General features: G+C 38.1%; 5 protein-coding genes across 12 annotated transcripts; 2 read left to right on the top strand and 3 right to left on the bottom strand.

The window, feature by feature from the left end:
* Window positions 1-25,069: 25,069 nt before the first annotated feature.
* Window positions 25,070-28,032, bottom strand: LOC147489137 (uncharacterized). The gene is given in 6 exon segments (XM_086574577.1): window positions 25,070-25,183; window positions 25,422-26,039; window positions 26,116-26,215; window positions 26,329-26,625; window positions 26,744-27,421; window positions 27,476-28,032. Coding segments are annotated over 6 exon segments (2,364 nt in total).
* Window positions 28,033-48,320: 20,288 nt separating this feature from the next.
* On the top strand, window positions 48,321-51,505 carry LOC147489136 (GDSL esterase/lipase At5g03610-like). Its single transcript, XM_086575076.1, has 5 exons — window positions 48,321-48,476; window positions 48,591-48,809; window positions 50,186-50,457; window positions 50,739-51,045; window positions 51,170-51,505. The coding sequence occupies exons 1-5, from the start codon at window positions 48,413-48,415 to the stop codon at window positions 51,382-51,384; spliced, it is 1,077 nt and encodes a 358-aa protein (XP_086431202.1). The 5' UTR covers window positions 48,321-48,412; the 3' UTR covers window positions 51,385-51,505.
* Window positions 51,506-51,642: 137 nt separating this feature from the next.
* LOC147489134 (Small nuclear ribonucleoprotein family protein) lies at window positions 51,643-58,148 on the top strand. 8 transcript variants are annotated; one of them, XR_015203168.1, is made up of 5 exons: window positions 51,643-52,110; window positions 52,187-52,552; window positions 52,670-52,748; window positions 53,346-53,435; window positions 57,114-57,580. XR_015203168.1 is itself a non-coding variant. In XM_086575077.1 (3 exons), exon 2 carries the CDS (start codon window positions 52,199-52,201, stop codon window positions 52,538-52,540), a length of 342 nt encoding a protein of 113 aa, XP_086431203.1. In that variant the 5' UTR covers window positions 51,643-52,110; window positions 52,187-52,198; the 3' UTR covers window positions 52,541-52,552; window positions 52,670-52,836. The 8 variants fall into 8 exon arrangements, 1 of the variants encoding a protein (XP_086431203.1); XR_015203170.1 differs by lacking the exons at window positions 52,670-52,748; window positions 57,114-57,580 and adding an exon at window positions 57,716-58,148; XR_015203169.1 differs by lacking the exon at window positions 52,670-52,748 and having other exon boundaries at window positions 57,182-57,580.
* Window positions 53,450-57,114, bottom strand: LOC147489135 (uncharacterized). The gene is given in 3 exon segments (XM_086575074.1): window positions 53,450-54,779; window positions 55,151-56,119; window positions 56,122-57,114. Coding segments are annotated over 3 exon segments (2,349 nt in total). The 5' UTR covers window positions 56,729-57,114; the 3' UTR covers window positions 53,450-54,006.
* A 1,994-nt stretch (window positions 58,149-60,142) lies between the features above and the next one.
* LOC147489133 (late embryogenesis abundant protein-related / LEA protein-like protein) lies at window positions 60,143-62,405 on the bottom strand. Its single transcript, XM_086575075.1, has 2 exons — window positions 61,419-62,405; window positions 60,143-61,080 (listed from the first exon to the last, which is right to left on the bottom strand). The coding sequence occupies exons 1-2, from the start codon at window positions 62,185-62,187 to the stop codon at window positions 60,308-60,310; spliced, it is 1,542 nt and encodes a 513-aa protein (XP_086431201.1). The 5' UTR covers window positions 62,188-62,405; the 3' UTR covers window positions 60,143-60,307.
* Window positions 62,406-72,089: the final 9,684 nt, after the last annotated feature.

The raw sequence follows: 72,089 nt of genomic DNA, 5'->3' as shown, positions 1-72,089 counted from the left end.
AAATACATATCATGACACTTTCTGATTGAAAATCTAGCCGTCATTATCGAGGGTGTCATAAAAGTCAACCAAAACCGCCATTAAATTTTTATGACGGTTCATAGAAAGATGTCTTAGAAGGTCCTCCCATTATGACGATATTAGTCTTTAAAATGTCATAGTAGGTAAGTTTTATTATGACACCTCATATATAACCGTCATTAATTATAGTTAGAACCGTCAAGAAATTAACAATATTTTCTAACAGTTCACGTCGTAACCATCATGAAATGCCAATTGACTAATGTGGAACCGCCATGAAATGCCCATTGACTATTTGTTGAACTGCCATAAAATGCCCATTGACTATTGTAAAACCGTCATGAAATGCCTATCAACTACTACAAAACCGTCATATTTTATGGAAGAAAAAATACGCCAACAAATAGTTTACATTGTGGATTCTTCTTCTACAACCATCTATCTTTTTTTTTTTATTATTTTTTAATTTATATTATATATATTTTTATTATATTTTTCCCGTAAAAATATCTGCGATAATAACCTCGTAATTCAATTCCTACCTAATAACCCGTAATTCAATTCCTAATCTGTAAACTTATTTCTCCAATAAAACAGCTATAAAATTCTCAAAAATAAAATTAAAACATCTACAATAACTTCAACCCATGTATTTTCAAACCATTCGGAAACACTTATTCCTTACATCAATTTATCATTTATCCAACATCGAAAAAATGCTAGATACATTTATTTGATAACACATTCAACCAAACTAAAAGTCATTCTAATAAACTCCATCATCAACAAATTAAATATTAGCCAAGGAACTGCATATACCGATCTAAACTCGAATTGTCTTTAAGCTCAACCCTGTAGTTCCAGCTGTGCAAAGATTGGAACCATTTATCAGAAAATTTTATTGCTTAAACTAAAATTCAAGATAACTTATTAAAGAAAAGAAAAGACAAATAATCTTTAGTTGGTCAGAGCTATTTGCAGAACAAAAAATCACAACTGCTGGAAATGCCACTGGTGTGGGTACAAAGAATGACATTGGCCTTAACCGCCCCCTATTGGCTATGCTCAGAATGGGTACAAAGAATGACATTGACCAGCCAGTTGAAAGTAAAGCGAAAATTCACTTAATTCCTTGGATAGGAGCAACTACTCAACCATAGCATAGAGGCGCAGGTAATATGTCGTTATCTATCGTCATCGGGAATGGGTATTACGTCCTCCGGTATCGGGCATCCGAACCCGATTTAACATTGGCAATTTATCTCTTGCCATTAGCTTAATCCCTCTTTCTTTAGAAGAGTCAGCCCGGTCATCCCTTTTGTTGCTTGCTTTGGGCTCATCCGTGCTTTGGTCTCTTTGATATGCGATATCATCGCTCGATATGCTCTTTCTGTATGAAAGATCTCTCCTCCTGTTAAGCACTCGGGTACAGGTAGACAGAGGAGTTAGAGGTTATGAAATTCGCTATGTGGAATTCCTTTTCTATCAGTACGATTCCCCGCCCTTGTCGTAAGGGGTATCCACTCTTGCAATGATCGAATCGGTCTTTCCCGATTCGGGACTCGGGCTATATGCCCTCTTTTCTATAGTGAAAAGCTTTTGAAAGCTCGAATAGCTCTAAACATGCGAGAAAATGCTCTCTTTGTTGGGCTAGGAGTGAATTCAACTATAGCAAAGTCTAGAGCAAATAATCCCTTTACTCCTCGCCCGGACCCTCCTTCCGGGTAACGGGAAATGCCCAACCTCTATCGGTCATCCGGAAAGGGTCATCCCTTGCTTCTTCGATTGACTTTCATTCAATACCCCATTCATTTGTGATCGCTCGCTAACGGTAAACGGTCGGTCTCCGAGGGCGGGCTGTTGAATCAAGACCTATCCGTTAAGCCTCTCTTGCTCTATTTCTTAACAATCATATCGCGGTGTGGCGAACTACCTACTATAGCTCTTAACCATGCGGTGTAGCCCCTATAACTCTATTCGCTCGGGTACTATCGACGCAGGAGAGAGAAACTTCACCGCGAATCGGTTAGGTCGGCTTACTTGATACTTCGACTAGAGACACCACACAAGCCTAAAGCAGCTCTCTATCGATAACGGATCCAATAGCCCACGCACCTTAAAAGATAAGGATTTCACGGGTCTTTGCTAAACAAGGTGCCATTTGATCTAACAAATCCTAGGCTCGGCCGATGAAAATCAGGCTTAAGGCTAAAAAGCCATCACCGCCCTTCTAGCACATAAGAGTGACTTACGTTCCTCTTCCGTTGGTACCGGTTGAGGAGAGGCACACCGGTGACTTCGGCCGATAAAGCAACGATGGCGCCCCTCTCTTTTCGGAGAAGGTAATATAAAGGGATGTTAGGGAGGGAATGCCTTCATTCATTTAGTCCGGCCACATATAGGTCCGCTTAGTCGGGCATGAATATCTTAATCATGGCAAGCAAAAGCGGGGAGATAACTCCCGAGTGAAGGAAGATATCAATCATAGCATCCGATCGCAAGTCGACCGAAAATGGGCCGATTCGGAGAGCCAAAACAGATCCAATTCAACCTAGGGGTTAGTGATAGATCGTAAAAGCGTTCATCTCCTTACCGGACAAGTCACTTATGTACTCTCTTGCGGACTTTCTTTTTATGTGCATCCCACAAGCCCATTGATTGTCCGGGTTTATTTGAAGTGGTTCATCCCCTCAACCTTAGGTTAAGTTCAGATGGCTCTTTCACCCTCGTTCTTGATGCACACCCCCGGATCGCAGTAATGATCCTCTTTTCCACAAGATTGTATACCGCGGAAGAGAAACAAATGGAAAGATGGGTCGACTCCTCCAAAAGCTATGACTTTCCTCGCCGGTTGCCCTGCCTCCACCAAGGCTTCCAGGCTTGAGAACCTAATTGCACTCTCACCGATAGGTCCCTCCTAAAGGAGATAACTAGTTAGGCTTTTCAACCTCTTAGTGGCATCTTGAGCATGTCATCACTTCCTTCGTTTCACTCAGATTCGACACTACTTCCTTTCCTCGACCTCTCTTTTCTCTAGCCATTTTAATTCAAATACACCACATAGTTTCCGTAGGTGGTGTATTTGGGTCATGAAAAGCGGCTTAATAGTCATCCCCATCCCGCCCTTTCCCAAACCTTTGAAATCCCATACTAAAAAGCTCTTCTTTTATTTGACCGCAAAGTCGACAAGTTCATAGGTAAGGGCGGATCCTTTCTTTCTCTTTCAATAGTACAATGTCACCAATAACTATACACCTAATCGAGGGCGGCACTCACTCCGTTCCGGGTCCGTGTAAGTGAATAGTTTCAAAGTCCGATGAGAGGAATGGTAAAATGGATGTGTATTTATAGGCCGGAGGCTAACTCACCCAGTTCAGCCCTACGACCATAGTGATGAATAGCCAAACCAAAGACGTTGGCCTAACTATCTAACAATTTAATCTAAAAACTAGATCTAGAACTAAGGTTTAATGGCTACTTTTCTTATCCTAACCTAATTTATTTTCTAACCTAACTATCTACCATTAACAAAGAGTCAAGCTTTTGTTTTATACTTTCAGATCCAAAATCGTGCACGGGGTTTGGAGCCATGCCTGGGCCGGAAAATCGGGCCCAAAACCCAACCCTTTCAAATCAAAAGTCGGGATTTCTGTTTCAACAGACTTTTCTTCCACTTTTGCTCCTCTGTTAGCCAAGACTTATACCATTGGAAAGCTCTTTCCGAGCCGGTTGTTTTGACATAAGGTAGGCCCAATTCTCGAGGTTTGAGTCCAAAGATATGACGCCCTAAGTTCTGGCGACTTTGTGTCTTGTTCACACTGCGTCGACTTTTCACTTTTGGACCGGCTTTTACAAAAGGCTTTGTCTTCTTGAATATTGCCCTTTAATCACTCTTAACTCCTTAGCAACCGACCTTTGCTCCTTTATCTCGCTAAAGTGGCACATTTCTACATATCATGGACTTTTGAAGCTTTAAAATGCATAAAAACATGTAATCGGTGATTAACTCTTAATTATTACTCACATAATCGGGCCCTAAAAGTATGATGGTTAAGGGGTTAAAACTACAGTTTTTGGCTCTTATCAACTAACATGACCAGAATTGGAAGTCTTGGATTCAACCAATTGGGTTATGGACTTGATTTATGGGTCCATAACCTAGCCTAAAAACCCATGCATGATTTTGTATCATGATATAAGAGAATAAATCCCCTATTTAGTTTAGTTAAAAATTAGGGTTCTCTCTCTCTCCACTATTAGTTTAGAGTAATTAGGGTTTAATGTTCTTGCCCCCAACTCCATAACACCATTACTTTTATTAATATAAGTTTAGTTTAATTTAATTATGTCTTCTTATTATAGTTTATTGTTAATGAACCCAATGAAACTAGGCTAAAAAAAGTCTATTAGAGGAGTTTTATGAAGTCTATGTGAGGGTTATGATTGTTCTTCATTAGTTTTCTTATTATCTTATATGCTTCAAGTTCAAGTTCTATAGTTGTCTAGAGATAGAGATTATAGAAGTTGAACTAGAGAAAGAAAACTCCACAAAGAGATTTGTGGAGGAGAATTTCTCTTATGTTAATCATATCTTACTTAGATTGCTAGGATTGGTTAGGGATCAATAATAAATTGTGATTTTTGTTATTTTACCTTGTGTAGATTAATAAAAGTTAAGATTAAAACATGAGAAACTATTTAGAATAATCATAGCTTCACATAGATAGATTAATCCTTCCTCTATGTTCTTCCTATTCATTAAATTCACCTTTTAATTGCTTAGTTTAAATAAGTTTAATTTATAATTAGTTTATTGCATTGTTAGTTTAATTAATTTATAATTTGTTTTAGTTTAAATAAATCACAACACTACTCTCATTGTTCTCGTGATTTCTAGTAGAATTTTAAGTTCTTAGCGACTAAGAGTGGAGCGAATCCTAACTCTCTATATTGCATAATGAATTGAGAGTAGGAATAATATTGATAAGGAAATTGATCATTAGTTGTTTGTGTTCTTCTATAGATAAGTAAGGATCAATTTTTTACGATATCAAAAACCTCTGCCATCTTAGTTGTTGTAGAATTAAATTCCCTTATTTTTCACGTCTACAATATAACACTTCACCCACCCACCCGATTGTTTGTGTTCTCACTGTGTTTATTTTTGTTTTCTTTCAGAAAAAATGGGATTTTTGCTCTTGGAAATTTTTTTTCGATTACGATTACTCGAAGCGTACCTTTCTTGGATTTTTTTTTCGAAACAGTACATTGAGAGCGCCCGCACCCTTGTTTACTCTATACTAGAGCGCGCCCTCGTCCCTCTGAAGAAAAGCCCGATTTTCACAGGTTAGTCACAGGCTCTCTTTTTGTTCAAGTTATTTTTTATTTAGTGTTCCGAACTTCTTCAATACAATCGAGATCATTATCAAAGATGCTATTCATCTGCAGCGTAGCAAGGAGGCATTCGTGTACTCCTTCTTTCACTCATCGTCTCTTCTGTCAGAGGAGTTTTAATTCTAGTATATCAGGTTGTTGTTTGACTGCTGTTATTGTTTCTTTCATATTGGACTTAACCTTGCATGAGATTAAGGTCTGGTAAGAGAAAACCATCTAACGTGCTCTATCATAAATGTCAACGCACACGCCTATCTAGAATACCACACACTACACCTGCATCAATGCAAAAAAGAACCGAGACTCCTCTCTCGATTTTTATAAAGCACTAAACGATGGCCCTAAGTCGCATCGTTCTTGGGAGACGAGTGGGGGATTTTCAAATTCCGAATATATTTAACTTGTTACCGGTTTTCCATGGTTTAGACCACAAGAAGCCTTATCAACACTTTTAAGTATGATAGAACAAGTTCTCACTACATTCCATCATCCCAAAGCGTGAAGTCCATATTAAGTTAAACTTAGGGTGTTTCCATTCACCCTAGCCGACAAGGCGCCGTCTTGGTTAACTACCCAAATGCCAAACTCTGTGGATCCATGGGCCAAACTTGTTCAATTGTTTATGGAACAGTTTTTTATCCATCAATGAAGACATATGACATGCTTCAAAAGATTCATTTCTTTCGCGCGAATTCTCATGAATCCTTTCGGAGGCCTGGAATCGTTTTTCGATCTTCTCATTGAATGCCCACATCATAATCTTGCTAAAGACACGTTTGTTCGTGGCTTCTTCAAGGGGCTTTTACATCATCATAAAGAGGTTCTAGATATCATGGTAGGGGTAGTTTTCTTAGTAAAGGAGCCTTGGAGGCTTTATAAATTCTTAGAAGATCAATCCAAGAGGTACAACAATTGGGGAGGTAGCGACTCTTCCCACTCCACTCTTTTTTTTTTGAGGTTAAAGCGATCCCCGAAGCTTAAAGCTCTTATCGATGCCCCCTCACTAAAAAGGTAGAGTCCCCTCTGCTCAACAACAACCCACTCCGGTCATGAACATTAACTCTACTCGTTGTAATGTCCGTTTTAGTCTTGAGCATTCCGACTTCTATTGTCATCTTGTCTATGCATAACCACCACCACAACATAAAACTTCAACCAGCTTAACTCAAACTCAAGGACAAGGAAACTTAGGTGAGCAGAATAGAGATTTAGTGCCCATAACCCAAAACTATCAACATCAAGACATGAACGCTTAACAAGCCTTAATTCCAGTTCAACCATCTACAGACGAAGTAGTAGTGACCTTGTTAGAAAAACAAAATCAAATTATGCAACAAAACTCTAACTTGATGAAAGATCAGCATGATCAAAACTCTAAAATGATACAACAAATGATGCAAATGATGCAGTCTTTATGCCAAAAGGTTATGCCAGGTCAAGTAGTGCCTAATCCTAAGTCAACAAACACCATCTTCGAAATAAACAGTATTCAGTGTAATGGTAATATAACCCCAGGGGACATACAGGCAGTCACTACCCTTCGTTCAGGGAGGATACTTGATAATAAAGTGACTATGCCTGAAGATTGCTCGCAAACAGAAGCTAAAAATGAAACCATACCAAATACTGCCATAGAAATTGAAGGCCCTACAACTGTAGAAGTTCCAGTCCAACCACAACCAAAAGGTACAACCTTACTAAATACCACCATAAAAATTGATGATCCTACACTTGTAGAGGTTCCAATATGGACACCTAGATGGAAAACATCTAAAGATAAATCAAAGACTAATAATACTTTTGACCCTTATGCTAAATATTGAGATAAACCACCGTATCCCCAGAGACTAGTTGTGTCTAAAAATGATGAGAATTTTGATGAGATTAAGAAAGTGTTTAAAAATCTAACTATAAACCTACCTTTTCTAGATGCTATAAAAGTCTACGGACAATTTAAGTTTCTAAAAGAGTTGTGCACCAAGAAGAGGAAAATCAACATACCCAACGCCTTCTTAACTAAATAGTATATCCCTCTTTATTTGAACATAACATAATTATTAAGTACAAGGACCCTGGTAGATCCTCTTTGCATAATGCACCTTGGGAGATTACTTCCATAACAACTACTCTATTAGACACGGGGTGAGTGTTAACTTACTCCCTTTTTATTTATATAAACAACTAGGTTTAACAAAACTTCAACCAACCAAAATGACTTTGCAGTTAGCCGATTGTTCTATTAAGTACCCAAGGGCGTAGTTGAAAACATTCTCATTAAATTTCAAGACTTTTACTATCCAGCCGACTTCATTATTCTCGACACAAGTTGCTCATGATTCCATTCCATCATCTTGGTATGCCCTTTCTTGGCACCCGACAATGCCCAAATGAATTGTCAGGATGGCTCAATGACTCTTTCTTTTGAAAATCTTTCTGTGGAAGTTAACATGTTTAGACACAAGCAAAGACAACTAGGTTTGCCTGTAGAAGGAGAAGTGAAGTCCATTGAGAGTTTTGTATCTCATATTAGTCGCGGCCGACGTTTTCATCCCCACACTAGTAGATACCCCTCTTATGGAAGAAGACAAAGATCACAATTTTGACTCCTTGGACGAGATTGATGACTTTCTCAAAGATGTAGATGAATACCATAATTATGTGGATCGCGACCAAGCTAGATGAGGAATTCTATGAGTTTCTAAGAGCCACGTGATAATCCACCCTCTCAAAACTACCTAGAGCACCACCCGACCACCATCCACCTAAGCTAATCCCTCATAAAATCCAATCATTCTTCCCCCTTTTTTCTTCTAACACTTATCCACATTCCAAGTATTTTCCACAACCATTCATTTTCTCACGATCATTCACTTGGACACCTTCTCATTTTAACTAAGTTGCATCGTAGAAAGTCTTGGTGATTGATTCTATTTGGTGGTGCATTCTATGTTAATTATTTATGGAAAGACCCACAACTTTTTCGGTTGTTGATATATGGTAAGCGGCATGTACATATATATTAAATAAGTCTTAAGTATTTGACTATAAAAGACTCATTTTATTTTCTAGTGTACTTTATTCCAATCTTATGTTATGGGAGTGCATCATTAAGGTAACCTGACCCTCCTTTTGGAGTGTGTGGCTGTAAGTGTCGGATCCTTAGTCTATGTTTCATGCGACTTACACATTCATCTCTTGCATTTTTTTCTCGTTATTTGAGTAGTGTTTCTCTAAGGAGTGAGTTTTATTTTTATTTTTTCTTCGTAATTTTGTTTTTTTCCAAAAAATCAAACATATAAAAATTTTAAAAAATTAAAACATAAACATGTATTAGTAAGTCTAGGAATCTAACTTTAAAAGACCTAAGTTTTTTGTACAATACCACATTTACGAGTATAGGCCAAACAAAAATTTTCAAACTTAAAAAAGTTTTCCAATTTTGTTTGGGGTGGCATATTTTGGTCTTTCATTTCAAAACTTTTGCCACCCTTTGCCTGTCATGTTTACTCAAGTAGAGTTTGTGTTAGTTAGTGCGTGCAGGTTTAATTGTGCTTCATGTTATTATATCATCTTTACAATATTTCTATTACAGTCGCGCCAATTTTTGCCACATTTTTATGGTTAATTCTTTCCTTATCTCTTTACACTTTGAGGACAAAGCGTTCAATTGTTTGGGGTGGGATAAAAACATTTGCAAAAATTAATTAGGCACTTTTGGGATGTAAATTACGACTTTTCTTTATAAAATATTAAAAAATCATAAAATATTGTTTATACTAGGCACTTAGTGATAATGGTATTGTTCCTTCTCCATGATGATATTAGTTTAGAAATATCACGTTGTACATGAATTAGGATTTAATTTTTGAAACTTAGATTAATATGTAGGTAATAGTCATTGTTATTTTGCTTCTACCAACACCTACGCTTCGTATCACCTAATAAAGACATCTAGCTCAATTAGGAATAGGTTGGTATGATAGTAAGTGGTAAATGTGTTTGATCGACCTCGACTTCCTTGGATTGTCATTGAGATTGTGAGGAAACGTGTGCCCACTGCACACTGGAGTTAGCAAACTTGAGTGGAAAAATCAAAGTATTATGTATTTTTAACATATTCCTTGTGAGAACCTACTTAGGCACGCTACCCAAAAGTTTCATAAACGGACCTGCCATTGCATTTCATATCATAATTTATTATATAGTTGTTTATCTTAAGATGATTTGATTATTATGCATGTATTAGTTTAAGTTTTAGAATGATCATCCTTGTTTAAATACTAGTGAGATGTATAGATTCTGAGATAAAATTAGGGAACAATTACTTTTATTTCTTAATCGTTGTAGTATAAATGAAGTTTGTGAGTACCTTCTCTAGAAAACTCTCATGAGGCTATAACTCGTCCACTAGAGAATTTTTAGTAGTGTAAGGCCTTATTGCATATGGTCAATGTAATCGCACTTAGCGAAACGAAACTAGTTAAAAATACATTTTTGGCCACTTATTTTAATTTCACATATTTGCTTGAAGACAAGCAAAATGCTGTTTGGTGGTGGTTTGATAAGAGCCAAAAACTGTAGTTTAAACCCTTTAATAGTATTTTTATTTAGCCAATTATATTATTAATAATATAGGTTTATCACTAATTAAGTGCTTTTTGAGTATTTCGGGGCTTGAGTTGAATAAATGTCAATTAGATTTACTAATTAGGCATTAAAAGGAGCTAAAGTGATTGCTAGAGAAGTTCCATGAAGAAAGCCCAAGTTTAATGGAGAAAAAAAAACCCTTAAAAGCCCAAGTCAAAACTGTTAAGTGAAAGTCAAACCGGATTATAGAGTGAAGAAAAGTCAAAAGAACTTCAAAAGGCCATATCTTAGGACTCAAGCCCCGGATTTGGGCCCATTTTATATCAAAGTGACCGCCTCAGAAAGCCCTTTCTAATGGTCTAGTATCACAACCAGAATTGGAAGTCTTGGATTCAACCAATTGGGCTATGGACTTGATTTATGGGTCCATAACTTAGCCTAAAACCCATGCACGATTTTTGTATCATGATATAAGATAATAAAACCCCAAAACCCCATATAGGCTACTCCCTCTTTAGTTTAGTTAAAAATTAGGGTTCTCTCTCTCCCTCCCATTAGTTAGAATAATTTAGCTCTTTCTCACTGTCCCCCATTAGTTTAGAGTAATTAAGGTTTAATGTTCTTGCCCCCAACTCTATTACACCATTAGTTTTATTAATATAAGTTTAGTTTAATTTAATTATGTCTTCTTATTATTGTTTATTGTTAATGAACCCTATGAAACTAGGCTGAAAACTCCTTTAGAGGAGTTTTATGAAGTCTATGTGAGGGTTATGATTGTTTTTCATTAGTTTTCTTATTGTCTTATGTGTTTCAAGTTCAAGTTTTATAGTTGTCTAGAGATAAAGATTATAGAAATTGAACTAGAGAAAGGAAACTCCACAAAGAGATTTGGGGAGGAGAATTTCTCTTATGCTAATCATATCTTAGTACAGAGATTGCTAGGATTGGTTATGGATCAATAATAAATTGTGATTTTTGTTGTTTTACTTTGTGTAGATTAATAAAGGTTAAGATTAAAACATAAGAAACTAGTTAGAATAATCATAGCTTCACATAGATGGATTAATCATTCCTCTATGTTCTTCCTATTCATTAAATTCACCTTTTAATTGCTTAGTTTAAATTAGTTTAATTTATAATTAGTTTATTGCATTGTTAGTTTAATTAATTTACAATTAGTTTTAGTTTAAATAAGTCACAACACTACTCTCATTGTTCTCACCGTGATTTCTAGTAGAATGTTAAGTTCTTAACGATTAAGAGTGGAACGAATCTTGACTCTCTATATTCCATAATGAATTGGGAGTAGGAATAATACTGATAAGGAAATTGATCATTAGTTGTTTATGTTCTTGTATAGATAATTAATTATCAAATTTTTTACGATATATCAACGGGCATGTTCTTTCTCGACTTTCTTAGCCACCCGCTTGTCGACTTGCACCTTGAAGCGCGATTGGAGTTGTTTAATGTCCACCTTGTGCTGCAGTTTTAGGGTTGCGATACTCTTTTCGAGTTGACGGGTGAGAGCTTCAGTGCTATCCTGGTGCTGAAGAAGGAGGGTTTTGCTTTGTTTGCTCAGACGCTCATTGACGCCATCCATGTATTGTTGTTGGGCATCTTCTACATTTTTTAGTTCATCTTCACTGAAGTTTGGACAACACCGCTGACTTCCAACTCCATTTGTAGTCGGGTACAAGAAGCCTTCAACCCTCGAGGTTCGCCGATCTCCATTTCCGAGCCTCTATAGTGTTGATAAAAAGGAGAATAAGCCGCGGATCATATAAGACACATCCAAGCTCACCTATAAGGGGAAAAATGGTTAGGATAGAGAATGCAAGGAGAGGTTATGCGGTACAAGAGATGATTACCTTCTCCCAATTAGTGTACAGAGAGGTCCTGTGCTGCTCAAACGAACCCCCCTCCGCATAAGCGATATCTCAGGGAAGGTGAGAGTCATAGAATAAAGCGGAGGCTACTGCTGGGTTTTCCAAAGCAGAATCCGCAATAGTGACATGACGGTTGCGGACCTTGAAGGTGTGATGGAAGATTTCAAGGGCGGCGGTCCCTTTGGTGGAAATGGCGATCTCTTTACCAGGATGGCGAGCTTGAGTAGGAGGGGGACCGCAGGAGTTTGATCCGCGAGCTCTGAGGTCTTGCTCCGCTTGTGGGGGAACTCCTCTGGCAAGGGCTCAACAGGAGAAGAGACATCTACCGCTGAAAGGATAGCCACGGTGGTAAGGACTTCTACCACATCATCATCACAGTCACTGTCAAATAATTTGATCTTGGAGATATCCATGGCAAGGGGAGCGGAGTTAGCTGAGTGGGGTTCAGGGGAAATGCACTGATCCTCCCAGGCAGAGATGGACCTGAAGGAAGGGGTGGTGTCTCTACTGGAATGGGAGTGAAGTTCGGCTTGAGATATGATATCGCGGAAGGTTATCTGGGGCTCCCGAGATTGGTTATAGTGGTTCGCGACGAACATGATCCGCCAGAAGTTGCCAATGCCTTGGCAGGGAGGGATGTTGAAATGGTTGCATACTTCGACGTCTAGTAGCGACAGTGGGAACTGCATATCGGCTACGATTTGACAGACCATGGCTACTATATACCCCGGTCGATGGGGAACCAGATGGGGAAAGTAAGTCACATCAGGCACATGCTTTAGGAGGACATCATCAAGAGAATCCCATAGGCTGCCCTAATTGCCTCTAGATTAGATTTACGGAAGCATGCGGGGGGGAGCGGAAGTGTGGTAGGCCGCCCAAAGGAGGAGTGGGGCACGGTGGTATCTACCAGAGGAGGGGATGCCACCAGCTTAGACTGCGAAGAAGAAGAATCCACGGACCGTGACTTAGACATTGGAAAAATGGGGAAGATGAAGAACTTGTTCAAAGACAGAGAGAATTCCAAGAGAATTTGAAAACAAAAAGAGAAGAGAGATAAAACCAACCTGAATCAACGCACCAATGGAACGAAAGTGCGCCTGGATACTCACTATGGAGAGGGAGAAAAAGGTACCAAAACGGAGAACGTTGCAAGCAAGAATGAAGTTGTACTGGAACCAAGATAAGGTGAGTGAAAATGGCGAATGAAGAAAGAAGAGGAAGAGTGTGGAAACAAATGAGAATTCGAAGAGGAATCGAGTGGGATTTAAAAGACGTAAAGGGCAAAAGGGTAAAACCTATGGGCGAAACGAAGAGCTTTTAATTGGACCGTGGGAAATATAACTTCGTGGAAGTGTGAGAAACCAGGAGACATTGACTGAGGCACGCTTGATGGTCACGTGGGACTGCATGCGCACAAGGATGACGTGAGCCAAACCAGTGACAGGCCGTGGAGACAAAGAGTGAAGGGGTATTCTCGACGACCCCCCCCCCTGAACATATATGTGTTCGCGGCATCGAGAGGGGGCATTTGTAGTGGCACGATCTGCAGAAGTTAATGATTCTATGGTGGATTGACTCGTAAGTAAGATAGTAAAGGAAGTATGGGAGTATGGAATCATGGCAACGAATACCTAAACCACAGGACTGGGATAGATACGTGGGAGGTGGGGAACCAAAGGATGAGAAGACAGGTAGACAACTCAAAAAAGAAGGACAAGATATAAAAAGAAAAAGAGAGAGAGAAAAAAGGGATGCGAGACCTAGAGAGAAAGAGAGGAGAGAAGAAAAAGGGAGGAAAAAGAGTGAAAGAAAAAAGTGATACCACACTAGATAAACTTGATCTCTCTGAAAAGGTTCCCTGCAATGTGCTAAAGTTGTAGCATATTCCTTCGCGGTCCAAATAAACGCCACATGTCCCTACCTTCGGAAGCTTAGGATAAGCGGTGGTATTGATAAGAGCTCAAAACTATAGTTTTAACCCCTTAATAATATTACATTTAGACCAATTATGCTTATAATAAATAAAAGTTAGTAATTGTTTTAATTATGTTTGTGTATTTCAGGTATTGGAGTTAAATATGTGAAGAAAATATGTCACTTTTGCAAGAGAAAGGAGCAAAGGTTGGTTGCTAAGAAGTTCAATGGTTAAAGCCCAAGTTTCAAGGAGAAAATGCCTTTTTAAAGCCTAGTCAAAGCTGAAAAGTCAAAATTAACGAGGCAGAAATAGAGCATAAAAGTTTTTTTTTTTTTTTTTTTAAACAACTAGGGGTTAAGGGGACCCCAACCTTTATTAATTCAAATACATAAAGTACAACTTACCTTCTTTATCCCCCTTTAATCAGTTCACTAAGTTTTTTTATCTATAGGGGAGATCAAGTACATACATCGACACAACAAGCATTTCTATGAGTACGACAACCGCTACTAACTCTAGACAAGTAATTTGCCCACGATTAAGCTTCCACGGGGACATGTTAAAAAATGACCTCTTCACATTTCGCTTGCTTAGCCTCAATTTGAGCAACAAGATTCCTAACATACCATGGAGGTGCTTCCTTCTTGTTCAATACCTAAATCACTCTATGTGAGTCAGACTACACTTGTACTCTCTTCAACTACCTTGTTGTCACGCCTTCTAAGCCTTTAAGAATCTCGAGTAACTCTTGATGAATGACTGAGCCTCGTGGAGAGTTCCCACTAAACGCCATGATGATATCACCATTCCGATCCCTTAGTGCTCCTCCATAGCCTACACTTCCATTTTTCAATGAACCATCTGTATTAAGAGTCAACATGTCCGCGTCAGCTACCTTCCACTTGACCCACTGTTCATCTCGCTGCTAGAAATTCACACTGATTCCTAGCTGTAACAGGACAGTACGAGTAGTTATATCATCCTTTACCTCTTCAAGTGATTTTCCCAAGTAGACTTTCATCCTGTTTCAAACCTTTGGCCCGACCGCGCATCGCTAGGTGAAAAATCGCTTCCTCTTCAGCCTTTAATTCCTCTCGGTCCAGATGGCTTGAACAACAGCATAAGTTAATGCCCTCAACACTTCAGACACCATAGAATTAGGCCTACAGATACGCATAATATAGTACCATTCATCATGTGAGTTGCGCACTCTCCCAGGTAATCCCATCGCTTCTTTGAAACTTTTCCACACCAGTTTCGAGAATGAACAATCAAAGAAAAGGTGTGTCGAACTTTCTTCCTGCATATCACATAAACAACATCTCGAGGTTCTGATCACTTTCTTCACTTGTAGTCTGTTCGGGGTCGGTAATGTATTTTAGAACAACTGCCATACAGTGAGCGAGTGCTTCGCACGCATACAACTTTCCCCACTACACAATCTTATACCACTTCACTTTATTTCTTACCTATTTGAAGACAAAGATAAAGTGATGAAACCGAATATTTTCCGAACTTCGATGAGGTCCAAACGACTTGATCTTACGGTAAATATGAGTTAATCTCCGTGTTCATTATCCACTCCTTCACTTCACATTCGGGAAGATCCATGATCGCCTTTCCCAAAGACCCATTCTCAATCACTAAATTAACTAAGCCCAAATCCGGCACTACCTCCCAAAATTTGTATTTTTTACTCGGACCTCGAATTAGGCCTACTATGTGTCAAAACGACCGGCTTGGAAAGAGATTTCTAATGGTCTAGGCCTTGATCTAATAAGAGGAGTAAAATTGGATGAAAAGGCTATTGTAGTGATTTCCAGCAGAGAAACCCTTTTTGGACTTAAGTAATTAGGTTTTGGGCTTGATTTAATGGCCCAAAACATAGCTCCAAAGCCCATGCACAAAATTGTAGATCTAACTCTCTCCTATATAAAGAGAGTTCAGGCTAAACAAAACTGGGCTACTCCCCTCTTTAGTTTAGTTGTAAATTAGGGTTCTCTTTCTCTCTCTCTCCCATTAGATAATAAATTAGTTTTCTCCTTTAGTTTTAAAACCTGGTTATTGTTTTATTAGCCTAGTCACCATTAATTCAATCCAAGCTATTCCAATACAAGTATTCTTTAATTATGTTTTCTTATCCTTATTATTATGTTCACACTACTACAGAATGACACTTATACCACTGTTTTTAAGTGTGGTATAAATATATTTACCACTGTTATGCAACCGTGACAATAGGTGGTGTGGTATATAATAATAGCAAAACTATAGTATATATGTTTAACGGATACCACGGTTTTTCAAAGAACCGTGGTTTGTGTGGCCATTATATACCACTGTTGTCAACAGAACCGTGGCATATAAGCTATTGAAACCGTGGTTTATATTAGTGTATATGTTATAATACCGTGGTATATAGTTATACTAAACACTACGGTTTATGCCAAACTGTGGTATATATATATATATATAATAATGCTAGTAATAGTCTTCCACTTAAAACCGAACCTGCATAACAAAATTTACCACGGCTTTACATATAACATTTCCATCTTCCCAACAAATTCCAAAATGTACAATAAACTATCAAACATTGCAAAAAAAAGATAATAATAATAAAAAACTTCCATTAATTTTTTTGGTGCACTAAGAAAACAAACTTCAAATTCCTTTTTCATAAATTAAAAAGGTAAGACTAAAAATTAAAACTGAGGGGTTTGAACATAGCTAAAACTCATCCTCATTCGCTAGGAATTTTGAAACACCCCATTTTCCTGGATGAACTGAATAATATCGAGTCGAACACCATCAAGTTCATCTTGCGTGTATGTCTCCTTCAGTTCTAAATTTGTCATCTGGATGAGTCAAAGCACAACATGTGGAGTTACTATATAAGAATAAGGCAAAGTCTTTGAGCCAAATAAAGTGTTTGTCAAAACTTTCGAATACCTTATTTTCAAATGATCCAGTTGAACAAGCTTCTACTATTTCCCTTATAAACTTCATTGTATAATACTCACACTCTGTGCCACCTGGTTGATATGGGCCCTAACATATAGACTCACAACATATGTAAACATATACTTTTCAAAGAAAAAGACAATAATGTGTAGGATTTGTTTACCTTGATTTTGTCCCACTTCAACGGAACTCGTTTCCCATCAACCCTTTGCAATGTGAGGACCGCACTTCACAATAAGATAAATGCAAAACATTTAAGTCACAATCGCTAGTGGGAAAGTCTAATTGAGACGTCTTTAGTACTTCATTTAATTTAATCCTTTATGTACCTTCACTATGGTAGTACCTCAAAATGTTAAGATATATATGTCAAAAAATATAGCTACGCTCACCTCCTAAAATATATTGCTATATCCGAGCTTGGTTCACCATGCTTTGAGTCCAACCAAATGAAAGACATACGTGATAGATCAATGACAATTAAAATCCAATGGCCGCTATGAAAGAAAAGAAGGGGGAAAAAAAGAATGGAAAACAATCAGTATAATTGATAGTTTTATCAATTTAAACAATACACTGTGATAGGATCGTTTATGTCCTTACCCTGGATTGTAAGGAATGAACAATTTTCTTTCCACTTGCATTTCACAATGTTTCTACAATAATTTCAGTTTTAGCAGTTCCATCTGCTCTTGTAAAGGATAAAGGATTAACAAATCCAACAATGTGTCGGGCAGCAGACTCACAAATTCATTTGTAAAGGATTCTAAAAGGAAAAAATCACTGTCATAAATAAATTTATATAACTAATATTTGATTAAAATCACCAATAATAAAACCTTAAAGATATGCTTACCTCATGTATGCAATTAAACAAACAACTTCTAAGCTATCCATATTACACACATCCAACAAATCACATTTCTCTATAACAAATTTTTCTGTATCTTCTCCAAACAACTCTTTTCCAATTTGGAAAAAAATACCACACCATGGGTTTCGGGAAGCATGATATTGAGCAGTCCCTTGAAAGAATCAATTGGACCTTGATGACGACTAGCACTACTTTTACTTGTCTCTTCCTAATTTATTGAAAATTCAAACCAACCAGGCGTTAAAATCATAGCAAATCGGAAATTAAAAAATTGCATATAAAAGGCTCTTTTACCTCAATGTCGTCCTTAAAAAGAACAAGGTCTTTTGGCCATGGAACTTGTGTGCCAACTACATCTTCCACATGCACGAACTTGTAATTCACTTGTATAGGAAGATAGTAATGACCAACATCCATAGAAACAAGTGACTTAACCGCCACACGAAAATTCCCAGATCCCAAAAGATGACCGTGAACTTTATCGTTTGGTCCACACTCCTCGTAGACCAATCCTTTAGCAACAATATTTGTTCTAGAATTCACAGCTAAACTACACTCTTGCTCTCTGTAGAATCGCCAAGCCAATCCTATTGGAACCAAAGCAAATTATTTCTATATTGCAAAAGTTAATTAAAATTTACCTTCCCTAGACCAGATTTGGGACCCAAAGAAGGTGATTGGCCTGTTCCTTTCTTAATAACTCTCTTTACATGATCAGATTTCAGCTTTGATGACGGTTATGTTGTTTTGGCCTTGTCTTTGGACTACATGTCAAAAAAAACAAATTATTATGCATGGAAAAATGAATAATTGCATATAAAAGGCTCTCTTAATTTACCTCAATGTCGTCCTTAAGCAGAACAAAGTCTTTTGGCCACAAAACTTGTGTGCCAACTGCATCTTCCACATACATGATCTTATCATTCACTTGTATAGGAAGATGGTAACGACCAGCATCCTTAGAAACAAGTGACTTAACCGCCACAATTTAAAAATTCCCGTGATCCCAAAAAGATGACCGTGAATTTTATCGTTTGGTCCACACTCCACATAGACCAATCCTTTAGCAACAATATTTGTTCTAGAATTCACAGCTAAACTACACTCTTGCTCCTGTAACCAGCCAAGCAAATCATATTGGAACCAAAGCAAATTATTTCTATATTGCAAAAAGTTAATTAAAATTTACCTTCCCTAGACCAGATTTGGGACCCAAAGAAGGTGATTGACCTGTTCCTTTCTTATCTACTCTCTTTACATGACTAGGTTTCAGCTTTGATGACGGTTGGGTTGTTTTGGCCTTGTCTTTGGACTACATGTCAAAAAAACAAATTATTACGCATGGAACAAAAAAGAAAGCTGTGGATCATGATAAACAAAAATACTTACTTGCTGAAATTTTCTCACTACTTTATGCCCTTGATGTTCAGTAGAAGAGCGTACCATATGATCTCTACTGACACTAGTAACGCTGTTTGAAGAGATCTTTTCGGAGCCTCCATTCTCCAACATTTGGACTCTTTCTAACACCATCCTTAATTCTTTTTGAAGTCCTGCATTCTGGTTTTGTTCGAACAAATTTTGGGTCTGTAATTCTTGTATTCTTTCTTGGTCCTCTTGAATTGTTGACTCAAGGTTAACGATGTGTTTCCGTGAGCCACGTTTCATGAGGTTGAAGTACGTGGTGGGTATAAACCCCTTCCTTGCAGATCTCACACGACCAGAATGTTCGGGTGTGCCTAATGCTAAAGTTAAGACGTCTTTGCTTCCTTGAGTAGATAACTCCCCTCTGTAACTTGCTTATTCAGCACATCCTTAGTATATATTTTTTCAAATAAAAAAGGAATTGGAATATATTAGAACACAAGCATTGATAAGGACCATAAAAAGTATTGACAAAAAGTTAATAGGATCTTACGATCTTTTCATCTACTTCTTTAGCAACATCGTCCTTGTATGTTCCTTTTTTTGTTTGGTGCGATCTTTTCCATATTATAGTCCCATCAGATGGATCAAAAGCTGGTCCCAACTCTTTTTTCTATGGTTAAGCAATAATCATGCAAACAACTTAGTCAGAACATATTTGCATGGTGTATACGTGTCTGTGGAATCTAGACAAATGTTAACAATGCACGTACTAAATTTTCGCCAAGATTAGCCAAACTCATCTTTCCGTCGGTGGTTATTTTTTTTGTTGCCCTTGTGAATTGAGCTTGCTAATTTCCTGCAAAACAATTCTACACGATCATCTCATTTGGGTGAGGACAAGCCCGCTAAAACCGACAATACAATCCCCACACACAACTAGACTCGAATCATCTATCAGCAGTATCATCTAGATGGAAAAAATAAAACAGTAGAATAAGAGTGCTGAAATTATGCTACTCTAATGTGCTAACTGCACTAAAATTATGCTAACTCTAATGTCCTGAAGTTCTTTTAATTCTTTCATTATAAAAAGAAAAACATCAATCAATCAGAGGCTTAGAGCTATTGATTTCATAGTATTCAGCAGGGTTATATGATGAGAATGATAACAAAATTTCATTCTAAGCTACTTGGATGTTAGTTTTATGGACTGGTAATAGTCTAGCCAAACCCACCTTATTCTGTGTGCCTACTGTGTTTCTTTAGAAAGGCCCTCAAGAAAGAGAGCAACACAACATCCTATTGTCCAAGTGAATCAGTGATGTATTTAGAAAGGAAAAGGGACATATATAGCTGCACAGTAAAATTGATAGCGAAATATTAAGTATTTTCTATGAATACCATATTTTGAGAAATGCTAGCAGAAAACTCACGTTGTGAGTTGCATACATGCTCTTCAGTCTACACATTTTCTTGGGATCAAACTCTAATTACAATATTACATCCTTATGCAAAAAGTGAATCCCAACATAAAATAGGTCATACAGAGCTTACACCAACTTACTAACACAGGTTGATTACTGACAATGAAGATGATCACCAAGTTCTAATCCATTTAGAGATGCGACCATAAGAATAGATGAAGTCATCTAGACAAGTCATCCAGAAAACAAATTATTTAAATTATATCTATAAATTTGGAGAAGCAGCAACTAGAATTAGAGTAAAATGAAAATCAGAAGACAGATTACAATTCAACAGTAGGGTCCTGGAGACGACTCATGACTCATGAAGCATGATAGACCATGTTTCTTGTTCTTCCAACATGCATTTTTATGTAGTTCATTCTTATTAATTCTCCTGATAGCTAGCTAGCTAGTTTTCATGAATAGAAATATCCTTGGAAAATTGTCTGTTAATATTTTGTAACGATGATTGCTCGGGATCGTGTCACTTTGATATAAAACAGTTCATAAGTCATAGCATGTACATCTTGGGGAGACAAAATTTCATGTTGGGCAGGTGATATTGATCAGCCAATGAATTCAATTTCATATAACTATAAACCATACTTAAAGGTTAAACTCCATTATGTTAGCTAGCATTCTAGCAAGTTGTTGAATGGAAATAATTGTGACAGACTAGTAAGTTTCAAAATCTATTCTAAATTTCCTAATATAGAAATCTATAGTTTTGATTTGAGAGATAAGTATTGCTATAATAGAAAGGGTTAGCGTAAAGTTCAAGGTTTTTTATCCACCTCTGTAAGGGATGGGCCTTAGTACATACCTTGTGGTGGAAACATACAAAATTTTTGGTACCCGACTTTGTTCTCACCACGAAATCCACAACACTGACAGAAAACAAACCTCTTTGTTTTCGAGCTCACCATAAGCCAAAGGATATGAGAATCTTTAACTTAGTGACGCCATACTTCATAGGATTGATAGGGTGAGTAGTTACAGTAGTGTCCTAATGAACATCTCCACTGTCCTGCAAAAATTGCGTACCCTCTCAATGATATATTTCAGAAACATGTTTCTAAGGTAGTACGGTGCAAAGCGACCTTCTACTTGGTGGTTCATTTGATCTTTTACTTGTAATATTCTTTCATGGCTACCTGAATCTTCCTTGTTCATGAATTCAGTTATTTCTACGGCCCCAATGCGCCTAAGATACGAACTCCTCGACTCTCCTACACTTGTACTTATGATAAGGACAGAATCTTGTAGTAGCCAACGAAGCTTATCTTCTAACATAATTAATTCACAAATGTTAATTGAAATATTTTGATTGGTTCGTTCTGAAATTCCATGAGCTGTTTTCATATTCATATCTGTTCAGAATCAGTTTTCTAAGCTCACTGGCTTATTACATTTTATAAAATAAGCAATGGCATGAAAATAGAATTTTAAGTAGATTTGACTTGCATTAACTAATCTAATTACAGCCTTCCAGACAATGGCATGTGTGTAGGACCTCTCTAGTCTCTATTTCCCCTACAATTCCTCCTATTTTTCTCAATTTTTTCCTCTGAAGTTCATCATTTCCCAAAATCCCCTCCTAAAACCGGTTATTTAATCAATTTTTATCTTATCAGCACCTACCTTATTTTATTTTATCATTATCAATGAGGCTCTTGAACAAGTTCCCGGCGAAGTTAGCCCTATAAGCTAACCGCCTGCCATGTCTACCCCGAAGGTATCTTTGGTGCTGTTATTCCTAAAAGTCTCTTCTTTCACTTTGTTTCCACACTTCCCCTGCTTTGTTGTTTCAGAATTGAGAGGCACGAGATAGCCCCCAAAAAAAGGTGAAATCCACGAGAAGGCCTCTTTGACTAAAGAGAATCGCTCTTTTCCACCTCCCTAATGGTCTAAAAGCGGAGAGAGGAAGACCTCAATTGGGGAAAGCCCTTGCTATTTTCAAGTTCAAGGTTTGATCAAAGGATCAAGGTACGAGCAGACCAAGAAACGAAGACTTACGAGCAGACCAAGAAATGAGGACTTACGAGGACTTACTTTAGTAACAACCTTAAAGCGCTAAACTGGTCATAGCTGCGATGTAGAGGAGAACATTCTCTACCAGAACAATACCAGAGATAGAGGAAATGGCACTAATAGTAAGTAGTAAGCCAGATTTCTACTAATAACAAGACAGGGAAGCGATCTCTTCATGTCAAAAGGAGGATGGCCCGTTTTCCTCGGGTCTCCATTTGGGAATACTACTATAAAGATTGATCAAGATTAGCCGGCCTTCTCTTGAATAAAAGCGAGAACCTGGTTAGGGGAAGGGCGATCGGCAAGTGTCGTTAGGACGCTTTAGCCTATTACAAGGAAGATCATCTCAATCATTAGATTGAGAGCAAGGGTGAGAACTTGAGGACATTCTTTCTCTTATGAATTCAGGGGCCATTTTTCCAACATATCCAGTATATGCGTACCCATGGCCTCTGTCAATATCTATATGAACTGGTGGCTCTACTAGGAGCCGGCAAGCAGATGGATCGCCCTATTGATAAACACTAATCAGGTCGTAACCATATTCTAAAGCTTTGGCGTGCTATTTACCCTAGCTGTGATCCTATACCCTTAGTCAAGTAGAAGCCCGCTCCGCTCTCATTTTTGCAACAAGCCAGACTTTCTTTGCTTTAGGACCATTCAGTCCCCTTACCTAAGGGTACTCTATTGTTCTTTCTCTATTATATCAATCTGGAGGTTTTGTTTTCTTTGAATTGAATCTTCTTTTCTTACGTCAATTTGACTTTCACTTTAAGGTCGGAGGTTTCTCTCAGCTGCAAGAAGATCAACTGCATTGCCAAGCTCCAACTCTGCTTTTAGCTTTAGTTGGTGAGCAACTCTCCTCCCCGGAGTTCGAATCAGCAAGAGATAAGAGGGGCGTGCTTAACAAAGAAGGAAGTGGAATCAATCCCGTTTGCTACAGGATTCTTTTCGATCTGGTAAACCTACTAGAAAAAGTAAAATCTCAGTTTGAAACCCCAATACTTTAGCAGAGGCATCTTCCTGGCTTAGAAAAGATCCGCTAGAGATTCCTTCTCACTCCTAGTCGAGATCTTCTCTTTCTCCAATCCCGATAGATGGGCGAGCATCTCCTAACCTTAAGAAGTGAGTTTTCAAGAGAAGGAGTACTGCTCTTCAACTCCGCTCCGTTCCAGTGATTTTTAGCCGCGATAGATACGTGAGCTCGGGGCCTTCTTGTAGGTTTTATCGTACCACTTGCTCTCAATCTCGTAATTCCCTTGTTATAGAAGCCTGGCACATTTCAAGTGCGAGCTAGCCAGCTTTCAAGCCTTTTATTTTAGTACCTTAACGATAACCTAAGACCAAACTAAACTGATGTGACCCACGCATGCCCCTTCTTCTTCTGCCTTTTCATTAGAAAGAAAGCATGTAAGGTAAATGTCAGCTGAACAAAGCCAGCTAAGGAATAAGAGCTGGGGAAGAGCAGGAGAGCAAGACCCTCTGAAAGAAAAAGACCAGAGAGAAGCGGCTGCTATAGCTAATTGTCCACCCTTCCAAGTTTTCTATGTTACTATGTTTTCTGGCACAACTACAGCTGTCAGGGAACATTGTAGATCTTCTATAGGAATGCCGACTACATAAACTAAAAGACTACGACTACAAGCCAGCCGGAAGCGAGTCGCTTCTATTCTCATTGGGGCTGATCTTGCCCCAGTTAGACTTCCTAAGTAATACGTTCTAAATCACTTGGCATTCCTTCTAGTTCAAAAGCAGACACCCCGCCTAGATCAAAAGCAGATAAGCCCATCATTTCTCTTCTATGACTTAAATGAAACAACTCATCCTAGCTTGAAGCAGAGCATCATATATTCTTATGTAGTGACTCCAATTTCCACACTAATATACAACCAAATGGTATTCATGCAAGTAGAGAAAGAAAGAAAGCAAAAAAAAAAAAAAAAAAAACTATAAGCAGAAATTCAGTGTTAAAATAGTATACCTGAAATTCATCAGTCAATCTCGATTTAACAAACTTGTCCCAATCTTCTTGGTTGATATATTTTTCGTATATTTTGGGAGGTTTTCTAAGCAATTCGAGTTGGTCTTTAAATGGTGTGATGTAGAACCTGGTCAGCCTGCTCTTGAATTCTCTCCATTTCTCACCGATATCTTGCAAAGTACCTTTCATTTCGTGGTCTTCCAAGTTGAATTTCCCCTTAAACACATACAAGAGATTTTGAAACTAGCAAAGAATTAAGACTATCTAATTAAGTAATTTTATTTTAGAACTTTTTACCTTTATAAATTTCCATAATCTGTCTCTCGCTTCTCCTTTGACATCATGCCAATTGTCATAAGTAGCAATGGAAACTCGAGAAGCAGCCAACAAACCTGAGTAGCTAGCCAAATCTTTCCCACCTTCACCAATACGTTGACCATTTTGATTGAATACAACATCCACATGTTCATTTTCTTTCATCTTTGTAAGACGTGAGCATACAACTGCTCCTCTACCTTTCCTTTTCTCTCCAGTACGTTGTGTCACATTTTCTTCCATGTTTGAGTCGGGAGTCTAGTCAACTTCCATGTTAGAATTGAAGTTTTCTTCTGGATCCATGTCTGAGTCAAGAGTCTCGTCAATTTCCGTGTTAGGATTGAAGTTTGCTTCTGGATCCATGTTAAATTCCTGTAGAGTGTAGACATGAATAAAAGCACATGAAGCCAAATAAGATAACAACTATAACTTCTAAAATGATTACACAATTTTACTTAAGCAGAAGATAACAAATCCAAATAAATTTTATTGAGGAAAAAAATTAATGAAACAAACTTTTCTTAGTGATAAACTAAAATGAAAAAATATCCAATACAAGATAAACCAACTCCTTTGGAAGGAAAGAAAATATGTTTTAGGTCGAATCGACCCATATCCCCTCACAATTTGCACGAGCATAAGAACCCAAAGATTCAACTTCTGGCAAACTTTTACTGTTTGTATGGTCAATAGAGCAACCAACGTTGATCTCATCCTCATTCTCCTCCTCATGGTAGTCTCTTTCAGGAGCCCTCAATGTTATTGACCATCTTGGGTCGAAATGGGTCGGTACATAAAATACTTGCTTGGCTTGGGAGGCCATAACAAAAGAGTCTGATTTATGGCCTATTCTATCAAGATCAACAGATGTGAAACCCAATTCATCCACTTTGACGCCATTTCTGTTGTCAACCCAATCACACTTGAATACTGGGACCTTAAGCGTCATATAGTCAAGCAACCATATTTCTTGAATAACACCGTAATAACACATCTCCGAAATGACTGGGTTTTTATCCTTGGCACTAGCAATTTGCACTGTTGAAGCCACTAAGCTTACACCACTATTCTGGTTTACTAGTGATGCTTCATGAACCTTTGTATGAAAGCAAAACCCGCCAATAACATAGCCAGAGCATTTTATAACGTCTCGATGAGGTCCTTGAGCTACAACTTTCAAGATGTCTGAGAGATCATTCCCGGGAATCATTTCCTCTTCCTCAACTTGCTTATGCAGGTTTTGGGAACTTGTTAGTCACATTTATAATATGGTATTAAATGTGATGCAAGTTCAATTAGTATACCGTTTTACGAAGCCAGTAAATAAAGGTGCGGTGGTGCTCATCTTGTAGCCATTTCGCTGACCTAAGGGGATTACTACGTCTTAGGTGCTCCATATGCTTCCTACAAAGACATAATTAGGAAAATACAGTAACTATCAAACTGTCCAAATTAAGCAAGAAACTTTAATAGTTTCTTGTAGACGACATTGTTAGGTATAATTAATGTCGACTAACTCAATATAAAGTTGTACGTCATCTGTGTTTTGCAAAACACACTGATGCGCTTGCTCCCAAGAGTATTGTTCCACTCCAACAACCTTCGTACCACCAAGAAGCTTCCCGTTGGATATTGTATCTTTTTTTTCTTTGTTGTTGGTATCCATGTTTCTTCCTAAAGGAACTCCCATGGTTTGCAGATCTGATAAGTACTCAGTAAGAAACTCTACAACTTTCTCAACAAGATAATTTTCTGCAATGCATCCTTCTGGACGATTTCGATTTCGAACGTATCCCTTCAATATCTTCATGAATCTAAAATTTAATATATATAAGAGTTAGAGAAAAAGGGGAGAGAGAGAGAGATAGAGACTTCCAATAAATGATGCTTCATTGAATTATTGAAAAATATAAGAAATTAGCTTGTACTTGCCTCTCAAATGGATACATCCACCGGAAGAATACTGGACCACAAAGCTCGACCTCATGTACAAGATGAATTGTGAGATGCACCATAATGTCAAAAAATGATGGTGGAAAGTACATTTTCAGCAAACACAATGTAACCGCCAAATTGTCTTGGATTTCCTGCAACTTAGACACATCCACCACTTTGGCACAAAGAGAACTGAAGAAGAAACACAGCCTAATGATGGCATATCTCACATGCTTTGGCAACACTGATCGTATAGCCACTGGAAGAAGCTGTTGCATCAATGTATGACAGTCATGAGACTTGAGACCGTACAATTTCAAATCTTGCACTGACACGCGATGCCTGAAATTCGAACAATATCCATCTAGCACTTTCAGCTCAAGCAAAGTATTGCAGACTTTTGCTTTCTCCTCTCTAGTTAATGTATGGCATGCTGGTGGAAGGTAAGTTCGATTTCCTCTTGTTTCTAGTGCCAGCTCCTTCCTAATATTCATCTCAGCAAGGTCAAGACGACTTTTAAGGTCATCCTTCATTTTATATTTCATGTTGAGGAGTGCGCCAATAATACTATCACAAACATTCTTCTCAATATGCATAACATCCAAATTATACCGTACAAGCAGAAATTCCCAATATTCGAGCTCAAAAAATATGGACTTCTTCTTCCAACAAGTTCTACTTTCGCTTTCATTAGTTGGGGCAAGTCGCTTCCTCTTTCGTGTATCTGACTTTTCATTGGATGGCTTCGACTTCCTTTTTGATGCTTTTGGCTTCGGAATCACCAAATATTTTTTTCCCCATTTGACTTGGATCCCCTTGACCTTTCCCAAAATCTTCTTCCCAGTTAACAGCTCTGGACTTGATCGACATTCTTGCTGCCCGTTAAACACCTTTCTTTGCTTCCTAAACCGATGGTTTTTTGGAAGCCACTTTCGATGTGCTTGATATATGTTTTTATTCGAATGTTTCAATCTAATGGAATATGTTTCTTCACTGCAAACTGGACAAGCAAAATACCCCTTGACGCTACAACCAGCTAAATTTCCTAACGCGGGAAAATCATTAATTGTCGACATTAGTACAGCCCTCAATGTAAAAGATTGCTGCTTGTAGGCATCAAAAACCTCAACACCAGGACCCTACAGAGTCTATAAATCTTCAATCAAAGGTCTGAGGTAAATGTCAATATCATTACCCGGCTGTCGTGGACCTGATATCAACATTGTCAACATCAAAAAATTTCTCTTCATACACATCCATGGTGGAAGATTGTAAGTGACCAACATAACAGGCCAACAACTATGCCTACTGCTAAGGTTACTATGTGGATTGATTCCATCTGTCGAAACAGCTAGTCATAGATTCCTTGGATCTTAAGCAAAAGTTGGCCACAACTTATCGATCTCTTTCCACGCAGGAGAATCAGCAGGATGACACATTTGACCATCAATTACTTCTCTCTCATTTTCATGCCATACCAAATCTTTTGCTGTCCGAGCCGATTGAAACATCTTTACAAATCTTGGGATAGGTGAAAAGTACCACAATACTTTTGCAGGCGCTTTACCCTTGTTTTCTTGGTATCTTGACACTCCACAAGTCGGACAAGTAGTTCTAGACTTGTACTCCTTACCTCTATAAAGTATACAATCATTGGGACATGCATGTATTTTCTCAGATCGCATTCCAAACGTAGACAAAATATCTCTAGCGTTGGACATGGATTTTGGCAACTCATTAATTTCCGGAAGGGCTTTTCCGAACAACTTCAATAAAAGGCTAAAACTCTTGTCTGACCACCCGCTTCTTGCTTTCAAATTGAACATTTCGACAAGGAATGACAACTTTGTAAATGTTGTGCAACCTTTGTACAGAGGCTTCTCCGCATCTTCAAGCAACTTACAAAGTTTTTCAGGATCCCCAGTGAAATGCTCATCATATGCATCCTCAACCATTCTAGTTGTGTCTGCAAAATCATCAGTGGTCTCAAAATCTTGAGAAAGAGGTTGACATGTACTACCACTTCACGGCTGATCACTAGGAGAATCTTCCCCATGCAATATCCATGTTGTATAGGTTTCTTCAAAACTGTTTTCATATAGATGATTTTTTATCTCCACCAAAGTCTGGTGCTGATTATTCCCACAAACAGAGCATGGGCATCTTATCCAATGAAGCATCTTCGGGCCTACACTCTTTTCAGCACATTTAAGAAAGTACAAGACCCCTACTTCAAATTCGTTTGTTACTCTATCCATAGTCATCCAGGACCTATCCATTCTTATTCCTATTGCAAGTAAACAAAAACCTAAAACCCCATAAAGATAAGTCATTTTAAACACCGTAACCACAAAATAAAAACAAGCATGTAGCATACTGCATGGAGCTACAGAAAAGTACAAGAAAAGTTCAGAGAACTGAATGCAGAAAACAATACCTAGCAAGAATACTGGTTTCCACTCAAGTCTTTACACATACTATTCTCAAGAACTCCAAGAGCTTTCCCAAGAATCTGCAAGACAAAGGAAGAATGTTTACAATAACTCTCAAGTTACTTACTGCAATTACTACTTTGGCAATCTCAAATCAAGCTTAAAATGGGCTGTGAGAATGATAAACCCACCAATTTCAATCACTCGGCAATTATAATTCTAGCAGTGTTTTTATCCAAACGGGCTGTGAGAATGATAAACCCACCAATTTCAGTTACGTTGGGTTTTCTCACTGTTACGGGAATCCTAAGAGTCGTAGAACTGTAGAAGTTGTGGGAGAGACCGAGAGAATAGCGGGAATCTAATTTGAATGAGTTTCGTACGTGTTTTTTTTTTTTTGGCGTATTTGACTATTTGGCATAAACCACGGTAGAAAGTGGAAAATTTATATACCACTGTTTATGTTTAAGGTAGTGGGGATGTGGAGTACTCTCATGCTGAAAAAAAAAACTAACCATGGTATATGGCCCAACTTATCCCACGGTTTTCATGTAACTGTGGCATATACTAGTAAACCAATGACCAAAGAAGTTTCTACCGTGGTAAATAAGTATTTCCCACGTTTTTTGGAAGAACCGTGGTATAAACGTTCTTATTGACCGTGGTATATGTGTCATTCTGTAGTAGTGCTATGATAGTTTAATGAATCATAGCTAAACCTCCATTAGAGGAGTTTGATTAAAGTTTTGATGAAGACTTGATGTGTTAGTATAGAATAGTTGTAGTAAGATATTCCACTCTATAAGGTAATTAATTCACCATGAGAATGGGTTTCAATTGCCTCACATGCTAATTATTAGTTAGTAGAGATGTCATAAATAATTAGGGATAAAAGACCAAATCTTTATGTGAAAACATAAAGATTACGGTTGCAACAACTCCATACTAGCATATTAAAAATTAATCAAGGTGGAATCAAATCCCCCTAATCTCTTCTTCTCATTCACATCTTCTCATTAAATTGCCATAGAATAATTTAGAATATCTTAATTAGTTATTTTTATAATATTAGTATAATTAAACCATTGCTCTCATTAATATTATAGAATTGTTTAAGATAGAGAAATTGTCACGTCTAAGCAACTAGTAGTGGAACGAATCTTTACTCAAGTTATTGCATGATAATCGAGAGTAGAAACTTTGATCTAAACGTAGAATAATTAGCTTTCTTATTCATAGCATAAATCATTATTCATAGGATAAGAAACACTTATTTTACATTTTATCAAATGGCGTCGCTGCCATCTTAGTTGTTTTAGAATTAAATTCCCTTAGTTTTTCACGTCTACCAATATCCCACTTCACCCACTCACCTAATTGTTTGTGTTCTCACTGTGTTTATTTTTTTTTCAGAAAAAAATGGGATTTTTGCTCCTGGAAGTCGACTGGAATTTTTTTCGAAACTGTACTTTGAGCATGCCCGCGCCCTATTAACTCTATTTCTGAGCGCGCCCGCTCTCTTGTTACTAGAATTTTATTTTTGTAACAGTACTTTAAGCATGCACGTGCCCTTGTATACTCTATATTTGAGCATGCCCACACCCCTTCTGAAGAAAGCCCGATTCACTGGTTAGTTACAGGCTCTCTTTTTGTTCAAGTTATTTTTTTTTCAGTGTCCCGAACTTCTTCAATACACTGAGATTGCGTATCACAGACGCTATTCATACGCGTAGCAAGGAGGTATTCAGGTACTCCTTCTTTCACTCCTCGTCTTTTCTGTCATAGGAGTTTAAATTCTAGTATATCAGGTTGTTGTTTGACTGCTGTTAGTGTTTTTTTTATATTGGCCATAGCCTTGCATGAGATTAAGGTCCGGCAAAAGTAAACCATCTAACATTATCTATCATAAACATCAACGCACATGCCTATCTAGAATACCACATACTACACCTTCATCAATGGCTGAAGAAACAGAGACTCCTCTCTCTGATTTTTATAAAGCCATAAACGATAGCCCTAAGTCATGCATCGTTCTTGTAGACCCAGTGGGGGATTTTCAAATTCCCCCGAATATATTAATTTTGTTACCGGTTTTTCATGGGTTAGACCACGAAAAGCCTTATCAGCATATGCGTAGGATAGAACAAGTTCTTACCACATTTCATCATCCTGTTGTAGGTTCGGAATAAATTAAACTAAGGGTATTTCCTTTCACCCTAGCCGATAAGGCAGCATCTTGGTTAATTGCTCAAACGCCTAATTTTGTGGACTCATGGGCCAAACTTGTTCAATTGTTCATGGAATAGTTTTACCCACCACTGAAGATAGATGAAATGCTTCAAAAGATTCATTTCTTCTGCCAGAATCCTCTTGAATCCTTTTCAGATGCCTGGAATCGTTTCATCGATCTTCTCATCAAGTGTCCACATCATAACCTTGCGAAAGACACGCTTGTTCGTGCCTTTTTCAAAGTGCTTTTACATCATCATAAAGAGGTTCTTGATATAATGACTGGAGGGGAGTTTCCTTAGTAAAGGAGCTTCAGAGGCTTATAGGTTTTTAGAAGATCAATCTAAGCGTAATAATAACTGGGGGTAACGACATCCCCCGCTCCGCTAATTCTTCTTCCACAGCTAAGGCTGCCAGTATGTTTGAGGTTAAAACTAACCCCAAGCTTAGAACTCTAATCGAATCTCTTACAAAAAAGGTAGAAGCCATTTTTGTTCAACATAAGCCTACTCCTATCATGAACTTCAACTCTATTCCATGTAATTTCTGTTTGAGTCTTGAGCATCCCAACTCCTATTGTCCTCTCGTCTATAAACAACCACCCGCACAGTAGGATAATGTTTGCTCCATAAATAGCCAACCTAACGCACCTAGGAGACAAAACCCCAACTTCAGTTGGCGAAATAATCAACAGGTTACACCTCTGGGGTTTAATAATCAAAATGTTAGGCCAGCAAACAATTACAACCAAGCTCCACCAAGACAAGGACAAAGACAAGGTAATTATAATAATTACAATAATTATAATAATAATAATAATAATAGAGGTATCGTCCCGGTTAATAACAACTATCACAACCCACCCATTAATAATCAACGTGAGATAGTTCCTGTCACACCACCTGTGGCCACTACACCTTCACAACCAGATCGTTTCGATGCCTACATGCAAACTCAATAACAGATTTTACAATCCATACAACAATCCTTATAACAGTTAACGCAAGATAAAGCCTAACCTAAAGGTGTGTTTCTAGGTCAAGCTATACCTAATCCTAAAACACCAAACACAACCTTTGAAGTAACCGGTAATACTAGTAATGAAAATTGAAACATATGTGAGTTAAATGCCATCAATACTCTCCGTTCTTGCAAAGTGGTTCATAACATCGTAACTATGCCCATTGTTACACCACCAGTGGTCATTGAAAATGAAAATTTACTAGATACCGAAATAGAAACTAAATATCCTACCCTTATAGAGGTACCAGTTAAACCACAACCCAAGAGGAAGTGGTCAAGGTTAAAACTCCTATTGACCTATATGCTAAATATATAGAGAAACCCCCGTTTCCCCAGAGACTAGCCAGGTTAAACAAGATACAAATTTTGATGAGATTAGGAAAGTTTTTAAAATCTAATGATAAACCTATCTTTTCTTGAAGCTATTAAAAAATTACCACAACATGCTAAATTTCTAAAAGAGTTGTACACTACTAGACGGAAAACAAACATTCCAAAAGACGTTTTTTTAACTGAACAGTTTTCCACTCTATCTGAACATAATTGAATCATTAAGTATAAGGACCCTGGTCGTCCTACTGTATAATGCACCTTAGGGGATACCCATATGGCAACTGCTCTATTAGACCTGGGGGCGAGTGTTAACTTACTCCCTTATTATCTATATAAACAAATAGGTCTATAAGAGATGCAACCAACTAAAATGGCGTTGCAATTGGATGACCGTTCTATTAAGTATCCTAAGGGTGTTGTTGAAAACGTGCTGGTTAAAGTTTAAGATTTTTACTACCCAGCCGACTTCGTTATCCTCGACACAGAAGTTGCTAACGACTCTGTTCCTATCATCTTAGGGCGTCCCTTCTTGGCAATTGCCAACGAGCTCATAAACTGCCCCGATGGTTCAATGTCCATGTCCTTTGGACACCTTTCTGTTGAGGTGATTGTTTTCAAAATGACGCAACAGTTACCCGATATGAATATCGATGGAGAAGTTAGCATGATCGAGAGCTTAGCTCAAGATTATTTCAACAACACGTTTCCTGAGAATCAGACGCACCAATTCCTTTCCTTCGGAAGTTTCGATTTTGACGATGACTCCCTGGATGTAGATGAACTCAAGAAAGATTTCCTTCGACTCTTTTGCAACTCTTCCTTGCCACCTTGCTAGTCCCCCCCCCCCCTATCAACATCCATTCACCTACCTCACATCCTAATGTCACTCATTCACCTTCCATCACCAATATTCCCCATCTTCCACCTTTTCAAAGAAACTTTGAGTTTGCACTTGACCTTCTTGCTTCTACTGTGCTTCATGATTATTTAAACACTCTGGATACGAAAATATTACCCAAGGACAAGCTACCCGACCCTTTCATTTTTAGATGTGTGATTATACCAACCCACACCACCAATGAGTTTTGTGCTAAACCCACATTCTCATTTTTTTTCCATTCCTTCCTTCTAAAACTTATCCATATCCCACATATCTTCCACAACCATCCATTTTTTCACGATTATTCACTTAGCCACCCTTTCGTTGGAGGAAAAAGAAGAAATTGCATGCTAGGTTAAGTTCTAGATCTATCAATATTCACTCTCATTCTGCTATGCCACGTCATAGGAAATCTTGGTGCCTAATTTTGTTTGGGTTGGCAGTCCGTGTTAATTATTTATGGACAGACCCGCAACTCTTTAGATTGTTGATATATGGAAAACTACATGTTAATACATGTTTTAGTTTAGTAAGTTTCAAGAATCTGACTTTAAAAGACCCACGTTTTAAAACAAATTTTCTAAACCCTGTTTTCAAAATTTTGTTTGGGGGTGTGGTGTTTGGTCTTTCCATGCTTGATCACTCAACTTCCTATTCTTATTCCATCCCCATCTTGTGGCTAGTTCATTGTATTATTTTTAAGAATATTTCCCTGTTTTAGTATAATTTTTATTCTGAGTTGTTTAGTTAAGTAGTTAATATTGGATTATGTAAGTTGGTTGTTATTTGAATTTTAAGTTGGTTGCTATTTTTTGTCCAAGCATGCTACTATTTTTCAAGAATCCCACCTTTTCGACTTGTTTGGGGGTAGCATTATTTGTTTAATTAGTATTGTATTTACCCTATCCATATGTTTTTGAAGTTAATATTGCAAGGTTGGAAGAATATAGTCTATATATGAGCATGCTGTTAATGTGGAGTAGCTAGAAATAGCTACCCTTGGTTTGTGCAACCTCAAGGATTAGAAATTGGATGATTGCTACTTTTAATTCCAGCCGAAAAGCTATCGGTTTGATTTTTGACTCTGCATCTCGTCTGTTTCTATTTTGGATTTAGAAATTTTTCTTTTTCAATCATCTTGCCTTAACAATTTAGGAAACTTGTGGAACTTGATTTAAGAAACTAGTGCTCGATCGATCTATAAATACATGGCACACCATATACTTCACACTACACCATTATTTTTCATCACACAAGCACCTCTCAATTTCACCTTGCAATTCATACCACAAACAATATTCAGAGCGCGCACACCCTCTCTTTTACCTTATAACAGAGTGCGCCCGCGCCCAAGGTCCTGGATTGCAGAATTTTCTTTTGTCAAAATTGAACGGACTCGCCCCCTTCCATAGGCCATTCTGAGCACGCCCGCGCCCTGACCTCAACATACCTCTAGTTATTTTTTTGGGGTTTTCCGTACTCACTTTAAGGAGTTCAGTAGTGTATTTGTTTGCTATGAAATCTCCTCAAATCATACCAGAGCAGTCCTTTGAAGAATTGCTCGAGAGTGACACTTATGGATACTGGCTCCGTGACTGGATTGTGCATTCAGGATGGCAGACTCTACTGGTAAGTGTCGATGACTCTTATTCTCCTAAGCTTACTACTTATTTCTATGATAATTAGAAGTTCTTTTATCGACTAGATGGGGAACAAGTGTTCTCTGTCACCATTTATGATATAACAATGGATTTCAGCAAGTTTTTGGTAGCCTTTGCTGTTGGGATGCATATGCCTGCTCCCCAAAACTCATGGGCCTATATATCTGATAATACATACCTATATAACTATGAGTATTTCTGTGAGACTTATGAGGCAGGGATTTTTCGTGTAGAGGACCAAGGGCATTTTAATGTAACCCTTAGTAGCCTGTCCCTTAACGCATGCACTATCATGTTCTTTATCATGTTGAATATCTTAGGGGAATGGTTGTTTTCTTCTGCGAATAATGTTGTTGGTGACGTCTTCCTTGCTTTAGCTGAGGGACGTATGCTATATGACATTCCCCAGACCTTAGTGTCTAGTTTAGCACGAGTCCATAATATGAAGCATAAGTACCTTCTTATGCCTGTCTTGGTTGGCCGCATCATGGTATGTTTCTTTCCTGATTTTGCATTCTGCTACACGGATTGGGTTAGAGTTGACATTATGCGACCCACCAATTGCATTATACGCACTTTTCGTGTTATGACTTGGCCAGGGTAGAGGCTATAGCCTCATTGGATTGCCCCTTACACCCTATCAGACCGACTGATGCTTAACAAGTTAGCACAGGTAGATGACAAATGGCATGAGGCCTGGCAAATTATCATGGCTTGGCAGTTCGCAAAGGAACCTCACTTCTTTATAAAAGGGGAAGACAACGTAGTGCTGGATATGAGGTAAGTTTTACTTTCTGTTCGTGTCTGCTTATGTCCCAAGCATTGTAATTTTTGTTATTCCCATAACGGGTGGAACTCATATAGAGTTACGTCTGTTTTTCTTTATCTATATTAGTATGTTCTAAATTTGTTTCATAGGTGTTCTAAAATTTTCACACGTTTCCATGGTATTTTCTATCCTTCTTATTTCTATACTTTGAGGACAAAACATGTTTTTGTTTGAGGGTGGCATATAAACACGCGTAATTTAAGACACTTATTAGGATATATATATATATATATATATATATATATATATATATATATATATATGTATAATATGCACTTGTTTTCTAGTAAAAAAATTTTAAAAAAAATATAAATAAAAAGTATATATACTATGCACTTATGAATATTTGTATTGTTTCTTTTTCTGTGATGATAGTAGTCTAGAAGTTTCACGTTAGCTCTTAAATTAGAATAGTTTTTAGAAACTTAGGTTAATATGTAAGTAATAGTCATTGCATATTTTCATAACTATATTGCATGAGCATCTATGTTTGTATTGGCAGTAAGTTTTTGAAATCTAGGCTAGAGTACTTATTCTACAAATCCTGTGAGAATATAGCCTAAAAGTCTCATACGAGTGAAATATCTGAGTAATGACACAAGAGAGAAGTAAATTCCGAATAGAAAAATCACACGTCCACTTGCTTGATCACTATACTATATCATAAGTGAGAATTTAGGCCCTTTTTGGATCGATATAGCCAGAAATTCAAACCTATATGAAATTATTTTCCGCTAGTCGCCCCTCTAAGCCTTTCTTTAGCCTTTTCATAAACCACAATCCTTTACCCTAACAAAATAAAAATTAAATCAGCCTACCCATTTTTGAATGAGTCTGAGAATAGAGATGAAATGAAGAAAAGAAAAGAGAAAGACATGTGGAACACCAATAATTTGTTAGTTACTTCAAATAAGAAAAAAAAAAGTTTCCATCCAAAGAAAAGAAAAAATAAATAAAATAAAATAAAAAATTAGAACTCCAAAAACAGAATCAAATGAGTCAAAAGCCAAAAGAAAAAGGAAAAATGGCTAAGGATGGAAACAAGGTGTAGAAGCAAAGTAAGAACAAGGTTTTCTCTAGTTACATATTTTGAAGATCCTATTATCTTAGACTTGTCCTTTTGAATATACATTTCATTCCTTCTTAAAACCATCACTTAATCCCCGCAACACCTAATAAAGACCTCTAGCTCAATTAGGAATATGTTAGTGTGATAGTAAGTGGCAGATGTGTTTGATTGACTTCAGCTTCCTTGTACGTCATTGAGTTTGTAAGGAAAAGTGTGACCACTGCACACTGGAGTGAGCGAAACTTGAGTGGAAAAATCAGAGTACTTTTGTCTTGACATATTTGTGAGGACCTACTTTAGGATGTTATTCCAAAGTTTCAGAAATGGACTTGTTATTGCATTTCATAGCATAGTTCATTATATATATATTATCCATAGATGATTGATTATTATGCACGTATTAGCTTAGGTTTTGAATTGATTATTCTGTATTCATTGCTAGTGGATGTATAGATATCTGAGAATAAATAAGGAAACAATAATTTTTTTTCTTAGTCGTTGTAGTATAAATAAAGTTTGTGAGTACCTTCTCTGGAAAACTCTCACAAGGCTATAACTCGTCTACTATGGAATCCCTAACGGTTTAAGGTATTATTGCATATGGTCAACGCAATAGAACTCGGTGAAACGAGATTAGTTAGAACTCCATTTTTGGTCACTTATTTTAATTTCTCATATTTACTTGAGGACAAGCAAAATACTGTTTGGGGGTGGTTTGATAAGAGCCCAAAACTGTAGTTTTAACCCCTTGATAATATTACATTTAGACCAATTATGCTTATAATAAATAGGGTTAGTTAGACTTACCCCCATTTTCAAAAATATTGATCTAGTTGATCTAATCGATTTCTTCATCTGAAAAAAAAAATCATCTCGTAACCGTTGGATCTTGCAATTGGGGGGGTATCACTAATATTTTTGAAAATGGGGGGGTAACACTAATTGCAACTAGTAATGGGGGGTAAGTCTAACTAACCCTAATAAATAAGAGTTAGTGGGAAAAATCAATAATTCCACTAATAGGGATCTTTAGTGGGAGAATGGATGTAACTTAGCTTATTTAGTTTTTTTTTTATCCTGTGCTCCCAAAGATTACCTTTCTGAGTAAAATTAAGTAGGTAGATAATCTTATCCCCCTGGTTTTTACCACTTATAGAAACTTTCGGTTCAAGCAACTTGTCGGAGAAAGAGGGTTCTGCTAGACTTTCGAGTGAATGGCTGGAAACTCGATCAAAGATTGGTGCTTGATCACTCATACTCCTCGCATAGATAGCTTATAGGCGAAATTTTCTCTCTTCTTTTAACAAAGTTGAGGATCATTGCATCTATAAGCTGTCCTCATTAGGTAAGGCATGAGAAGCTATAAGTGAGTATCGTCCTTCTTCTCTTGGTTCATCTCTTTTGGTTCCGTTTTCGCCTTGGTTGTTGTTGGGCTTTTCTTGGTAAAATCCTCCAGACGAGTTCAGGAAAGCTCCGAACAAGAGAGTAACTATTTCATCTTCTCTGGTACTGTACACGGTTTTGATCTAAAAGTTTTATTCTCTTCTGGTTATGTTATGTTCATGGTGTTGCTCATTTTCTGGCAAAATCCTCTACTGCTTACAGTGAGAGTTCAGGAAATCAACACACAACCATGAATATTTTTGAATTCGAAAATACAATCAATGGTCAGAATCTCAATCAAGATCCTCCACAAGTTGTTCCGCTAGGGTTTGAAATGGACCGCCACCATGTCAGGTTCTCAAACTGGAATGGGGCGGAGACATCCAGACAGGGTACTCTCAGAAACAACTCCAATACCTCTCCATACTTGGAGACTTATGCAGACAAAACTCGAACTCGAATGAAACAAACGGTGGATATTTCATCTCTTCCCTTACCAACAAAAGAAGGAGACAACCCATCTGTCACAATCCCTCGGGCTTCGGTTGAGAGAGGAATTGAAGTTTGCAAATATGCATTGATTGTTAGAATGGATGCTAAGAATATCAATTTAGAACACATCCGCTCGGTGGTTAACACTGGCTGGGGGCTATCAACAGCAGCTAAGATTTCGCCTCTGGGGAAAAGGTATATCCTGTTTCGATTCACTGAAGAGAGGGATTTCAACAAGATTTTCTATGGTGGCCCATGGTATATTCAAGGACAAATGGTGAGGTTTATTAGATGGCTCCCAATTTTAACATTGAGACGCATAAACAAACATCGAGGTTTGTCTGGGTGAAATTCCCTGGATTGCCATTTGAGTATTGGGAAGTTGACATTTTGATGAGTATGGGAAGAGGGTTGGGCTGCCCAATTAGAGTGGATATGAATTCTTTGGAAAGAACAAATGGATACTATGCTAGTGTCCTAGTGGAGATAGACTTAACGAATCCACTTCCCAATAAAATATCCATTGAAGTGCCGGAGCTTGGGGTAGAATTCTGGCAGGAGATACAATATGGATCACTCCCGAAGTTCTGCAACCATTGTCAGATTGTTGGGCATATTGTCTTTGAGTGTAGACAAGTCAATAAGGATAAAGAGCAAAGTAGCACGGAAGAAATTCCACAGACTAACAACAGAGGGAAGGAACCTATGGAACAAGAAGTACCGACAGATGGTCGGAGATTGTCCAAGAGCCAAAAGAGGAGACTAAAAAGAAGGAATCAAGGAATGGAATGGAGACCCAGAGTTGAGCAAGTGAGAACAGCATCGGCAATAGATGCACAAGCTCAAGAGAGGGATAATAATGGGACAGATGAGCAATATGTGAACCATGTAGGGCTGGGAACAGGGGAATCAATATCGTTGATAGACCCAACTGAACAACCTTATGAATCAGAGGAGACACAAGCGATAGTCATCCACTTGAATGACAGTACTAAGCCTTTGAATGTGGGAATGGAAGAAGAGGACTTCATGAGGTTTAGCATGGAAGCAAGTAGATTCCATCTGTTGACAGCGATACCTGAAAAGGGAGAGGTCTCCGATAGCGAGACATCATACCGAGAAGTCGAACACTTCCATGATCGAGTAAAAAATATTGAAATAGTTTATGTTGAAATTAGAACTCCAAAACCAGTGAGATCAGGAATGGTGACTATATCTGGCAAGCACTGTGGAGGAATCCAAGCAAGCAGAAAGATTCCTCTACCAAGAGTGTGAACAGTGGAAAAAGGGCAAGGGGCAGACCAAAAGGCTCCAAACGCAAAAAATCATTGATGATTACATCTATGGGATTCTGGAATGTTCGAGGAGTGAATGAAGTAGAAAAGGCAAGGGAAGTAAATAAGTTGCGAGTGGACAAGAAACTCAGTGTGCTGTGTCTACTTGAAACTAAAGCCAAGGAAAATAAGTATGATTTCATTAGGAATATCTATTGTCCTTTATGGGAGCATACAAATAATTATGGCAAGAATCTTTCTGGACGAATATGGATTTGCTGAGACTCTTATAAGCTTGATGTTATCAAGATGAAAGAATTAGACCAATTCATACTCTATAAAGTTAGATTCAAGCCAACCAATGAAGAATTTCTCTTAATAGTAGTATATGCCAGAAATGTCAAATCTCTCAGGTTAAAGCTATGGCAAGACATCCTGGATATACAAGGTTCTAGCATCCTTCCTTGGAGTGTATGTGAGGATTTCAATAATATTACTAAGGCAGAAGAGAGAGTTGGGGGGAGTCCTATGCACCCACGTGAAGTAGAAGATTTTGTAGACTTCTTACAACAATCTGGTCTATCATACTTGAGTTATAATGGTTTCTTCTATACTTGGAATAACAAAACAAAAGGTAAAGGCCGTATCATGACGAAAATAGACAGATGCTTAGTAAACAGTGCATGGAATGCGGAGAATCCAAACTCTAGAGCTGAATTTTTACCGCATGGGGTATCAGACCATTCTCCAATTCTTCTTTATTGGACGGTCTTGGAAAGCAAAGCTATACCCTTTAGGTTTAAAGATTTTTGGATAGAACAGAATGAATTCCAGAACATGCTGCAAGAAGTATGGAGGGTTAGAATTATTTTCAAACCTATGTATGTTTTAATGCAGAAGTTAAAGATCCTCAAAGAAAGAATAAAACCGTGGGCAAGGAGAAACTTCTCAGACTTACATGGCAGAGTGTAGCAGGTGAGAGAAAATCTGTATGACACGCAAAGACAATTGCAAAACAGTCCTACAGATCCTTTCTTGGGGCAAAACAGTCCCACTTATTTTATAACTAAACTAAAGAGGGGAGTAACCTATATGGGGTTTTGGGTTTTTTTTCTCTTATATAATGATACAAAATCATGCATGGGTTTTTAAGCTAGGTTATGGACCCCATAAATCAAGTCCATAACCCAATTGGTTGAATCCAAGACTTCCAATTTTGGGCGTGTTACTGTAGCACATGTTTTCACTAACTTATACTACTATGATCGAGTCAAAGCCTAGGCCATTGGAAAGAGCGTTTTGAGCCAGTCATTTTGATATAAAATGGGCCCAAATTCGAGGCCTGAGTCCAAAGATATGGCCTTTTGAAGTTCTGTTGACTTTTCTTCAACTTTCTAATCCGGTTTGACTTTCACTTAACAGTTTTGACTTGCCTTTTTAAAGGCTTTTTCTCCATTAAACTTGGGCTTTCTTCATGGAACTTCTCTAGCAATCACTTTAACTCTTTTTAGCGCCTAATTAGTAACGAATTGACATTTATTCAACTCCGAAGTCTGAAATACTCAAAAGCACGTAATTAGTGATAAACTTATATTATTAATAACATAATTGGTTAAATAGAAATACTATTAAAGGGTTTAAACTACAGCTTTGGGCTCTTATCAAACCACCCCCAAACAGCATTTTGCTTGTCCTCAAGCAAATATGTGAAAATAAAATAAATTACCAAAAATATATTTTTAACTAGTTTCGTTTCGCTGAGTGCGACTGCATTGACCATATGCAATAAGGCCTTAAACCAATAAGAATTCCATAGTGGACGAGTTATAGTCTCGTGAGAGTTTTCTAGAGAAGGTACTCATAAACTTTATTTAGACTACAATGACTAGGAAATAAAAGTAACAGTTCTCTAATTTTATCTCAGAATCTATACATCTCACTAGTAATTAAACAATGATGATAATTCTAAAACTTAAGCTAATATATGCATAATAATCAAATCGTCTTAAGATAAACAACTATACAATGAACTATGATATGAAATGTAGTGGCAGGTCTTTTTCTGAAACTTTTAGGTAGCGTGCCAAAATAGGTTCTCACAAGGAATGTGTAAAGACACATAACACTCCGATTTTTCCACTCAAGTTTGCTAACTCCAGTGTGGAGTGGGCACACCTTTCCTCATAATCTCAATGACAATCCAAGGAAACCGAGGTCAATCAAACACATCTACCACTTACTATCACACCAACATATTCCTAATTGAGTTAGAGGTCTTTATTAGGTGATACGGGGTGTAGGAGTTGGTTAAAGAAGGAAGGAAATGAATATTCAAAAAGACAAGTCTGACAAAATAGGGTCTTCATATTATGTAACTAGAGAAAACCTTGTTCTTTTGCTTCTACACTTTTTGCTCCATACTTAGCCCTTATTTTGGCTGTTGACTCCTTTTGATTATATTTTTGGAGTTCTAACTTTTATTTATTTCTTTTCTTTTGGAAGCTTTCTTTTCTTTTCTTTTTCTATTTCTTTTTCTTTTGAAAGCTTTCTTTTCTTTTCTTTTTCTTTCGAAACAACTAACTAATTTTTGTTTATACATGTTTTTCTCTTCTCTTTTCTTCACTCATCTTATTTCTCAGACTTATCCAAATAGGTAGACTGATTTTATTTTATTTTGTTTTATTGGGTAAAGAATTTGTGATTTGTGAAAAGGCTAATGAAAGGCTCAGTGGGGCGACTAGCGGATAATTACTTATAGGTATGAATTTTTAGCTATATCGATCCAAAAAAGGCCTAAATTCTCGCTTAGGATATAGTATGGTGATCAAGCAAGTGGATGTGTGATTTCTCTACTCATAATCTATTTGTCCCTTGTGTCATCACTCAGATATTTCACTTTTATGAGGCTTTTAGGCTAGATGCTCACAGGATATGTATTAAGTACTCTAACCTAGGTCTTAGAAAAATACTGCCAAGTACAATCAAAGATGCTCATGCAAGATGTTCGTGAAAAGGTGCAATGACTATTACCTACGTATTAATCTAAGTTTCAAAAATTAAATCATAATTCAAGTACTACATGAGATTTCTAGACTAATATCATCATGGAGAAGGGAACAATACCATTATTACTAAGTACATAACATAAACTATATTTTTGATAAATATATATTTAAATTTTTATAAGACAAATAATATGTAATATACAACCTAATATGTGCTTAAACATTTACAACTTGTTTCTATACCACCCCCAAACATAATCATGTTTTGTCCCCAAAATATGGAATAAAAATAAAGGATAGAGAGTACCATAGAAACGTGTTTGTAAATAGAAGCACCTGAAAAAGAAAGTTAATCTATACTAATATAAATAAATAAAGGTAAAAATTCGTGCCTTAATTATCTATAGAAGAACACAAACAACTAATGATAAACTTTCTTATCAATATTATTTCTACTTTCAATTCATTATGCAATATAAAGAGTTAGGATTCGTTCCACTCTTAATCGTTAAGAGCTTAGAATTCTACTATAAATCAAGGTGAGAACAATGAGAGTAGTGTTGTGATTTATTTAAACTAAAACTAATTATAAATTAAACTAATTTAAACTAAGCAATTAAAATATGAATTTAATAAATAAGAAGAACATCGAGGAAGGATTAATCTATCTATGTGAAGCTATGATTATTCTAACTAGCTTCTCATGTTTTAATCTTAACTTTTATTAATCTACACAAGGTAAAACAACAAAAGTCACAATTTTAATTGATCCCTAACCAATCCTAGCAATTTTTGTACTAAGATATGATTAGCATAAGAGAAATTCTCCTCCACAAATCTCTTTGTGGAGTTTCCTTTCTCTAGTTCAACTTCTATAATCTCTATCTCTAGACAACTATAGAACTTGAAGTTGAAGCACATAAGACAATAAGAAACTAAAAAAGAACAATCATAACCCTCACATAGACTTCATAAAACTCCTTTAATGGAGTTTTAGCCTAGTTTCATTGGGTTCATTAACAATAAACAATAATAAGAAGACATAATTAAATTAAACTAAATTTATATTAATAAAATTAATGGTGTAATGGAGTTTGAGGCAAGAACATTAAACCCTAATTACTCTAAACTAATTGGGGAAGGAAGAAGATATATTATTTTAGCTAATGGGAGGGAGAGATAGAGAGAGAAAACCATAATTTACAACTAAACTAACTAAACTAAATAGGGGAGTAACCTATATGGGGTTTTGGGTTTTTATTCTCTTATATCATAATACAAAATCGTCCATGGGTTTTTAGGCTAGGTTATGGACCCATAAATCAAGTTCATAACCCAATTGGTTGAATCCAAGACGTCTAATTTTGGTTGTGTTACTATAGCACACGTGTTCACTGACTTATACTGCTCTGATTAGGTCAAGGCCTGGACCATTGGAAAGAGCTTTCTGAGCCGGTCATTTTGATATAAAATTGGCCCAAATCCGAGACCGATAAGCATAAACATTACAATTCATTAAGAAAATTGTAGATGGTGTTGCTGGAAACAATGGAAATAGGTCTCAAAGTGTTGAAATAGAAGAGGAAGATAATGAAAATGAAGTGGCTGAATTATCAATATTTGTGTACATGGATCAATATCAATATTCTTGTAAGATTCCTTTTTGGGTGTTGGATAGTTCTATATTTGGTGTTGGCTCTAGCTTTTAGTTAGCCAAATTGAGCTTTCTTATTCGAGAGTTGCGAGATTTATTTACGACCCAAAAGTGGAGAGAAGAGTTCACAAAACAAGGGAGAGAAGATGAAGAGGAGTTCTGCAAAATGGGGAAGAGGAGAGATAGAAGATCTTTAGTTGTATTAGCCACGTGTGAGTCTAGAGATACAAGCCATTTTCATCTCAACGGTTGTCGTGAAGTGCACTCTAAATGGAAGAGAAAACGATCTCTCCTCATCAGAACTCTTTAACAAATAGAGTTTCTTAAACAGAGTGTTCCGACAATAACGAGTAGATATATGATTTGGTAATCCCTTCCAAATCACCGTTTACATCCCGTTAGTTAGATTTTGTTTCTGACTGGTTCTTCAACAATTTCTTGTGTATGATTGCTAAAGGGAAATGGGCATGTAGCCCATTAGCCAGCGATCCAGCACAACATATTATTCCCTAGTCCAAATGTGCGTTGAATTTGGGTTTTTAGTTTTTTAGGGGCCCAGCAATTTAGTGGGTTGCATATATTTGAGCCCAGGGCAGCTTAGAGGCCCATTGGCAATTGTTGAAAATGTCAAGATGATTGTACATGCGAACACTATTGCAAACAAGAGAATTGCTAGTGTCCTGCCCTCTAAAGGGGTAGGACCATCCTAACCCATTACAGACAAAAGAATACTACTTGCTCACCTATTTAAAAGGTTCCACTTTATTTATTAGAAAAAAAAGACATTTGCAAACAATAACCTAATCCAAGTCCCAACCAGCCCCAGCTAACCACTGCTCCGACTGCTGGATTCCGACCAAACAATTTTTTTTATATTTTTGCTTTTTTTAATCCATACAACATTATTCATTTGAAATTATAACGAGAACATATAAGCATAACATCAAAATAAGATACCTACCAATTTGAGATAAAAATCATCCAAAACAAGAGTCAATATATTCTATATTCAAAAGTAAAAAACTCTATATATTTTCAAGTGAGTCTTAAATCCAAAAATAAAGCATAGTAAGAGTAAAACTAAAGAAAACCCCTTTATTAAGTTTAGAGCAATTAAACTACTATGAGGCTCCCATCTTCTTTTAATTTTGGAATTTGGTAAGTAGTGGTGGGGCTGTGGATAGTGAGAAGAGGGGTTGGAGCAATTAAACTACTATGACACTCCCATCTTCTTTCAATTTCGAAATTTGGTAAGTAGTGGTGGGGGTGCGGAGAGTGAGAAGAGGGGTTGAGACTTAAGAGGAAAATAAGAGAAGAAAAATCAAACAAAAAAAAAATGAATAAGGAAATACCAAGAAAGAAGTGAAAAGAAAAAACAAGATGGACGGCAGCAGGTGTTGATGGACTGTGGTGGTGGTGGTGCTTGAGAGAAGAGAGGAAGTGAAAAGACTTTGAGTTGATTAGTTTTAGAACTTCAGAAAATTTTACAAGTACCTGGTCATTATGTTTTGTCTTTTTTTGGGTTAGGACTGTCCTACCCTTTTAAAGGGGCAGGACGCTAACAATTCTCTGCAAACAAACATGTCCTCCCTAAAATCAACAATGTTTTGTTTTGTTTTTTGTAAAAACACCCTTACGTACACTGTTGGACCCTTTACATTGTTGCAACTAGCAAGTACCTGTAGTTTTGTAGTTTCTCAACTTTTTCCAAAGCAGGGGCGGTTCAAGGCAATCGGGGGACCTAAACAAAGTTTAAATATGGGGCCTTATAATATTTATATTTATATCTTAATATTAAAGCTCCCACAAGGGTATTTTTTGAGCTATATTAAAATTCCACGTCATCTCCTATTAAAACATAAATTTTTCTCCTATTTGAAAAGCGAAAATCCTTTTTTACAATGTGAATTCCTCTCCTATTATAACGGGAATTATTCTCCTATTAAAACAAATTTTAGCACTTCTAATTAAAGCGGGAATCTTTCTCCTATTAAAACAGAATATCTCTCTCAATTGAAAAATAGGTTTTTAAAACTTAATTAAAACTTATTTAAAAATAATTTGTTATAAAATTAAAACGGGTTAGCGACTAAAACAATGGTCCCATTTTTCTAAAAAAAAATCTAAATATTTTCAAAAGTGCCGGTGCGTATGTACGGGCCTACAAGCTAGTATACTAATAAAATTGTTACATCTTATAGATTTGTTTACATTATTTCATATATATGAATGCAAACCTTAATTTATTTAACAAAGAATTTAAAATATAAAAATTATTATAAAAATTGTTCCCAACTTTTTTTTTTCTTTATTGAATAGTCATCTCATAAATTTGAAACTTCAATAGATTTATTTAACAGAGAAATGCACGAGAGAGAAGAATAATTCTACACCAAATAAAACAATATATATAATGATGGATTATAAGGAAAAACCAAAAAAGACAAAAGAATAGAGGTAAGATTAAAGTGTTGGCTTCAATACTCCATATTTAATTATTTGTTATAGAGTGATGAAGAATTTTAATAAATTATAGAGACATGTATGTATTTTTTTGGAGAAGGCGAAAATGCAAGGGAAACTAGGGGTTTAACGTGATTTTATAGTTTCCAATGTAAAAATATTTATCTAACGGATTAAAATAAATGAAAAACAATAATAATAATAATAGGGTTTTTTTTTTTTTTTGGCTAATAAAACAATAGTGGACTGTGAACTAAAATATATTGGGGCTGCGGGGCCCTAAGCTGCTGCTTCCAAAGGCCTCCTTCAAGGTTACCACCCTCACATTTTGAGGTCTGTAATCCTCTTGCAAGAATCTCTGATGAACCAAGCAGAACCATATATATATGTAAGTAATGTAGCTAGTGGACATACTACATCGGCCGGTTAGCTGATGAGTAAGATGATGAACACATTTGAAAGGCGGTATTAGGAGCATGGATAATAGTCTATTTTGATACCATGCACTTGCAACGAAGTTTGACTTTCATAAACGCGTATTACATATTTAATGGTCAATTATGTTAGTCGTGATTAGCGGACATACAAATACTAAATCAATTTTTGTTTAAGAAGAAGTCAATTTAAAGAATATAGGAATTAGCATGTAAACATGTTTTAGAAATTTAGTCCACCATTCTATATTGGTGATTTGGTGTGTTTTTTCCGGAATAATCACATTTCTACGTACAGCAGGAACGAGAACAACAGCCTTTAAGTTGCACGTGACCCAAATCATTAACATTCAGCATTGACTGTAATTAATTTAGCAATCCCCAGCACTTAAATATTATATATAGTTACCCATGTGAGATATTCTCTCTTTTCCTCATTGAAGTTTTCCCACACCACACTAGCTAACCAAGTCTGTTATAGGCGTTCCTTTCCAAGTTACCAGCAATGGCAAACCAAAAGACACTATTCCGTTTTTTGCACTTCTTCTTCTTCTTTGCTATTCTCACAGGTTTCACACCTTAGCTTAAGCATTTTGTAACCTTTCACCTTTGGCGTTCTTAATTATATTAGTACGTCTCTAGCTTATGATCAGTGGTTTTATGATTTTTTCTTGCTGATGTAGGAAATCAGTTTGTTCAAGGTCATGGTCACCATCATCACCACCATAGTAGCCGTGGAGACCGTCTTGGCTTGTCGAAATTGTTTGTCTTTGGTGATTCTTATGCAGATACTGGAAACTCAAGGAGAAGTGCTGGTTCATGGTTGACGCCATATGGTATCACTTTTCCTGGAAAACCAGCTGGTCGTTATTCTGACGGTCGTGTTTTCACTGATTACTTAGGTAGCATTTCTTGCTCACTTTTCTTGTTTCAATTTGCCACTCCTTTTTCCAATTTCCCATGATTTACATTTACTTTTTGCTTGCTTCATCTCTAAGTTGCTGACACTGTTTTAGTCCTGAATTGATTATTTGGACCTTGGACGGTCCTTGCCTGTTTTTGGTCCGTCCAATTAAGTTTATATATGCAGTCCTTGCCTGTTTTTTTGTAACGTCTAAATCTATACATTAATACGCTTCCTAATGAAAACAACAATAGCACTTGCTGAAAATAATATAATACCCTACATTCCATGGGTGTCCATGACATCAAATCATCAATTATTGCTCTTGCTTTTTTCTGTATCTCTGTACCCCAGTCCTCATAGAACGTCATATCAGTTACCAGTGTTGCTTTATATTTTTAGTGTTGCTTTATATCTTCATGTGATATTATGCTTTTGTGGATGTCTTTCACTCTCTATCTTTTCTAGTCTCCAGGGCTTTTCTCCAGCTCGATATGGTTTTGCGTGGCACTTTTTACTAATTTTATAATAAGAATTCTTCACCTACTACTCCACTATTGTCTTTTTTAAGTACAATATATTAACACTTAAAGTTATGAAATCAGATTTCCTCACCTACCCTGTTTTTTCCTACTACATTGTGAGTTTGTGACCTTCTTGCGCAGTTGCGCGGTATTGCTAAGGAGAATGGTCTATACTCTGTAGCCAGCGCCCCAACCTATTCTCAAAATTTCCAGTCCAAATGTGTTGACGTGAGCTATGATATTTTAGACAGCCCAGCCAATTTAGTGGGAGTTGCATATAGATTGAGTCCAGCCTAAACTTCCTTATTTCCCATGGCCCATGGGCTCATCTAAATGAGATCTGCCTTACAAATTGTTGAAGCCTTATACACTCTATGATGTCTTGTGGCAACCAATCCAATTCACAAAATTGGCTGGGATTCCAACATTCTACATGAATCTCACATTTAAAAGAAGATAGTTCCAGGATTTCTATGACATAAAGACATTTTGCCTACTGAAATCTCCTTGTCTATAATAGAAAAGCACAACCTCATTAATTATTAAAGATTGATGTATAATTGTATATTAGAAAGTTTTATTGGAAACTAAGAACACTTGGAAGATATTAATTAAGGGATCCCATTACATTAAATCCTAAAAGGTGACTTATCAAACATGCTCAAACTAGCCTTAAATTTCCAAGCATGATCCAGCCCGGCCCAGACGGGTTTTAGCCATGGCCGGAGACCTCTGATTGAGTGATTGTCAACTATGAGCAATAACAAATGTTGCAATAGTGATAACATAAAGTCTCCCTATCTCTTTCTCTAATCATTTATTTTAGGGAGTCTAATAATTTTTTTTCCAGCTTCTTATTTGAAAATCAAGTCCCCCATTCCATATAGATGGAGAAAAATGGGGATGAAACCACTAAGACACGGAATGAACTTTGCATATGGAGGAACCGGTGTCTTTGATACACTTGTACCAGAACCAAATATGACCACTCAAATCAACTTCCTTCAACAGCTCATACAGGATGGAGTATACACCAAAAGCGATGTCCGTTCTTCCATTGCTCTGGTCTCGCTTGCTGGAAATGATTATGGCACTTATACTGCCACTAACGGCACAGCTCAGGTGATATTACAAATTTACAATGTGAACAAATATATGGATTTAATGGATATAAATTGTTATAAAACTGACGAGATCTGTGTTAGTTTCGTAGGTTCTTTCTTTTGAGTGTATGCGTGTGTATATATATTATCTTCAAAAAATCGGTCTCGTATAGTTCATGCACAAACCATCTATGTATTCGTACCTTGTCTTGACGTGCATTTAAAAGTTGCCTATGTTTAGGATTGTCTTATGAACAATCAAATGTTGGATCAAACTCAGTTTTAATGTATATGAAATAGGGATTGCCAGCCTACATTACAACTGTGGTAAATCAACTTGCTTTGAATCTAAAGCGCATTCATGGTCTCGGAGTGAGGAAGGTAACAGTTGCAGCTCTACCGCCTTTGGGATGCTTACCCCAGAGCACAGTCATGTCTTCATTCCAAAATTGCAATGGAACGCAAAACACTGCTGTGAATCTCCACAACCAATTACTACAACAAGCTGTAGTGAAGTTGAATAACAGTAGCAGGGATTCAGCAATTGTAATCCTCAATTTTTACAGTGCGTTTATGTCTGCGTTCAGGAGCCAAGGAAACCAACCAGGTAACTAAGAGTAATTGATATGTTATATTATATTTTCCGTAGCTGCTACATTTCTCCTTGTGCATTTTATTGAGCGCATGTGATGAGTCGCTAGTACTGATGAATAATTCGATAACTTGTACAGGAAGCTCAAAATTTGAGAACCCCTTGAAGCCTTGCTGCTTGGGTATAAGTAATCAGTATTCATGTGGAAGCGTTGATGAGCATGGAGTGAAGAAATATATGATATGCCAAAATCCAAAGTCCACATTCTTTTGGGACGGAGTTCATCCTTCACAGCAGGGTTGGCTTGCAGTGTATTCAGCTTTGAGAAGGTCTCTTGACCAGCTCTATTATTAACCACCGTTTTTTACTAACATGCATGTAAAAAAACTGAGTGTTGTTTCGTTCCCCTTGTTTTCACGCTATTCGTTTCCAATTTTTGTGTGGTTGTTTATAAGAAATGGCTCTTCATTTTGCATTTTGCCTCGATACCTTACTTATATCAAAGATGACATAATGAAACAAACGCAAATGTCAGAGAAATTAAACAAAAAATAGCATACTAGCCGGTTTAATCAAGTGAGCGGAGCAAACCATCTAGGCGGAGGGGGCATGTGGCCCAAAATTCTATTTGGTAGGTTTCTATCTGTTCTCATTCTTTCTTCTCATCCAAACACTATCTCTCCACCCGGAAGTATCTCTCTTTCTCTTCACTCACCCAAAGCCACACTTTCTCTCACTCCGTAGTTCCGTTCACTCCCACTGCTTTGCAATATATTTTGGGCAGAGGGGAGTACGCGGACAAAAAAGTGTTTGATTGGTTTCGGTCTATCTGTCTGTCCTCATCTCTTCTATTCTCTTCGTCTCTTTCCCTCTCCCTCTCCGCTCACGCCCTCACGGAGTATGGGCTTCTAGAATTGGGCCTGGACTTATACTGGGCTGGGCTCGTTCGCACATGAATCCTTACCAAACTCGAAAATGAGAAACACAAGAATGGAAAAGAGACGAAGAGCAGCTTCTCGTTTTCACCTTTTCTAAATTCCAACCTTCTCGGAATCATTTGGGTGCATCACTCGCCATAAGGTATGGTAGTTTTCATATTGAATTATTGTACTTTGACTTTGAAATTAGTATTCTAAAAGAAGAGGGTTGAATTCAGGTCGTGTAAAACATGGAGCAGTCACATGTGGTTCAGCCAGGAAGAGGTTCAGAAGGATCTGATGAGGACAGTTGTAATGTTAGTAGGGTGAGGAAGCTCTTGTTTCGGCGAATGCTGGTGGGAGTGAATGATGGTCGCTTCTTTCTGGGTGCTTTCCACTGCATTGATAAGCAAGGAAATATTGTACTTCAAGATGCAGTGGAATACCGCACTACTCGACGTTCCTCACATTCTCCAATGGACACGCGTTGCCTAGGCCTTATTCTAATACCTTCATCTTGCCGTTCCTCCTGCCATGTCGACTGCTCCATTGAAGAACAATTGTCTCTCTTGTCACTTGAAAAATCTGAGTAAACTACATTTGGAGTAAGAATCTGCATATTTAAGCAGTCGTGTAGACAGTGTAGTGAACTATGGCATTTTATTTTGCTCTGAATTATGGTGTTTAGTTTTTAAAATATTATTATGTTTCATGTTTTATAGCAAAGTTATGTTGACATGAATACGTGTATCTGCATCTGACATGGATACAAAGTGTCCTACACGGGAAATACCTATCGAGGTATGAATATGTGCGTGTCTTGTGTCCAACACGGATTTTCAACATGTATCCGGCTCGAATTATTTTTGAAATATGGTGTCTCATCTAACATAGTTTTTTAGCACTCGTGCGTGCCTACGTATATGTGTGTGCTCGGTGCATACGTATGGTGCTTTGTTGGGTTGTGGTAAATTTTAACTTTTGCTTATACAACCTTGGGATTTCATCAGACACTTTCAGTTTTTTTCCTTGATGCATCTGTTTGATTGCAGAAGGGAATTTCCACGGCAGTAAACTTTTTAGTATTGAGTTCTCATGATATATGAAGCATACATAGAGAGAGGGAATTGGAGAATTTCCCTGGGAGATAATTGCAAATTAAAATATCAAAGCGAGCTCCTTCTGTCCTAGAATATCTCTACTCTAAACTAAGATTTCTCTTGTGAAAGTTCACTTGTGCAATCAAATGCACCCTCTGTCTTCTCCCTACCTTTTTCGACGAGAGATATATGATTTCTTTTGTGCATTGAGCAGGATTGCTATTTTGATTTAAGCTAACCTGTACTGACAGTAGTTTGTTATTGTTATTGGAATATCCACAACAATGATATTCTTCAGGGAAAATAAGACAGTTTTGCGGAAATGGGAAGCCAATTGGACCTTTCTTATCCAAGCCAGCAACAGTGCTTTTTGTATCTCTCGACCCAGGTACAGTTTGATTTGTTCAGGTTAGTGATCGAGATATCTGTTATTGAATGAATAGATCATTTTGCATTATGGCATCGTACAGCATTATACATCAGTATAACTTTATAAAATTCTATAGTATCTGGGCCGATCTTAGAACCCATCCTTCTAGACTAGTGGATGACTACTGGGTTGGTGTATATTTTTCACTTTCAAGAGGTTGTGCATTTGGCTGATTTGAGCGTCGTCGCATAACCCATAGGCATAGACCTGGTTTCATAACCCCTAGGCGTAGACCTGGTTCCAGCACACCACTAGATCTAGAGCTTATGAATAGATAAATATAACAACTGCAAGAAAATATCTAAGCTTATCTTGGAACAAGGGATTGCAAGTTTAATAAGGACTTACAACACGAGCTATCAAGCACCAAAGAGTTGCAATTTCGAAGTACATTTTCAGTTGAACGTAATTAGTTCCTGAACCCATTGAAGGCACCACTTACAGTGTACTTCTAATGGAGATCAATGTTATTGAATGAATTGAAACACACATCAGAAATAGAATATAGTCCACAGAGATGACGTATTATCTATCTCTTGCAAACGACTCCACGCCCATCCATCCCACTTTCACAGCTTAGACTTGCATACTCACCGGTCTCTGAAGCAACTCCAACCGCAACCCCACCAAATCGAGCAACTTTACAATCTGTAGCAAATAGGCCTGACGAAGAAAATTCTTTATTACCACCCATTATAGGCATAGATACACCCATCTTCACCTTACTTACATAGTCTCTCCTGTAAGTCTTTCCCAACACACCGTTCACTTCGTCACTCAATTCATAGAACTTGAAACCCACATCAAGATGTGCAAAGCAATCTTCATTAGTGATTCCATAATTGTGCACTCTTGAGTCTTGTTCAGTAATAGGCACCACTGTAGCTGTAATCTTGAACTTCCCTTCAACTTCAACAACAATACCATTAGTCTCACGTGATCTTGTGAATGTGATACCCGGCGTCATTTCAGATTGCCACTTGGCGCCTTCGGATTCGGGTAAGAAGATGGGCTCTCCGTCAAAGGAGAGAGCAAGGCGATCAACCGAGTCTTCCCATGTGGACGTCTTTTGGGCTCCAACGAAAATTTGGTGGTTATCGAAGAGGAGTCCTATGGATTGGACCCAAGTAAAGTCTCTCTTCATGTTGGAGTTCCTTCGGCCAATGAAGTGCCCATTGATGTGCAGGTTTGAGTCTGAGAGGAGACAGAAGTCTTGGTCTTTCTTGCCATGGAAGTAGAAGGTGATTCCATCACCACCAATGAATTTTGGGTCTTGGCATACTGAACCTGGCTTATCGCACTCTGCGGACAGTAATAACCATAAATAAATTTACCTCGGCAATATTGTGTTGGGGTAACTGACACAAAAATTCACATTCAAATTTTAGATTCTATCTGTTAAAAGTAGGAAAACAGCAGAATTCATATTTTCGAATAGTATGTAACAATCAGTCTATAATGTATCTCATGTATGTTGTATTTGCACCTCTCTCTTTTTGGTGGCCTTATTGCATTGTTGATAGGGAGGTTGCAGCTTACTGTCCTCGAAGGTTTATTTACAAGAGAAGTGTGCAACTATCTAAAAGTAACTTCTTACCATTTCTATAAATTTAAAATGAATGTGTTCGAGGACCAAAAGAGCCATAGTATTCAAAGAGTAAGAAAAAACTTACTACATATGGGTTTACAGGAGTGGCAGTCAACTTCGCATCCTCCAGGGCAAGAGCTGGGGCAAACATGCTCTGTATTGAAGCAGTGAGTATAACTTGGGTCGTAACACTTGGCTGGAGGAGTTGGATTAGAAGGGGTAGGAGTAGGAGGAGGTGGTGAAAGTGAAGGTGAAGGTGGAGGTGGAGGTGTTGAAGGAGTAGGCTGAGAAGGAGTTTGAGGTGTTTGTACAGTAGGAGGAGTTTGAGGTGTTTGTACAATTGGAGGTGGTGATGGTGTAGGCTGAGAAGGAGGTGGTGAAAGTGAAGGTGGAGGTGTTGAAGGAGTAGGCTGAGAAGGAGGTGGTGGAAAAAAAGTTGGTGGAGTTTCAGGTGTTGGTACAGTTGGAGGTGGTGATGGTGTAGGCTGAGAAGTAAGTGGTGGAGAAAAAATCGGTGGAGTTTGAGGTGTTGGTACAATAGGAGGAGGTGGTGAAAGTGAAGTTGGAGGTGTTGGTACAATAGGAGGAGGTGATGAAAGTGAAGTTGGAGGTGTTGAAGGAGTAGGCTGAGAAGGAGGTGGTGGGGAAAAAGTTGGTGGAGTTTCAGGTGTCGGTACAGTTGGAGATGGTGATGGTGTAGGCTGAGAAGGAGGTGGTGGAGGAAAAATCGGTGGAGTTTGAGGTGTTGGTACAGTTGGAGGTGGTGTAGCAGAAACTGGTGGAGGAGTTGCAAGGGGAGGAGGTGTATAATACACTGGTGGAGGAGATTTGTGTTTAGGTGGTGGAGGAGATTTGTGTTTAGGTGGTGGAGGAGATTTGTGCTTAGGTGGAGGTGGGGGAGGAGATTTGTGTTTAGGTGGAGGTGGGGGAGGAGATTTTTGCTTTGGTGGAGGTGGGGGAGGAGATTTGTGTTTAGGTGGAGGTGGTGGAGGAGATTTGTGCTTAGGTGGGGGGGGTGGTGGATTTGATTTAGGTGGAGGTGGTGGAGGAGATTTGGAGGTGGAGGTGGTGGAGGAGGGGGAGGAGATTTGTGCTTTGGTGGAGGTGGTGGAGGAGATTTGTGCTTAGGTGGAGGTGGTGGAGGAGATTTGTGCTTTGGTGGAGGTGGTGGAGGAGATTTGTGCTTAGGTGGGGGTGGTGGAGGAGATTTGTGCTTAGGTGGAGGTGGTGGAGGAGGGGGAGGAGATTTGTGCTTTGGTGGAGGTGGTGGAGGAGATTTGTGCTTAGGTGGAGGTGGTGGAGGAGATTTGTGCTTTGGTGGAGGTGGTGGAGGAGATTTGTGCTTAGGTGGGGGTGGTGGAGGAGATTTGTGCTTAGGTGGAGGTGGTGGAGGAGATTTGTGCTTAGGTGGAGGTGGTGGAGGAGATTTGTGTTTAGGTGGGGGAGGAGGTGAATGATGGGGAGGAGGTGGTGGGCAAATAGGTGTGCAGGAAGCACAATCAACGGTACAAGAGTAAGGACAGCGCATGGGGCAAACATGTACTGTATTGTAACAGTATTTGTATTTCTTAACTTCACAGGTTGCATAGCTTGGAGATTTTGCTTCTGCAGTCACCACCAGTATTGCTAACAGAACAACAATGTTCACCATAAGGTGAGCCATTGATGCAACTTTCTTAACAGCTACCCAATTATAGAATTATCCTAAGTTCTTAGAACACAGTACCAATTATGTTACTGTTGGTTACCTGTTGTGATGTTACATTTCATTAAACATCCTTTTATAGGGTTTGTGAAGGATGGGTTTAGGGGATTTATCAAATTGCTTTTCTTTCGCATGAAGCTTATTCATATTTCATTTCTGTATGTCCCTTCTTACGTTCTCCCCCGCAAGTGTCATGGGTTAATGGCTTTCCACTTGATCAAAACAAAGTCACCTAGTTGTTTATTACTATCTGTTTTACCTTTTTGTTAGTTGCAAGTTTCTATCCTGTAGTACCTAGTTTCTTGCTGGAGCATATTAAATCGATAACATGTGAACTCTGTAGGTAGACTTCCATGTACACGGTGAAAAATAATTAAATCATCAATTTGGATAGTCTATTCGTGGGTGCAGCCAAACCAACTATTGAGGCGAAGAAAATTAAAGTTGAATGCAGCATAGCTTGCTAAGAAGAGTGGAAGACTGAATGAAGTATATGCTTGCTTCTCGACTCCCAGGAGTACAGAATCTAAACAATCCATTGTTTTATTAAGATTGTTATATCAAGGTATAATATCTTTTTAAAGAATTCATAAGATGGCATCAGTTATACCAACAAAGACACGACACAGTGCTTATGGTGTTTGTGGTTAGCTTCTTTTGTCCTTGTGATATATCTGGGGAGAAAACTAGGATATTTTAGTAGGTTCTTTCAAGAGCACTCTACAATATGAGCTCTAGGAAATGTAATTCAAAGTCGTTGTTCTATTCTTAATGAATTATATACAACATGTTAGGATAAAATCTTTCAAATGGTGTTCAGTGGGTGATATTTTATGAAAATGAAAGTCAGTAGATATAATGGAACCTTTCCTTCTCTTCTTGGTCATCTTTGATATCTTTACAGCTGAATATTAAAAGGAAAACAGAAAATTGTCAACTATGCAGGATTTCTCGCCCAAGTTCCCAACCATGCAAAATGCAGTTTGTTTTGTAATCAGCGAGCGAAGGACAGTAGTAGTCACAATACTATACTGCAACTGGAGGCATGTGCTTCACAACGAATGGGTAAGAACTTGCCGTCAAATACTAACACTACTGGTTCCTGGTTAGACAATCCAGACATTCAGACCAACAGGCTGCGAAATGTATTCTGTTAATGGGTCTGGGCCTGGACTTTGATTGGGCCTGGACATGTATCCTCCTTTTAAGCTGCGACAAAAGTGAGAAACAAAGCAGCTCTCTCAGAATCATCTGAAGAATTCGTATGCAGTAATGCAGGCTTGTCTGGCCGTCCACATTATTGGGATACTTGTTATTCTTCTCCCTCTTGTAATTTTCCTTAGTTGATATAAAGCTAAAAGAATTACGGTTACTTATTCGATCATGTTTTTAAGGTTGGGACGAGTTATTTGGCTTGAGCCTGGTGCATGTGTCTCCATTACACTGCATGAAGTTTCTGGCCCGCTTTGAACTACTTGATTATCCCTTTTAATTGGTGTTAAGCGTGGAAAATTTCAATAACAGGTCCTGTAAAGGTATAAAACATGGAGATTGGAGTAGCCAGTGGAGTCACATGTGGTTCAGCCAGGAGGTTTAAAAGGCTCTAATCAGAACGGTTCTAATTTTAGAAGGATCAGAAAGCTGTTGTTTCGCCAAATGCTGGTGGGACTCAAACGATGGTCGTCACCTTCTTCACCGCATTGATAATAAGCATGGAAACATTATTATTTTTTAAGATGCAGAGGAATACAGCGTACTTGACGCACTCGCGATCTCCAATATATGGAAACATGATGCCTAAGCCTCATTCTATTACCTTCATCTAGCCATTCCTCCTGCCCGAAGAAAAGTTGACTCTGTTCTCATTTGAAAAATCAAGAGTAAAGAGTAAACTAACATTTACACGAGCTTCTACCTCAATTGGTTGTGTACCCCTCTCCTCATAGGATAGGTTGCAAGTTGGAATCCCATTAAGTGTTGGTTGGGATTTCGTAATTATGTGATGGGGCTTTATGCCAAGTGAGCCTCCGAGCTAATGACAAGGGTGCTACTATGATAGGTGGACCAAGGAGCGAAAACAAATCTTCATGGACAAGTGGAAGCGGTTGGGTCTACTCAAAATGGCACATCGGCGAGAGCCTTCGGACTAGTGTCCCTCGAGGTTGATAAGCCTTCGGGCAATGTAAGTCTTCTGGCTAGGGTCCTTCGATGAAACCGGTGTGGGTCTGCTTAACCCTCTCTTAAAATAAAAATAAATAATAAATAAATAAATCATTGGGAGAATGCATAGTTTAAGCAGTCATGACTCATGTACACAAGGTACTGAATTCTGGCATTTAATTCTACCTAGAAGCTATCTGTCAAAACTTACCAAATGGAAGATATCATCTGATTGCCTTAATTTTTGAAACACATATGTTATAAATTATGTTTCTTGTTTTTATAGCAGGCTTGGTTGGCTAGCTACCCATGATTGTGTCTGTAGACTTGTAGAGCTTAAGCATGACCTTTTTTTTTGGCTGTGGTATAATTCAACTATAGTTTGATTATACAACAGTCCAGCAGTGGAAACCCTTGGGATATAGACGACTCGATGGGTCTGTTTAGTTGCACATGGAAAATTTTCCTCGCGGTTAACTTTGTAGTATAGAATACGCGCTCATGATATATGAAGCATAAATAGAGAGGGGGGATTTAGATGGGAGATGACTGCAATAAAAAATATAGAAAGGATCCCCCTATGTTCTGGAATATCTCCACTCTATAAACTAAGATTGCCCTGAAGAAAGTTCACTTGTGCAATCAGATATACCGCACCCTATGTATTTTTCCTACCATATCTGCCTCCTTTGAAGGCTTTAGCAAATATGAAATATATGAGTTCTTTTGTGAGTAGAGCCGAAGGATTGCTACCATGCTATGGTTGCTATAACACGATTTGTACTGACAGTATTCTCTTATTGTTATAGGACTATCCAATTTGTTTTTCAGGAAAATTAGAGTGGTTTTGCACAAATGGAATGTCAATTGGACCTTTCTTATCGGAGTGAGGCAGGATGCAGTGCTCATCTCAAGACCGAGGTGCAGTTTGATTTGTCCAGGTTAGTGAAAGCATATTTGTGTGATTAAATGAATAGATCAGTCCAGCAGTATACACTATACAGTGGTAAAACTTCATAAACTCCTAAACTGAAAGGCAGGGCTAAGCTCAAGCTGAGTATCTCTTTTTGTCGTTTCATGGCAGGTTGGTTTTAGCGGCTTTTGTGGCTTATCAATGCAGTTCTACCCCGATCTGAGCGTGGGTGCCTACCCCCCAGGCAGAGATCAAAGAAAAGATCTCAGTTGATATTACAAATAAATAGAGACATTGCATTTTCAGTTGAACTTAGTTCCTGAGATCTTATTCTGAAAACAAACTTACTATTCAACCCATTGAAGGCACCAACTTACAGTGTACTTCTAATGGAGGTAAAACTTATTGAATGAATTGAAACACACAACAGAAACAGAACGTACTCCATAGAGATGGTATATTATCTATCTCTTGCATACGACTCCACGCCCATCCATCCCACTTTCACAGCTTAGACTTGCATACTCACCGGTCTCTGAAGCAACTCCAACCGCAACCCCACCGAATCGAGCAACTTTACAATCTGTAGCAAATAGGCCTGACGAAGAAAATTCTTTATTACCACCCATTATAGGCATAGATACACCCATCTTCACCTTACTTACATAGTCTCTCCTGTAAGTCTTTCCCAACACACCGTTCACTTCGTCACTCAGTTCATAGAACTTGAAGCCCAAGTCAAGATGTGCAAAGCAATCTTCTTTAGTAATTCCATAATTGTGCACTATTGAGTCTTGTTCAGTAATAGGCACCACTGTGGCTGTAATCTTGAACTTCCCTTCAACTTCGACAACAATACTATTAGTCTCACGTGATCTTGTGAATGTGATACCTGGCGTCATTTCAGATTGCCACTTGGCGCCTTCGGACTCGGGTAAGAAGATGGGCTCTCCGTCAAAGGAGAGAGCAAGGCGATCAACCGAGTCTTCCCATGTGGATGTTTTTTGCGCTCCAACGAAAATTTGGTGGTTATCGAAGAGGAGTCCTATGGATTGGACCCAAGTAAAGTCTCTCTTCATGTTGGAGTTTCTTCGGCCAATGAAGTGCCCATTGATGTGCAGGTTTGAGTCTGAGAGGAGACAGAAGTCTTGGTCTTTCTTGCCATGGAAGTAGAAGGTGATTCCATCTCCACCAATGAATTTTGGGTCTTGGCATACTGAACCTGGCTTATCGCACTCTGCGGACAGTAACAACCATAAATAAACCTCAACAATATTTTTATATTCACATTGAAATTTTAGATTCTATCTGTTAAAAATAAGAAAACAACAGAATTCATATTTTTCTAATAGCCTGTAACAATCAATCTGTAAAGTATCTCACGTATGTTCTATTTTTGGTGGCCTTATTGCATTGTTGATAGGGAGGTTGCAGCTTACTGCGTCCGAAGGCTTATTTACAAGAGAAGTGTGCAACTATCTAAAACTAACTTTTACCAGTTCTACAAATATAAAATGATAGTGTTCGAGGACGAAAAGAGCCATAGTAATATTCAAAGAGTAGGAAAAAACTTACTACATATGGGTTTGCAGGAGTGGCAGTCAACTTCGCATCCTCCAGTGCAAGAACTGGGGCAAACATGCTCTGTATTGAAGCAGTGAGTATAACTTGGGTCGTCACACTTGGCTGGAGGAGGAGGAGGTGCGTAAGAATGGGGAGGTGGTGTATAATACACTGGTGGAGTTTTGGGTGTAGGTGGGGGAGGAGGAGATTTGTATTTAGGTGGTGGAGGAGATTTGTGTTTAGGTGGTGGTGGAGGAGATTTATATTTAGGTGGGGGAGGAGATTTGTATTTAGGTGGAGGAGGAGGAGATTTGTACTTGGGTGGGGGAGGAGATTTGTATTTAGGGGGAGGAGGAGGAGATTTGTACTTGGGTGGGGGAGGAGATTTGTATTTAGGTGGTGGAGGAGGAGATTTGTACTTGGGTGGGGGAGGAGATTTGTATTTAGGGGGAGGAGGGGGAGATTTGTACTTGGGTGGGGGAGGAGATTTGTATTTAGGTGGTGGAGGAGGAGATTTGTACTTGGGTGGGGGAGGAGATTTGTATTTAGGTGGGGGAGGACTTTTCTGTTTAGGTGGAGGAGGAGATAGTGAGCAAATTGGTTGGCAGGAAGCACAATCAACGGTACAGGAGTATGGGCAGAGCTTGGGGCAAACATGCACTGTATCGTAACAGTTCTTGTATTTCTTAACTGTACAGGTTGCATAACCTGGATTTTTTGCTTCTGCAATCACCACCAGTATTGCTAACAGGGCAACAATGTTCACCAGAAGGTGAGCCATTGAATCAACCTTCTTAACAGCTAAACAACTATAGAATGAGTCGAAGTCTTACTCTTAGAACACAGTTCCAATTATGATACTGTTTATTACCTGATATGATGTTAACAAGTCATTAGACTTCCTTTATAGAGTTTGCAAAGGATGGGTTTTGGGACTTTATCATACTGCTATTCTTTCGCCTGAAGCTTTGTCATATATCATTTATGAATGTTCCTTCTTACGTTCTCTTCAGCAAGTATCATGCATGGGTTAATGGCTTTCCAGTTTCCACTTGATCAAAACAAAGTCACCTATTTGTCTATAGTCTGTTCTACGTATTTTGTTACTTGCAAGTTCCTATCCTGTAGTACCTAGTTTCTTGCTGGGACATTAAATCAATTATTTAATTTGATCCTCTCTACTATACCCATCAAAGTTTTCTGCATCCAAAAACGTATATCATGAAATCTGCGAAGACATTAGGAATGGGGAAAATAGTTCACTTATTTTCCGCGATAAAATTGAAGTGTTGGCGCCTGCCTCTTCGAAAAGCAGTTACATACAACATCAATCCGGAAAATTGTTGGGGTTTATACCGATACCAATCGATCTCCACTACACAGATAACTCGTACTAGGATTAATAACAACTCCAAACAAATTCTAAATATCAATTACAACCTAGCTAACATACTCAACTCTTTAAACAATTATTAACAACAGATAATAATGTAAAGAAGTAAAACACATACCACAACACAAAGATATACCGGTGTTCGGCCAATGGTGCCTTTTTCCACAATAGCTAATCCTTTTATAAAGTGGGAAGCAAAATTACAATCACTCCTTTCAGTCTCTCACCTTACTAGATCACTCATCTCTCTTTACAGGCTTGTCTCCCTGTAAAGGTTATCTCTCAATCTTGATTGCTTTCAAGATTGGGTTTTCTCTCTCTTATGTTGTCTTGGTTCGTGTCTTGCATGTCTTAGGTTTTGCTAAAACCCAAACCGTATATTATAAACTCGCGGTTTCGCAAAAATAGAAATCCTAACAAAAATAGGCATGGGCTCGGGTGCGCTCTTGGTAAGGTCAATGTCGAGTGCGCGCGCCCTAAAAACACTATAAGTTGTCCACGGCATGATGGGCGTGTGCGCCTTGAGCAAGATTAATATGAGCGCGTGCGCGCTCAGGCTTCTCCATGCAAGCTGAACTCCTTTTTCTCCTCATGTGAGGGATAACTCCAACAATCTCTCCCTCCCGAACAGTGAAGAGGGATACCTCCATGCAATTTCCAAATCAATAGGAAGAGTCTGCTACCATTCTGGCGGTAGCACAGCAAACATCAAACTTACATTTCAGTAAGACTTTGGTCATCATATCCGACCCGTTCTTGTCGGTATGGATCTTCTCGATACACAGATGTTTGTCTTCAAGTATTTCTCTAATCCAGTGATAACGCACGTGTATGTGCTTGGATCTAGAATGAAAACTTTGATTCTGGCTCAAATGGATGGCGCTCTGACTGTCACATACAACTACAAATTGTTTCTGCTTTAGTCCTAGTTCATCGAAGAACCTCTTCATCCATAGCATCTCTTTGCAACACTCAGTGGCTGCAATATACTCGGGTTCTGTAGTGGAGAGGGCAACACACTTTTGCAACTTAGATTGTCAAGAAACTGATCCCCCTACAAAAGTAACCAGATAACCGGAGGTGAACTTCATCGAGTCAGCATCACCTGCCATGTCTGCATTAGTGTAGCCTTCAAGTAAGGGCTTACTTCCACCAAAACACAAACATAATTTGGAAGTGCCCTTGAGATATCTCAATATCCACTTAACACCTTCCCAATGCTCCTTACCCGGATTTGACAGAAATCAGCTTACAACACCAACGATGAAAGCAATATCCGGTCTTGTACACACCATTGCATACATCAAGCTGCCCACTGCGGATACATAATGAATCTTTTCCATCTGACTCTGCTCATGCTCACCTTTTGGACATATCTCTTTGGTCATGCGGAACTGGCCACCAAGCAGACAACTGACTGACTTCGTTTGATCCATGTTGAATCTCTTCAACACCTTCTCTATGTAGCTTTCTTGAGAAAGCCACAACTTCCCACTCTTTCTGTCATGAGTGATCCGCATCCCAAGTATCTGCTTTGCTTGACCCAAATCCTTCATCTCAAAGGACTTACTCAAGTCTTTCTTCAGCTTGGATATCTTGTTGATGTTCTAGCCAACTATCAACATATCATCCATATACAACAAAAGCACTATGAAATCCCCATCTGGAAATTTTTGAACAAACACATAATGATCAGAAGCAGACTTCTTGTATCTTTGCTTCGCCATAAAGGAATCAAATTTTATGTACCACTGCCTTGGTGCTTGCTTCAACCCATACAAGCTCTTTATCAGCTTGCATACTAGGTACTCCTTGCCTTTGACCTCAAACCCTTCTGGCTGGTCCATATAGACTTCTTCTTCAAGGTCTCCATGAAGAAAAGTTATCTTAATATCTAACTGCTCAACCTCTACGTTCATACTTGCGGTCATACTCAATACCACCCGGATAGAAGTCATCTTCACTACAGGAGAGAAAATCTCATCAAAGGCAATCCCTTTCCTTTGACCAAATCCCTTCACAACAAGGTGAGCTTTGTGCATTGGGTGTGGATTATGCTCCCCATGCTTGACTTTGTAGATCCACTTATTCTTGAGAATTTTTCTTCCTTCCGGTTTCTCAACTAGCTCATAAGTATGATTCTTATACAAAGAATCCATCTCATCATGCATGCCCTTCAACCATTTCTCTTTGTATGTACCTTCAAGAGCCTCTTGATAGTACATAGGTTCTCCACCATCCGATAGTAGGACATACGTATGTAGTGGATACCTAGTTGAAGCTTGTCTCTCTCTGTCTGACCTCCTTGCCCTATCTTGCTGGTGCCTCAGGAGGATACACTTCTGCTTGCTCTGGTGGTGGTTCATGCACTTCATCTACATCTTCTATATTAATAGGTTATATCCCATCATGAGCAATAGGATTCTCATCATGAGCTTCAAGCCCATGGTTATTTGCATTCTCAATGCCTTCTGCACGTTCCATAGTAGGAACTTCTAGTTCTGAATCAACAAGATCATTAGTGAAAGCCTGTAGCTTCTCACCCTCCTCAAAGTCTGCTATGGTTTGGTCTTCCAAGAACACAACATCTCGACTTCGGATTACCTTCTTGTTAATCGGATCATAGAGTTTGTAACCAAATTTTCATCTCCATAACCCAGAAAAATGCACTGCTTGGCTTTGTCATCAAGCTTGGATCTCTCATCCTTCGGAATATGCACAAATGCCCTCAAGTATCCATAATCAACATCTCTTCTTGACCATACTCTCTCTGGATAATCATTATTCAGAGGCTTCGACGGCGATAGGTTGATCACATGTACAGCTATGTGCATTGCTTCTACCCAGTAGCTTCGAGGTAGCTTGGAGTGAGACAACATGTATCTCATCCTCTCTACAATGGTCCGATTCATCCTCTCGACTATATCATTCTGTTACGGAGTTTTGGGAACAGTCTGCTCATGACAAATCCCATGACTCTGGCAATACTCTTCAAACGGCCCAATGTACTCACCCCTATTATCTGAGCGAATACACTTCAAAAGCTTCTCTGTCTCTCTTTCCACCATGTTATGGAGTTTCTCAAACATGCCAAGTACTTCATCATTGGTTTTCAGACTATATGCCCATACTTTTCTTGACGCATCATCAATGAAGGTCACTGTTCCGGCCCCCACAAATGTGGCCCAATAAAAGCCTAATTCAATACAAATCCATGCTCAGAGCTTAACTATAATAAAGCCCATGCTCAGAGCTTATCTACCAAAAAACCCACGCTCAGAGCTTATCTACAATAAAGCCCACACTCATATCCCATGTTCAAAGCCTACATACCTATATGTAAAATCAATATCAATTGCCCACATGTTTTGTGAGCCAAACAACTTCGTCCGTTCTTCCTTCAGTTCTCCAACTTCATCCCACGATTGGACAATTCTCCCGCCAACTTCATATTGTGTGACAGTTCTTCCGCCAGTTCTCCAACTTCATCCCACAATTAGACAGTTCTTCCGCCAGTTCTCCAACTTCATCCCACAATTAGACAGTTCTCCCGCCAGTTCTCCAACTTCAACCCATGATTGGAATATTGGAGAACGAGGAAGTAACTATCACCAATCCTACCTATAAAATCCAACCTTCGTCATTTTTCTAGAACTACACAATCGAGACTTGATCCCAAGCAATATCTTTGGGTATGTAGGCAACTTCAAAACCAAAGTCCAGTCTTAACTCTCCCCAACAACTATCTCTTTCGCAATCTCCCCTGAAAAAGATCACTTCTGACCCAACTGGTGTGTTTATGTAAATCTTGTCGAAACATATTTGGCGCCGTCTGTGGGGATACCCTCAACCACAAAACAAAAGTTACGTCAATGGCTTCTCGAAAAACAAACAACGGTGAAAGTTTTCCTCTTGCAGCACAAGTTTTGCATTCACCTTATGCTGGGAATTCACTTTCCAAGTCCGATGGTCCTCAGCCATCTGTGACTGAGAGAGTGAGTATTCATATAGCCGATCCAACAACTCAAGTTGACCGTAGTCTCCGACAATTGGAAAGCAAGAATAAAAATCTAAATAAATAGCTGCGTCAACTTCTCGAAGATGATTAAGGGTCCACAACAAAAAATGTTTGGGATCGTTTGAACTCTGAAGCATCTCTGTCAAAGACTCCAAGCAAACTCCTGCACCAAGAGAAACTGTGCGAGTCGCTTACGAAAGGCTTCGTGCAAACCGAATGTGCAACGTCGAAAGCCAACATTTTCCAGTGTAATCATAAGCGAATCCACAAACTCCTCTACCGACCACCCTGTGAGGGATCGCCAACTCACGAAAGATAATGAGTCTAAACGTGAAGAAAATCTTCTGCTAACTTTGCACGTTAACTTTGCAGCCAATCACTTAACGGAGTGGTTGACAACTCATTAAAGATATGAAGAAAAATAATGTTAGTGTAGCCAATCATAGTCGAAGGGCTATAAGAGGTCGGCTCTCTCCTAGAAGAAATTTTCTGGACTCATCAAAGATATGAAGAAAAATAATGTTGGTGCAGTCAATCATAGCCGAAAGGCTATAAGAGGTTGGCTCTCTCCTAGAAAAAATTATCTTGACTCATCGAAGATATGAAGAAAAGTAATGTTGGTGTAGCCGATCATAGCCGAAAGGCTATAAGAGGTCGGCTCTCTCCTAGAAGAAATTTTCTGGACTCATCGAAGATATGAAGAAAAATAATGTTGGTGTAGCCGATCATAGCCGAAAGGCTATAAGAGGTCGTCGGCTCTCTCCTAGAAAAAATTATTTGGACTCATCGAAGATATAAAGAAAAATAATGTTGGTGTAGCCGATCATAGCCGAAAGGCTATAAGAGGTCGGCTCTCTCCTGGAAAAATTATCTGGACTCATCGAAGATATAAAAAACAATAATGTTGGTGTAGCCGATCATAGCCGAAAGGCTATAAGAGGTCAGCTGTAACGCCCATATTTAAAGTACGTAATTATTTATTAATTAATTAATTTAATTATTTATATAAAATTTGCTGGATTGGATTTGGGATATGTGGGCCTGATTTCTGGGCCTGAGTTTGTGTTGGGCTTGGGTTTCAAACCCAAGTATATAATCACATTGTTCTAGAGAATAGGGTTTTTAGAGAATAAAATATAATAAAAATGGAGGCGGCTTGTTTGCTCGAGCGTTGGAGCGTGACGATTCGGATTAGGAGGGATTTGTCGAGTTGTTCATTAAGGTGAGTAGTTAGTTTTTCTACTTCACCGGTATACAGAAACAGTTTTATCGTTCATTCTTCTTCGTCATGTCTCGTTACTATTAAACTAGTTATATATGGGTATATTGTTTTGAGTTATTAGTGAAACTGTCGGAACTGTTGGAACTTGGAAGTCGTCAATGGCGGCGTCGCAAGTCCAACAGCAAGAAATCGTCTAGTTTTTTTTATTTGAACATTTATGATTATATTTACTGTGTTGTGGGGTTGGGTTATTAAGTGAGTTTAGAATCGATTGTTATTGGGTTGTTGAAGCTCTGTTCAAGCTTTAAACAGGCGCGAGCTCGAATTTGTGATGCTTACCTTTTTGTTGTTTGTTTGGTGGGTTATGCGGCTATTGTTCTAGTTGGATTATGAGGATTGATTGAGGTTAGGATATCGATTTGGGCTTGTTGGTTTACTGGGCTGTTGGAAGCTTTGAATAACTGTGTTAATGGCGGCCAGAGAATCGCCCAGTTTAAAAACGCCCAGTTTCTGACTGGAAATGTCTTCTTTGAATTATGTTTTTTGAATGGAGTTTGTTTGTTGAGGTTTGAGTGCTTGCTGGAATTGGGTGGGGCTATTGGACGGTGGTGAATGGAGGTCGATGGAATCCAGATCTAGATTTGAGGATGAGTATTGATTTAAGGAGTTGGGGTTTTCGCTTTTGTTAAAGTAGTGGGGGTTTTTCCCCTGAGCATTTTCGAGTAGGTTGGGAGGAGTGGCGATCGGAATTGACGGTGGTCGATTTTGGTGGTGGTGGAGGAGAGAACTGATGGAGAAGATGACCGGCTGGGCTTAGGCTTTGGGCCAAAGCCTCTTGGGTTGTTTGTTTGGGCCAGACCTATGTGGCTTAGTCTATGGGCCAATTTCATTTGTTTTGATTGGGCCGGTTTCAGTTCAAATTGTTGGGTCCGAACCATGACCTTAGCCAGGAGCCCATGAACCATGCACCTTTGACCTTAGCCATGAACCATAGCTATGACCCTGAACCTGTTGAACATGGAAACGACAGTTTAACTTTGACAATGATGTGTTGACTTTGACCGTTGACCATTGACCGTTGACTGTTGATTTTGACCATTGATCATTGACTTTGACCGTTGACCATTGACTTTGTCCTTTGGCCGTTGACTTTGACCTTTGACCGTTGACTGTGGAATGTTGACTTTTTCTAGATTTTCACATATTTAAGAATATGGACAAATGTAGTAATAAAATATTGTCGAACATTGTATAACTTGGTTGGTCATTATCTAATTAAGATTTGACGTGAGTAGTGTGTAAAGCATATAATATATTGGCACGTAACAAACGGGGAATTTTTATAAGACTTAGATATATATGTTTTTATGAGTATTAAACTACATACGGACTTAGATTCCTGGACTTTAGATTTTTGGGATTTGATTGTGGACTGTGGACTGTTTAATTGTGCTACGTTTTATGTTGTAAATTGTATGGACAAATCAAATGCTAAAATGTTGTGGAAGCTTAAATAAATTTGGTTGTCATTATCTAGGTAAGATTTGACATTGATATTTTGTATATTTTGACACGTGACGAGATAGAAACTTTAGGAGATATAATATTCCTAAAACGCTATAAAAATATTATACGATATGTTTTGAAGCAATTGTGACATTATATAATATGTTGGGATATATATATTAAATGCAATAGTTGTGGAGAAATAAATGTATAAACCCTCCATTATTTTATCTGTGAGATGCTAGTAGAGTATTTGTGGATATTTCCCACAGGAGTGTGGCGTAGTGCAATAATACATTGGCACGTGAAAGAATGAAAGTGGTTACGAGATATAATTGAGATATTTCTAAATATTGTGGCTTAGTGCAATAAGGTATTTGACCTACACGTGATATAGTGGAATTATTATGAGTCATAAATGTATGACACCTGAATAAATTACGTAACGAAAATCCTAGAACCAAGCTACCACAACTCATGTGATTTGCCCTGTGTGGGTGTGTGCAATTTGATTGGCCCTTATATAGGGTGTATATATAAGATGTTGATTGACCCATGTGTTGGGCAATCATAGCCGAATGGTGGCTTGATTATTCCGTTCGCAAAATTAGAACGAGACGCGCGATATTTTATGCCGAATAGTGGCAGTACTTACATAATGGCTTTCGTGTGAGGGTTACCTGGTGTGCGGCATCCCGCTCAGGGTAGTTACGCACGGAGTGGTTCATTATGTAAGGGGAGGCATGTGGATGTATGATAAGAGCCCAAAACTGTAGTTTTAACCCTGTAACAGTCATACTATTAGACCAATTATGTGAGTAATAATTAAGAGTTAACACTGATTACGTGTTTTTATGCATTTCAGGCTTCAAAGTCCATTATGTGCAGAAATGTGCCACTTTAGCGAGATAAAGGAGCAAAGGTCGGTTACTAAGGAGTTCCATGATTAAAGGCCAAGATTCAAGAAGATAAAGACTTTCTAAAGCCCGGTCAAAAGCTGAAAAGTCAACGTGGGCAGAAACAGCACACAAGTCAGCAGAACTTCCGAAGGTCGTATCTTTGAACTCAGACCTCGAAATAGGACCTACCTTATGTCAAAACGACCGGCTCGAAAAGAGCTTTCCAATGGTCGAAGCTTTGACCCAATCAGAGGAGCAAAAGTGGATGAAAAGTCTATTGAAGCCAACTGCAGCTGAAGAGGCCTTTTTGGACTGAAAGAATTGGGTTTTGGGCCTGATTCTCTGGCCCAAAACATGGCTCCAAGCCCATGCACGATTTTTGGATCTGAATGTATAAAAACCAAAGCTTCACTCTTTGTTAATGGTAGATAGTTAATGGTAGCTAGTTAGACCTAAAAATATATAGAATTCTAGATCTAGTTTTCAGTAGATTAATTAAGTTTAGTTCCATTTCAATTCTTGTTTTAGATTAAACTCTTAGAATCATTATTCTTAATTAGTTTGATTAATAAAATCGCTAGTTTGTCAATTTCGATTCTTGTCATTTACAATTGTGTAGATCTAAATTCCCTTATTACGTAGATAGCTAGACTTAGATTAGTTAGATTATTAATTTAGTATTTGAATCATTGTTTTATTATTCATTAGATTAATAAAATAGTGTTCTCCATAATCTAGTTTCATTTTCATTAATTGTTTAATTTCAATTCGTAGATTTAATTATTTGTCATTATTAGTTTAATCCAAATTATTGCATTAGTAGTTTGAATTGGGTTTAAACAAGTAAAGTTTCAATCTTTATATCATGTCTTGTTTGAATTCCATTGGGAATGATAGTGTGATGATTCTCGGCTAACCTCCATTGAGGGGGTTGAGAAGCCTTGATGAAAGCTTGATTCCGATTATCGTAGAGTCGTCGTAATTTCTTTTTCACTCTAGAAACGATTAGTTCACCATGAGAATGGGTTTAATCGTTCACATACTAGTTATGAATTGGTAGAAATTCCATGTGTAATTAGGGATTAGGAGTAACCATATTGTTCTCGCGGGCGATTCAATTCGATTACTGACGATTAGTAGATTAGTAGGATTAAGTTGAGTTAAGGTGGAATCAATCCCCCTCTAACTCCTTATCATATAATCAACGTAGCATTCTCATAGTTGTTCTAATAGTCGACTAGTTGCATCTTGTGGGTAGTTGCATCGTGGTCTATTTGCCACTTCGTAAATCTCTCATTAGACTTTAGAGTTAAGAATACTTATACGTAGAGAACACAGCATGCGGAAGGACTAGGAGTGGAACGAATCACTCTACTCCACTATATCTCATAGGATTGAGAGTAGAATTCTTTGATAAAATTTAGGCACATAAAATAGTTTTAGTTTACTTACGTTTTGAGTGTTTATAGTTCATTTCGTAGGTAAACTATTCATTTTATGTTTTATCAAATGGCGCCACTGCCATCTTAGTTTCACTTTCGCATTGTTTTCGTAGTATAAGTACTTTTCTTAAAGTCCCATTTCATCCACCCACCCTTGTTTGATTCATACTGTGGTTGTCAGCATTGAAAACTTCCAAAAAAAA

This window comes from Coptis chinensis, chromosome 7 (genome assembly GCF_015680905.1).
Source record: "Coptis chinensis isolate HL-2020 chromosome 7, ASM1568090v1, whole genome shotgun sequence".
Taxonomy (NCBI): domain Eukaryota; kingdom Viridiplantae; phylum Streptophyta; class Magnoliopsida; order Ranunculales; family Ranunculaceae; genus Coptis; species Coptis chinensis.
Note: the sequence above shows the minus strand (reverse complement) of the source record. Positions and strands in the feature narration are given on the sequence as shown.

Excerpts from the sequence above, each read along its gene's own strand:
- LOC147489134 (XM_086575077.1), top strand. The coding sequence starts at position 52,199 with ATGGAGCAGTCACATGTGGTTCAGCCAGGAAGAGGTTCAGAAGGATCT.
- LOC147489133 (XM_086575075.1), bottom strand. The coding sequence starts at position 62,187 with ATGGCTCACCTTCTGGTGAACATTGTTGCCCTGTTAGCAATACTGGTG. Across the intron at positions 61,081-61,418 it reads CTCCTGCAAACCCATATGTA|AGTGCGATAAGCCAGGTTCA; the intron begins GTAAGTTTTTTC and ends TACTGTCCGCAG.
- LOC147489136 (XM_086575076.1), top strand. The coding sequence starts at position 48,413 with ATGGCAAACCAAAAGACACTATTCCGTTTTTTGCACTTCTTCTTCTTC. Across the intron at positions 48,810-50,185 it reads TGTTTTCACTGATTACTTAG|CTTCTTATTTGAAAATCAAG; the intron begins GTAGCATTTCTT and ends TTTTTTTTCCAG. Across the intron at positions 50,458-50,738 it reads CCACTAACGGCACAGCTCAG|GGATTGCCAGCCTACATTAC; the intron begins GTGATATTACAA and ends TATATGAAATAG.